Genomic DNA, 72089 nt, shown 5'->3' on the forward strand with positions numbered 1-72089 from the left:
TTTTATAAATACCAACGTCCATATGTATTTTTCTAGGGCATGCACCCCAGAAAAAAATGTCTTATTTCTCTGCTCTACATATATGACTTCTAACACATCAGAAAAAAAACAATCAAATACTATAGATGTCAAACCATGTCAGTATGCACAAGACTTGTGTTGTTTATTAGTAATACATTGAAATAATTATTTTACCATCCTGGGCACATTGTTGTGTCAGTAAAGTAAACATAGGCTAACTGAATATAGGTGAATGTAATCTAGGAGATAAATTAGTTAGATCGGACCTCTCTTCTCCATCTATACCAACAGAAACCACTTTAACACTGTCATTGTTGAAAATCATATGTAGGAAAACAAATAGAGAGTATAAAACACGCATCGTGAAACATCAGACTGCAATAATATGCAGAAATATGAACCTTCCATTAGCACTGCATTTTGTTGAACTTAATCATCCTATAACTTCATTATTGTATATAGGAATTGAGAGGGTATTTTCATCTAGAAGGTGAGGTGAGTTGGACCAATTTTTACTTTTTACCAATTTTAAAAGACAGGAGGCCTTTTAGGTATATTAAAGCCTATTAGGTATATGTAGGCCTATGTGTGTATTTGCTGCTTGTATTTTTTAATCTACTTATATTGATGGTTTGAGATTTATGGAACTTATATTTTGTTTACTAATGAATCATTGGAATATTGTATGTAATTACCTTCATCTGTGTATAATTAGCACTCCCATTTATATTGTTCTCCACTTGGTGAAAATAATACCTTGATAAAGGCGATTTACCTTGCTGAAACATTGCTGGTAATTAATAAACTCTGCTTCAGTGAGTGTCGGGCGCCACCTGGTGGGAAGTGCTGAACATAGCCTACAGGTATACAAATCACTTTCGCACCACTTATCTCGAGATATTTGGTGCAAAACAGAGAGCACACAAAAAAGAGTGTTTGAAACTCGTAGCAGCAGATTCAAGCAGTTGTATTTATGTACTTGTGTTTGTGCTAGAAAATATTTCAAAAATAAAAAAATATTTGTGAACAAATTTTTTTACACACATGCAAGTCTCATCGCACAGATGCACAAACTGATTTTGCGAATGTACAAAATTTGTGTGTGATTTCACATACTTTGATGCAGGTGTTCAAGTAGGTTTTGCACCATATTTACTGCAGCAATTGTAGCAAAAAACGTGAGCTTGTGAGTTTCTTAATCTGTGATTTGTAAAATGGGATTTGTGCAGCTGCACTGAAGGATTTGTGAATGTGTAACTGTTGTGTTGTATTGTATTTGAGGGAAAGAAAAAAAATCTACAAGTTTGCAACTCTTCATCTGTGACTTCAAATTTACTGATACACATGTGTGGATAATCTCTACAAATACAAATTCCACTGTCACAGGTGTGCAGTTGTTTTGCACCAAATATACCTTCATACACCTCTTACTGTTCTTTTGTTGCTTAAGATTTGGGCTTTATTTTGGACAGCGGTTTAAAACTGAACAAATTAATAATGTTGTCAGTTCCCGCTTCTACCACCTCAGGTAGGAAGAAGTAGAGAGAGTTTTGAGATAACTCATGTAATTCATGTAGTAATTCATGCTTTTATTTCATCATGGCTTGATTACTGTCTTATCTATCCATAGACTTCAACTGGTCCAAAATGCGGCCATATAAATAAATTAGGCTCAAAATACGGGAGCACCCACAGTGTCTTTTGAAAATCTATAAATTTTCTTGTCATCTTCTGAATGTTAATTTTTAATTATTGGTGATGGACATGTACAGCACTTCGGTTAACCAAGGTTGTTTTAAATGTGCTTTATAAATTCAATAAAGTTGAAACTTGATAAAAAACACTGTAGATTTCTCAATATATAAATTCAACATTACCCCTTTTTCTCAGATATCCCCAATTGGTTTGTGCAATGCTTTTCAAATTCAGTCTGCCTAAACCCCACATTTTGGCAGCCTGACACAGTCAAATGTTTTTTTCGCACAGTAAACAATAGTGCAACATGCATTGACCTAGTGCTTATGTGACTTACTGACAAAACATTAATGTTTAAAACCAACATCATTCATCATTAATCCAAGTAAGAAGTAAGAATGATGACAGACTGCAAGTGTAGCAGAATAAGGTGATTGACAGCTGTGCTCACCTATCGAAGAGTAGGGCTTTCTATTTAAAGCCTGATTGGTTTTAGCCTTGTATGCGTCACGTCTGAATTTCCCCTGTGGCTGTTGTTGATGATAGTTGCAGGTAAATGCTAGCCCTTTGCATATGACTATTTTAAAAGCGTTTGAGTGTGCATAACGATGAAATAAATTACTTGAATTATATTGTGTGATTGCTGCGGTATTTTAGTGCTGTTCAATGGATTTTATGATGGCTGATTCCTTGTATGCCAGAGCATTGGCGGCAGTGGCGGAGCTAGACTTTTAAAACAGGGGTGGCAAAGGGGTGGCAAGGTATTATTTTGGGGGGTCAATATACAAAGTGTTCAATTACACTAAAAATAAATTATTTTCCACAAAATGTATATAGATTAAATTAAAGTTGTTTATTTTCCAAAATGTACACAATTATATATGTATTTAGGATACAGCAAAAATAGAACAACTGGGATCTGTTTGGCCCTGATCTGCACCTGACTTTTGCTTCTTTAGAAAGAAGTTGGTAATTTCGCTGTCCCTATAGTTACACACCTCATGAAGAAACCAAAATTTTGAACAATTTGCTTGTTTTCATTTACCATAAGTACACAGTTACTAATTATACAAATATTAAAACAATACACTACGAAAAAATCTGAGTATATTGAGGTCTAGCCTATTTGACAACACAAGGAAAATTGCTTACAGACGTCTGGACAAGTTATGTTAAGGGAGGAGGGAACGAGTTTCCATTTAAGTTCAATGTAATAATGTAAATAGACTTCTGTCCCTCACATTAAGCTATGGAATGGCTTCAGATGACTTTGTGAAATTATAATCTAACTCTCTCAGACCCAAGTCACCCAAACTGACATTTAAAAAGCGCGAGGCGCCGGAAAGCGTGCTGTTTACATCCCTGTACTATATCCACGGTGGTTTTATTAAGTTCAATATGCTGCATTACACGTGACAATATGAATAAGCCTACCTAATGTCTGTGATTGTTGCTGAACATTTGCTAACGACATGTTTTTTATTGTTTTAAGCATCTTCACGCAGGCGTGACCGTATTAGTCAGTTTCACAAGACTAGTAAGGCTCATTGAAGTATTAATGCTAAGCACTACAGTGCAGTGTTGGGAAAGTTCACTTTCTACATGAACTAGTTCAGTTCACAGTTCACAAATTTTAAAATGAACTAGTTCAGTTCATAGTTCATATTTCCAAATTTTGAACTAGTTCACAGTTCCAAAAATGAACTAATTTATAGTTCTTTTCCCCATATTATTTTTTTTTAAATATTGCCATTATAGCCCATATAGAACCACAGACAGTAATTATTTTATCAGTTTTAACACTGAAGCTAAATGCATCAGATTTCTTCTTCATATCCAACTTTAAACCCTTATCCAACCAGGGTTTACGAGCATTGACTGTCTTTTATTTTTTGTATTTGCTTGCACATACCTTGAAAGGCTAGCCTGGTGCTTCAAGGGGTTTTCCGGGCGAGAAGCGCTGCGAGGCGTTGCGTGTATGACAACTTGCAGGTATTGCACACCGCACGTGCACGTTAAACAGCGTGAGCTTAGTCAAAGTCTATTTCAAGATCCAGAATATGCGTAAGCAGCCTTTGTTAATCGTTAACGATTTAGGACAAATATGATGTTATTTAATGTTAAACTATGCGAGTGGCGCGGCAGGGATTTGGATAGCAGCGTCCAGTCAGTGTTGTTCTGATGACGTATGCAGCCTGGTGGCAGTGTTGCCAGATTGGGTGTTTTTTCCGCTACACATTAAGGCCTGTTTACAGTGTGTTTTAGACGGGTTTTCGCCTGCAAGACTATAGAAATCTGGCACCCGACTGAATGACGTTAAAGTGAGAGAACGTGCCGTTCACAAGCCCCAGAATGAACGAGTTCATCTTGCGTTCATCAGGCAGTAATACAGTACGTTCAGTTCACGTTCGCCCAAAATATGAACTAGTTCATGAACTTTCGTTCAATGAACTCGTTCAGGCACAACACTGCTACAGTGCAATGTCTTCCTTACTTCCCGTTAAAACAGTACTTCATTTAATTTAATACCAATAAAAGCCGTACATACCAGCAATACGCTCTTCATCGATCTTGTGCGTGCTGCCGCGTTATGTTTTGGAGCACCAAGGAGCTCATGTCAGCTTAACCAATAGGCTTGTTCGACGTCATGCGGCGCCGCAAGAATCGCCAGCTGGAATACGTCAAAGTACCGCGAGAGCGATTCGCAAAATCATAGGGAGGAGTTTGCTTTTAAATCGCTCTCGTGGAACTTTGACGTCATCTGGGAGTCGGTTCTTGCGGTGCCACATGAAGTCGAACAAGCGTAATGAAAAGATAGCAGCAACAGCACGCTTGTGCGTGCTGAAGGATGCATTCACGTCTGCTGGGAGATTTGAGAATTGTTCGTAAAAATCAAACAGTGTAATGTTTTCAGCGGGGTGGCAAGGACTTCGTCTGGGGTGGCAATAGCCCTCTGGCTCCGCCACTGATTGGCGGCCGCTGTATTTTCACTGACTGCTGGCTTTATGATTTGTCCATCTTGTGTACAGCTTTTAGAATGGTTGCAGTAAAGCTGGGCTTGCTCATGATGGGTCAGAGGTGGAAAAAGGTGTTGGATTAGCATACTTAGAAAGAGCTATTTTTGCCTCGTTTGGTGTTGTACAAATAGCCTTGCTGATATTTTACTCTTTTCAAACATAACTCACTTGCTGTGAACCACTTGCAAATACTGAACAATACATGAGAACAGCACTCGTCTATTTCCAGCTGTGCAATTGCAGTTGGCTCCTAACACGAACCCCAACATTTCTGACCATCACCCATGGATTCAATGGAGCAGGGGTGTCAAACTCAAGGCCCGCGGGCCAAATCCGGCCCGCCCCCTCATTTCATCTGGCCCGCGAGAGTTTACAAATTATGTTAATTATGTGGCCCGCGAGAGTTTAAAGATTATTTTATTGTTATTATAATTTTTTTTGCAGGTTATTTCCTACATTTATTTTTTTAGCAGCCATCAAAACTAATTTTTGTCCCGCCAAAGTCTTTTTGTAATGTAATTACAGTGATGATTATGATTGCATGAGAAAGAACGAGCAGTGCCCCGCACGCGCACACTACTAGAGTGGGCGTGTCTGAATGCGAAGGCTGCAGCCTCCGGAGGTCGCATTTCCAGGCTGCATACGTCATCAAGACTGTCTTGTTTCAGAATATTAACAATTATAAAGTTAAGTATTATTCTTTGTTTATAGTAAATAGTTGTAATATGCGTATGACTTGCGAATGTAATGGTCAGTTAACTTAAATAAACCAGGCTTGATGACGCTGCCTATGCGACCTCCGCATTTGGAAACGGACAGTATCTCCTCGTTCTTTCTCTCCCTCTGTCGCGCACGCGCTCACGCGGATCCAGCAAGAAAATGTTTTCCGTCTCGTGTACAGAAATGTTTCGCGATGTCCAGCTGAGATTAGTTTACAACGCGTCTATTCCCGCTAAATACGCGAACTAATGACTCATCTGAACTGATTACTTTTAATAAACAATTGAAACTATTCATCTGTAGCCTACAACACTGAACTCATGAGACGTCAGTCAATCAGACACTTAAAGCCAGGTAAAAAAAAATCACAGCTTTTTTGTAAAGAGGGCAAGAAATGACAAGTGAGAGTATGTGTGTCTAAAAAATTCATATTGTGGTGGAGTTTGTAAAACTCTTTATTAGTATCTTAAAATGCCTCTCATTTTCTGACCTGCACAATGAAGGATAACAGAACATTTTGAGTGTACTGTACTCACATACAACATGTGTTTTTGTCACCACAATTATTTTTAAAATAATCTGTAGAATAGTTGTACTCTATACACTTTGTCATTATTTGCCTGGGCTTCTACTTTCAAAGCTAGGTATTAATTGAGTTATTAACAAAACCAATAGTAAGCAAATGCAGAGAAATTATGCAATGTACAGTAATAAAAGAGTTGATACATTCATACAGTCGTTCAAATACAACCGGCCCTTTGAGATTAACCGTAATGCTGATGTGGCCCGGGATGAAATTGAGTTTGACACCCCTGCAATGGAGGGTCATTTCATTTTTGTGAATGTTTAACCTGTAAGATTAAGATTTCATGACATTTCTAGCAGAAAGACTCAGGATCCAATGTAATGTTCTTTAACAATTCGTAAGCAAATGGATGCAGCGATGATACAGTTTTTGGCGTAGACCCTGCCCATAGCTCAAAGCCGGAGGGTTGTAGATTCCTCCAGATGCATGGACAAGGGCCAACCTGGTGGTTGTGGGAAGGATGGAGGTCAGCATCAGTATCTGCACACGCAAAACAGGTCCCTACTCCTATTACTGTATACTCCAAGAATCAAATAATGATTGGCAAACCAAAATGTAATAAATTGCGTAGCATTAAGTCTTCCCGGTAGAACTTGTGCTAAACCTTTCATTTATGATGTCTACTGTACTTGCTGTGATATAGCTATGCTGGCTACCAAACAAGGACAGATAACAACATAATTAACGTACACTTCCAATGATGACAAAGCAGGTTTTATCCGGCAGACTCCAAAGTTGAATATTCATGTTAGGGATCAGTTATGTTTAATCTATTAAGTTTTATTTATGTACATGTCTTTTGAATTAAAGTGGGCAGTGAACCCTGTTACCTTAAAACTAATGTATTCACCATTCATGTCATATTTGCTCCCTCCCTGCCTGACAAAATAAACATAATGATTGATATGACATCCACAGTGTTATGGGCTCAGGGAAGGCAAAAGAGATGCTGAACTCTACCGGGGGTGTCGCTGTTTTGCAGACCTACTTTTGAACAACAAAATGTTATACACTTTAATTGATTTCACATCATGCTTTATTTCTTTACTTTTATTTCTGAACAGTCGATCATTTTCTCATTCACTTTTTTGAGGTGGCACTGCCTCCCTTGCCTCCTCAAAGGAAACACCTCTGATATAAATATATACATTTAACTTTACAGAATAATTCTTAACAATAATTTACTGGATAACGACATTAAATTAGTAAACACAATAAAAAAAACTGATGCTGGTGTAATACTTCATGAGTTTATTTACTGTAAAATTCTCTTCTCACAGATCCATCTGTGTGTCCTATGACATGTATGATTTGCCCACCCTAGTGTAGTTATTGCAGCACAGCTATGATTGTAAGATCCGGTGTATTCTTTTATCCAGAAACTGAAACACCAATTAAGCAAAAGAGTAAAATTATTGACACCTTTAGATACATTTTATGATCTCTCACCTTAGTGTCAATGTGGTGCCATCAACCCATTTCCACACCCCTCCCTCTTTACTCAGACCAATCCAATGATAATAACCAGCTGTAGCCTCCTTTAAAAACTCCTGTCATAATCAGACAGTGATAAATTATACATAATAATATAAACTCATATAAATGAATATTCACAAACAGATTAAATCTCATACTTCATCACTTACTTGTTCCTCTTTGTTGTTTATAATCAGCAGATTTGCTCCTCTCTGTTCACAGTCTCGTCTGCTGTCACTCCAGTTCTTAAAATCAGATGAAAGGTAATAACAACTGAAATTGTAGTGAATCCATGTTAAGTTATCAGAGCACCGATCTGTTGAAACAACAGTTTAGATATTAACTTTGTCAGTCACTGCTTATTTGGATACATTTTTGATCTGGAGTATTAACCGGTTTTTCTAAGTATACAAATGCACACAGAGCACAAATACAACAGTCAACAGAAGAACAAACTACATTGACATTAGTGATGTTTACTAAGACAGCATTATTACTATTGCTTATTAGACGAATCATAAGTGACCCTTCAAAGCCAAAAACCACACAACAGGATGAATCTTTCAATAGTTTTTAAAGAGCCAGTAAGATGACAATTTTAAGCATCCTATCACTATTTATAAGTCCCGGACAACAGGTTTAAATGCATGCAAGGTCAAAAAACACTGTAATTTTCTCAAAATATAAATTTAAAATTACCCCATTTCTCAGAGATCCCCAAACGATTCGTGTAAAGCCGTTCAACGACTCAGTCTGCCTAAACCCCACCTTTCAGTAGCCTACTCACAGATCACAGATCAGTCTCACAGACCACAGGTCGGTGGCACAGACCAACAACAGTGCAACATGTATTGACCTCGTGCTAACATGATTTACTGAGAAGACATTTTCAACATCAATACACATCATTCATCATTAATCCAAGCAATAAAAACAACGATTGAAACTAACATTTTACACTCATTTAAGCATTTATGTAAAATAACCGGGTCATAGCAAAACCGTAAATGAGCATGCGTTAGCCGTTTGCTAACGTGACTCTCTGACAGTAAATTAACAGTTTAAACACACAACATCATCCATCATTAATCCAAACAATACAAACGACGATTGAAACTAACAATTTTACACTCATTTAAGCATTTATGTAAACTAACCGGGTCATAGCAAAACCGCTTGCTATCGTGACTCTGACAGTATATAAGTTAGAGTTTAAACAACGATATCATTCATCATTAATCCAAGCAATAAAAACGAATATAGACATTTAACACTCTTTTAAGCAAGTATGTAGCTATAATCATACTTACAGTTTGTGGTTAGGAGACGCATGTTGTTCCAAATAAAGTGGGTACTGAACCACTTTCATTGCCAAATGTCTAAATCCCTCCGATAAAAATTTATTTTAACCACTGATTCTTCACAGCCAGACACGTTTAGTATATCCCTCCTTGAAAAAGTCTCCTTTGGTAGTGAAAACAACACAAGCTGAAAACACAGCGTGAGCTGATGTTTACACTCACACACAAACTAGCTGTGGGCGGGTCATAGTTTTCGTTTCTCCCGGGCAAGGCTGTAGGCGGAGATTAGTATCTCATGTGACGTGGATAAGTTCGTGTGAAGTGGATAAAATCAGGAAGAAGACTCACTCCCTATAACGACTCGTTTCAGCGATTCAGAGTCGACTCCCTACTTTAGAAGCCAATAACTTTATTAATCGTGCACTTTTTGGTTCAACTACTTTACACGTTGTTTACATTGATGGACAGCTACATGACACACTGCAATAAAGGTAAGTTTCGATTTTGGATCTGTGTGGCTCTTTAATGAATCGTATATAATACTCAATAGCCACTTTTGCACTATTGGGCCTGTGCGAGCCAGGGCTTCAAACGGGCCTCATGGAGCCAATATCCTGCATAGCCAAGACGCGTTTGCATTGTCAGGCCAATAGCGTGGCAGTGCTATAGAAACCCCCGCCCTTAATACCCCTACCTGGATCTAACATCACACAATTCCGCCTGATTTACCGTGAGGAAGTCACTTCAATCTGACATGAGACAGGAGTTAGATCGCATCATCATACAACAAACATAATGAAAATAACGGTGTTTGCACGGTGAAAGCCAAGATGTGAAGTTAGAGATGTTTGCTTCATTCACTGTGTTACTCTTGAAGTTTATGTTGGCTGCACACAAGCAATAATTTTACAGATGCAGATAATTTTCTTCAGTCCGAAGTAAAAACATAGCAGGCATCTTCCGTTGTAACAGTAAATTACTGGTGATCCCGATTTTTGTTTTTGTTTTAAATCTGCAGTTTAACCTGCAGACAGATGAATGCGCATCTTGCCAGAGACTCAGATAAACTCCGCCTTTGACCTTTACCACTCCCCTAGCCCTGAGAAGCCTGCTATGACAATGCAAACGAAACAGACCGCGGCAGGCACTGGCACGCCCGCTTAAAGCCCGATAGTGCAAACACGGCTAATGTCCTTGTGATTTAACTAAAACTGAAGATAGGTTGTGCAGAAAAACAATCATGCAAAATATTAAATAACAAGATACAGGACAAACACTTTCACTGCATGGTACTATAGAATAAAGTTGTACATGTAACCATTTATTTTAATCTATTTCTAACTTTAAAGAATAAAAAACAAAGCATGGTTACCCTGTAAGTGGTTATAGTTGTGTGTTAGTAGTTGTTTTCTCTCATTGGTGAAATAGACACAGATGACTATTACAGAAGTGAACAGAAGAACAGACAGTAAACACAAACACACTTGAACTGATCTGTGTCTTCTGTTCTTCACTGAGACTCTTCCTGAAAATCACACACATCAGATTGCATTTGTCTTTTCTTTCTCACTTCAATAAATCAACTGATAAATGAATGTGAGTAGTACCTGTATATTGAAGCTCTTGCTGTCTCTCTGTACTCATCATCTCTGTGTTTATTGTCACTTCATCATTTCTTACAGCATCTGCACTTTCATAGATGTCCACCATCATCTCTTCTCTCTCTCCTCTGTCCATTTCCAGAGTCGTGATCACATTATCATAAATAATCTCAGACATCTCTGACCTCTTACTGTCAAACATAATAACACTGTGTCAATGCTGTAGGTTGTTCCAGTGTCTGTTGAAGTAAAGCAACTGCTGTAAACAAGTTTTGAACCTGATATCGTCAGTGGTAAATGTGTGACATTCACCATCATGTGACATTCAAATCGCTGCTATAAATAGCAGGGCCTTATACTTAAACACAATTTTTTTTAAATAAATATTAATAAATTATGAAAAAATAGGCATCTTCAAGACATAGCAGAACACTCCCTAAAGCGATCACTTGTGAACTGAACAAACACAAGCAGTAAAGGGTACTGTATTTGTCAGATCGAGAGGTGAGAACCAGAAGGGCGTAAGTGATATTTTATCAACTTTACAGGACCACCAGAACAAAAAAATACCATGGTCTGATCTTACTTTGTGTACTAATTTTTAACTTTTATAACTCCAGATTGATTAAGATTTCAATTTGGCAGCAGAAAAGAGCTCATCTGATTTCACTTGATATATATATATATATATATATATATATAAACCATTTTACCAAAAATGTCACTTACCCCCTTTTGGTTCTCACCCCTCGAGATATTCTTTGCTCTTTCAGTTTAGTCACAATGTTTATAATTTTTTGCATTTGCATTTAGTTCCTTTATTTCTGTATTTGCATCATGTGTTACTTCCTGTTGCAATTAGTTTGTAAAGTTTCCATCACTTGTTTCTATAGTTAATCTGGTCATTATCTTATAGCCATACTATTCTCTCAGTTGTTGTTTTCTCAGCTGTATTTATTTAGCATGATGTTTTTTTCGTGAGATTAGGAATTTTAAACAAACTAACTACAATATAATAAACTGATTAATAAAACAACTTATATTAGTTTTAAAACTTTACAACATCTTTAAAACTATAATGAGCCAAACATCTCATCTGCATCCATGATCTCCCCATCCGTCCATTTTTTAAGCTTTATCGTCTTGTGGTGTTAAATATCAAATACAAAAATCCTATGTTTTATATTTGTATGTTTTGGCTTTGATCTCACAGCTGCCATAGGAATCATGTGGTTAAAACTCACAGAAGAATATTAATCCAAAGTAACACAAATAATCTGCCAACACCATGAATGAATAACTGTGATTATAGTCAGCATGAATCTTTAAAAGAGCTCTTATCTGTTTGCCTGAGGATGCCAAAACAAGCACACAAGTGGCAACTAAACCACATACTGTACACAATAACAAATGCACATGTTTCCTGAACAGCTATTTTTAACAAACCTCATTTGTAGCCTTAACCAAAACATCATTACATGGTCAAACATCATTATACAGCTGTGAAACAACACACATTTTACATTTATGCATTTTATCCAAAGAGTGCATTACAAGGTATACATTTTTATCAGTATGTGTGTTTCCTGGCTTTGACTGCTGATGCAATGCTCTACCACTAAGCTATACATGTGCACAACTGTCCAGATTTATAAATGATCTGGAATCCAGATGTTATATTTTAATACAAGCCACAATGTCGCCACAAAACAGTATAAAAATCTAATCATTTTTACTGTCACACATGTGCAGAGGTGACTAAAACTCTTTAGCTTGTGCAGAATAAGATTACGCAATGTTCGAATAACCCTACACACACAGTATACAGTATGCAAAGAACATACAGTATATATACAATAGATATTCACAGTTTACTGATTATACCCATAATATAGCTGCAGAAGTGCAGTGGTTTAATAGGTATGTAATGGTAGGGTTGATAATTGCATTAAGTCCAGTTTGGTTTAAATAGTGGTGGTGATGGAGTTAAAGTGCAGCTTAAGATGTAGACATAAGATGTAGTTTGGATTTGCTGTGTAAAGTTGTATCACTTCTGAGTGTTCAGCAGTCTAAGGGTAAAAGCTTTCTCTCAGTTGACTCGTGCAGGACCGGATGCTGGTGCCATCTGTCTGAGTACAGTCTGTGCCTGGAGTCACTGATAATCTTTCCTCATACAGTACACTGCCTGTTGTAGATGCACTGGATGAAGGGAATTCCCTTCCCCTAAATACAGGTCCCTGATTCAAGCCCTGGCTAGGTCAAGTATCCTTTCTGTGTGGAGTGCATGTTCTCCCTGTGTCAGCATGGATTTTTTTCCTCTAGGCCAAAAACATGCAGGTTGGGTGAAATGGAGATCCTAAATTGCCCCTCCCCTAACGTGTGTATGGATTAACCAATTCTTGCCATGAATAAAGCCATAGATGCTGGAATGGTGTGAAGAATAAACCAACAAGCAAGATTTGTATATCATAGTATAATTAAGCAATATTGCTTCACTAATGCTTTATCTGTATACTTTTATTGGACATTGTGGCTAATATTAAAATATTAAATTGTTATACACATATGTAAACTTTGTGCCCTGAATGTTTATGTATAGGTTCATAAAGCAGGTAAAGGTTTGTGTTTGATCTGTAAAATGATCAGAAAATCTTTTGACATTTTGACAAAGTTTCCTATAAAGGATTTTTTCTCGCACATTCTCAAACATTGGAAATAAACAGACATGCTACCATGAGATATGCAGAAAATCATCTGAAGCAAATCTAGACAGACGGAATGGTTCCCTTTAAAAACATCATAATATGTACCATTTAGGTACACATACACTGTTAAAATTTGGATCAATTTAAAATATTAAATCAATTGGTAACACTTGGGGGCAGTTTTCCAGACAGGGCTCATCATAGTCCCAGATTAAAATGTATGTTTGAGCTGCCTTATTTAAAAACACATTGCATTGACACATCTTTACATATATCAGTGCTGTTGTTTTGTCTCAAGATGCACACAGTTATTGTTTTTATGTAAGGTTTGCTTGTAAAAATGCCAGGTCCTGGATTAATCTAAACCCTGTCTGGGAAACTGCCCCTTAAAGTTTCATAACATAAAATAAACACAAAATTAACACATAGAGTAGCAGATGAAGCAGATCCAGTTTTCTGATGGAAAAAGATCAGATCAGATATCTACAATTACACATTTTTTGTTTAATTTAAAGCAGAAACTTTAAAGATAACACACAAAACAAAAATTTAATCTCTTTAATAAATTTGTGTTTTTCATTGTGTAACAAAATTACTAAACAGATTTTTGTTCTGGTGTTCAAAGATTCTCTTCTCACAGATCCATCTGTATATTGAATTACACCGATAATCAGTCCATCCTGATGCATCTGCTGCAGCACAGTAATGATTGTAAGATGATCTGGGGTATCCATTCACCCAGAAACTGAAACACCAATGAAACAAAACAGTTTAAGAACTTTAAAACCTTCTGCTCTTCAGTTAAATGTAATGATCTCTCACCTTATTGTCAATGTGGTGCCATCAACCCATTTCCACACCTCTCCCTCTTTACTCAGACCAATCCAATAATTATAACCAGCTGTAGCCTTCAGCACAAACTCCTGTTATGATTCAATAATGATGAATTACGGACTAATACATATAAATGAATGTTTACATACAGAAACACATTCAATCGCATTCTTCATCACTCAACTTGTTCCTCTTGATTGTTTATAATCAGCAGATTTGCTCCTCTCTCTTCACAGTCTCGTCTGCTGTCACTCCAGATCTTTTGATCAGATGAAATGTAATAAAAACTGAAGTTGTAGTGAATCCATGTAAAGTTGTTAGACTGCCAAGCTGTTAAAACAACACCTGTTGTAACTGTTGTTTTATTGGGGACTTATTATTTATAATTTTGACTGTATTTTTACTTATTTAATTTTTCCTGCTTGATGCAATATTATACAATCATTTAGTTAATAGGGCTGGATGTTTGTTACATTTACATTTAAAAATAATAATATATATTATAAAAAATATCAATAAAATAAAGAATGATTTTTATTTATAATGTACTTTTACTTAAAGTGCTACATTATAAGAAAATATCATATACATTCACAAAAAAAATAAAGATAAAACACACAGCAGCAATCAACAACAAGTCTATAAGAAACTCAAATAGTCCTGTAATGGTGAGTTCCAAGAGAAGGGTGGTATCATGATTTCCAAGGAACGGGACCCAAGTGCAAGGGTTTTGATGAACTCAAAAGGGGTTTATTTAACACATAAAACAAAATGCCCACATGGGAGCACATAGAATTACAAGACAGGACTAACTAGACTTGACTTTGACTTTGACTATGACTATGACTATGACTGTGACTGTGACTATTTTCTTCAACAATTAAACATTTTAAACAAATCAAACATACAAACGATTCAACACAAGACAGAACACACTGGGAAGGGGAAAGGTCAGGTGAGGGGAGTTAACCAATAATGAATAATTAATGAGGAAACAAGGGGGCGGGGCAGAGACAAGACACTGCAGCACACTACCAAAACAAAAGGCCATGTGATACAACACAAAACGTGGGTACCACCACGATCCGGCCACATGACTATGAACAACTATGAATGTGTGTGAATGTATGAGGTGTGTTCGACTTTATGGGGCGTTGCGCAGACTGATCGGCGGCTGACTTGAACCAGTTCATGCCGGTTAGTAATTTTGTCTGACTTGAGCTGTCGCTGAAGGCACGTGACTGTGTCATATGGTTTTAAAGTACCGCGAGAGCGTTTTGGGAGTAGCCGGCTAGCTCAGCCGGTGCAGCCTCTCCAGAGTGGCTGCACAGAATTCTGATGACGACACAGCTCTTCGTGATTGGTCGCCTCACTGATGACAGTTTAATCCAACCCATGAATCCAACCTTCAGATCCACTAATAAACATTATAAATTCATGTTTTATAACAGGAAAAACACGTTAATATGCATAGATATGTTATATTGGGTCGTGTAATAAAAATGAAAATACTAAACTCTGTTGGTATTTGTTATTTTAGGGCATACAATTAAAATATTCAATATAAAATGTTTCTGGTTGCAACTTTTATTAAAAGGTTTGTTTTTATCAAATTCACCATCTAATTCACTTTATTCTCCATAAAAAAAAGTAACACGGCACACACGTCACTACGGCAAGCAGCACGGCTCCGTCTCCAGCTCCTCCCTCGACTGCAAGTGGCAAACCTCGCCGATCGGTCTGCGCAGCGCCGGATGATCTTGAACACACCTTATGACAGACTGGCAGAATCATGACAGGTGGAGCTACAACAGAAAATACTCGACAGAACTCAGAGAAAAAGACAGGCGTTGGAAAAGCAGTAATGCGGCTCTATTCAAATACAAGTACATATTAAACAGCTGTTTCTTGTGGTTAAACTGCACTTGTTTAACATCATTCCAGTTAAAGATGAACTTGGTGTTATGCCAATGTACAGTATGTCAAGTGATATAAACATGGCGGATGTAAAACGTCCAAATTCATTCATACTATTAAGATGCAGGTATTCACAAGATTGCAAATTTAAGCAGGTCCAGTATCATGATAAGATGTGTGTCACATGTTCATGTTCTGTGGATTTTTAGGCCCTGTCCTAAATGGCAACCTAAACACTCCAATCTTTGTACAAGTCTGCAAGCTTTTTGTGTTTTTTATTGGAAAACATTTATGAATTCAAAGATTTTAATTGAAGATTTAATGATATTCTGTGTAAAAGTAGGCAATTATATAAGATACGAGAACAAACACCTATTAAAAGCACGGTGTTACAACTTTACATTTCAGAATTTCTTAAAGAAACTCGTGATTACCTTGTCTGACCGCTTGAAGTTCATCACTCTTTTTTCTGAATTTCTCTCTTTCTTCAGTCAGATTTGAAAGTAATCTCTCATTTGCTTTAGTCAAGTTATAGTTGTGTGTTAGTAGTTGTTTTCTCTCCATGGTGAAATAGACACAGATGACTATTACAGCAGTGAAGAGAAGAACAGACAGTAAACACAAACACACTTGAACTGATCTGTGTCTTCTGTTCTTCACTGAGACTCTTCCTGAAAATCACACACATCAGATTACATTTGTCTTTTCTTTCTCACTTCAATAAATCAACTGATAAATGAATGTGAGTACCTGTATGTTGAAGCTCTTGCTGTCTCTCTGTGTTCATCATCACTTCATCATTTCTTACAGGACTATTTAAACTTTCATAGATGACCACCATCATCTCATCTCTCTCCTCTGTCCGTTTCCAGATTCTCAGTTCTGATCACATCCTCATAAATCATCTCAGACATCTCTGATCTCTTACAGTCAATGATAAGACTGTGCTGTAGTTTATTCCAGTAAAGGTTTATTTAAGTTAGCATCTGCTCTAAAAAGTTTGAGCTCTGAAACGTTGGGGGTGAATATGTAAAGCTCATTATCACGTGATATTATACAAAAAGATTTCAGTGGTATTTTTACAAAACTGTTTGTACAGTTCCTCATAATAATTTAAATATACAAGAGTTTCGAGAGTTTCAGTTGCTGTCTGAAGATAAAATGATAGCTTTTCGACTGAAATGACGACTTTAAGACAAACACATTGAACCGATTGCTTTGGCAGTGAACTGAACCAACTCACAAGCAAAAAACAATAACACTTAATATAGTCAAATTCAATCTTAAATTATATATTGGTGAAAAAAAGCCAAAATAAGCAGAAAGTTGACAGTTATGCTGTACACACTACACTGAAAAAAAAAATCCTTTCAATTTACGTAATTTTAATGTGTACATCGGTCCCACATAATCCGATTGTGTAAAACCAACATAATTTTCCTCATTTAATTTTTGTGTGTCAGACCAAAACATTTTAATTGTTTTAGGTAGTCTAATATAAATATGTTGACTCAAAGTGCTATTTCTCTTTCCTATAACACATTTATTTTGTAATGTTTAAGTAATTTTATTATGTAAGGGGACTAGATTTTCATCTGTAATTCCAACATGCTTTTTTAATGCTTATATTATGGGATTATTTAACTCTAAAACAATTTCATTATGTCTCTGGCACCAGAATAATCACCCATAATTATCCAAATGTTATTTATTTCTTTTTTAAATACAAAATACATTTGCATTGGCATAAAAAGCAAAGAGTTTTGAACAAATGTTTAGTGATATTGAGGCAAACCACTGCTTTCAGATCATCAATTCAATGACATCATTACACATTAATTCATTAACAGTCAATAACTATTACAACAATCAGCACATGCAGTTCATACAAAGGGGCAATTTCCCAGACAGGTTGTAGATTAATCCATGACTAGGCCCTAGTTATATTAGGATATTTTTTACAAAAAAAGTTTACAAACAAACCTACCTTACAAAAACAACACTGGAGTACATCTTGAGACAAAACAATGGCACTCATATATGTCACGATATGTCAGTGCAATATGTTTTCAAATTAAGGCATTGCAAAAGTCTGGGACTAGGAAAAGCCCCATCTGTAAAACTGACCCAAATGTTTAAAATAGTTACTATCACAGTAGATTTAGAAGTGCTAAAGCACAAACACTGCATTCCAAAGAGACATGCAAAACAGTAAGTACTATTATTTTTAAAATTGATTTACAAACTGTAAAATATCAATCCTTCAGAAAGTCAGAGCTACAGCAGTTGTATAAACTGTTAATCAAAGATTCAACAAAAACAAAATACAACAACCATTTCCAAAATCAACTCTGAGCAGCAAACTGTTAATGTTTAAATAAGAGAAAACACTTAAAACAGATAACAAAAATGAGCAGCACAGTCTTTCTGATCCTTTCACTGAAAGAAACTGTTCGTTAAAGTTACGGTCAATGCAGTTCCATTAAAATCTTTTGGATTTCCTCAAAAATAAAGCGGAGATCAGGATAGCTCAGGTTTAAGGCATACATCAAAAAACATGGCACGATGTTGCAACACCTTCATGCCTTCCAGGACTATACAAAGATCCTCTTCTTCATCACAAGAAGGATGTTGTTTGAGAGCACAAATCCCAACAGTGGTGTCTTCAAATGACCTCGCTGATGCTGACTTCATCCATGCCCTGTACAAAACAGACAAATGTAGTTAAAGAAACAGAAAAAAGTTACTGTTACAATAAAAGTGTCATTTGAAATTAGTACAATGCAAACAAATATAAATGTAAGTATACAGACCCATGTGCATTGCCACAGCATGTTACAATTGGTTACAAATATATGGGTTACAAAGCAAGGCAGCTGCACTGTCCACTGCTCCAGGTGTGTGTGTGTGTTCACTACACTGAGATGAGTTAAATAAAGAGGCCACATTTCGAGTGTGTGCTACCACACCTGACAATCACAGCAAAAGTGAATTCTCTCATTTTCTCACTCTCATGTTGTTACAGACCTGTATAAATGTCTTTGTTCTGATGAACACGAAGGAAGACATTTATTTTGAGGAATGTTTGCAACCAAACTGTTCATGAGCCCCATTCACTTCAATAGTATTTTTCCTCACTATGGAAGTGAATGGGGCTTATGATTGGTTTGGGTACAAACATTCCTCAAAATATCTTCCTTAGTGTTCATCAGAACAAAGACATTTATAAAGGTTTGTAACAACATGATAGGGAATAAGTGATGAGAATTTTTATTTTTGGGTGAACTACCCCTTTAAATCTTCCCAGGTGTTTTAATGACCCTTGTGCCAAAAGATGTAACTAAAACATACTACATTTTCTGTACTTCCAACAAGGTTTACACATTTTTATGTCTATGAATCTATATTACTTACTTCTGTCATTTGATCATTGATTGTTCTAAGTCTTTTTGCTAGCTGTCCTCCTTTCTGATAGAAGAGTTTCGTCAGGTTTTTGGATTGGAGGTCCAGGTGACACAGGAACATAAGACAGTAGTGATTCTTTTAAATTCAGCATTTATCTGAAAACAAATTAACCAACCATTGTATATTTGAGTACTGCGAGTCAAAGAATAATAATTGTATATTAGTTACAAAAATAAGATTTAGCTCCTAACAGCAGTAAAACAGTGATATGAATTACTTACCAATGCTTTTGAGTGTGTGCAAGGATGATGGACCTATAAGAGGAAAAATTCAGAGGTGAAATCAACACATAAACTCAAATGATGAAGGTCACACATACACGTAAGGGATAATGTAGAGGCAGCCGGTAGTTATTGGGAAATAAGCCCCGACAGTGTGATCAGGACCCGACGCGAAGCGGAGGGTCTTGTATCACACTGAAGGGGCTTATTTCCCAATAACTACCGGCTGCCTCTACATTATCCCGCTTATTACACGGCTACTTGCCACATAAGAAAAAAAACTGGACATGAATATGAATTTGAAACATTTTATTGGCATATTTGTTTTAAATTAACATTTTTATCCTTCCGCGAAACTTTGCACAGATGCATAAAATGATCGTAATACCTTATTAAAATCCTCTGCTTCATACTTGTCTGTCTCCATTTTTTCCTCTTTAACCAGTCTTTGAGAAGTTTTAATGCCCATTCTGTATTTTTTTTGTGTGTTGGCTTCGTAGCTGTCATGCTCTATTTTGTCAAGTTCAGTGTCAGTAAGCTCTCTGTGTCTTGTCGTGGTTGTCGAGTGTTTGTCACAAGATGGCGCCAAACAGACAGTAATCTTTATTGATCTTTATTGGCGCGGAGCGATTTTACTGGTACAAGTAGTCCGGCTATGCGTTATTATTTTGGAGCGGTTATTATTTGAAAAGAACGAACCTGCAAATGTCTCAACTGACCAATCAGAATCAAGCATTCCAGAGAGCCGTGTAATAAAGAGCAATAATGAAATAAGTATTAACGTTATATCAGTCATACAAAATTTTGACAAAATGAGACCTTAAAACAACAAGGTTCTCTTCTGAAAACGTCAGCTTTAAGGCGTGGCACTATAAAGCATTTTTTTTTTCAGTTAATATACCAGAAGTCACGCGAGACATTTAAAAAAGCTTTTTCTAATAGAATCAAGTGTTGCTCGTGGCGTACGTTAGTGAAGTCACGAATAACTGACGCGGGTCTGTTCATCTGATTAAGCAGACAGTTTGTTTCATACGCAATGTCATTATTAATGTAGTCAATTGATATCATCTGGTAAATTACTTACATGGATAACGTTACTCTGGACAGAATAACGTTTGGTTAACCGTTAGCGTTTTATTTGTCCTGAACCGTTTCCATAGAACAACTGAGTAAAAAGTGCCTCAAAAGTCAACTCAAATCTGTCAGTTTTCAACTCGGATAAAACTACCAAACGTGAAATAACGTTATACAGCTGACATTTTTAAAACGCTGTTTTTCTTTATGAGCCTTACACTTACTGACTGACTGACTGTAACGTTCACTTACTCCACCAACATCCTCCAAACTCATTTTTACTACAAGTCATTGCAATGGCTACATATTGTAAAAAAACTGTCTATCTAGTGAAGATGTATCACGTATAAAGTGAACATAAATAAATAATAGAACTTACTTTAATAACGTGGTGTCCGTCTGAGAGAGTTCTTCTGACTGACTGCTGCTGAGTCTTCATTTTGGCGCCCAAAACAAACGATGTTTATTCTTCTTTTATGGCGATTGACGTCCTTTTTATTGAGCGTTACTGCCACCTTCTGCTCAGGAGGTGCCATTTTGTGTGCAAACTCAATTTTATTGCTTTAAGTATTCAATTCAATCAATTTTAATCAATGTGAGAATAATGTGTTCATTTTACATTCAAACAAAACATTTTCATCCTAATCAATTAAATTATGTTTACACAAGGAATATAAATATTTTGTGTTGCATATACATGTTTATTTTATTTAAATTCAAAGACCCACCAAGTCCATTTTTTTCAGTGTACAGACTGCAAACATTTTTTAAACAGCTATATTTACCCGAACCCATTCGAAGCATTGACAACAACACCATTATATTGTAACACTATAAGCTTATTATATTTGTAAATAACCTCAGTTATCTCTTGGATTCAAACATTATAACTGTATTAATGCTGTATGTTATTCTAGCTTTATTTAATTGTTTTGCCCTTTTGGTTTAAACTATTCACTGCACATCAAACCGGAACCAACACTACACATCTCAATGTGAGAAGCTCATCATTATGTGACAGTCAGTGTGTCTGTACAAAGGTTTCAGATCCTAACGGCATTTGAATCATCAAACCTTAAATAACACAAAAAAATAAATAAATGTGTGACAGATGAATACACACAGATTGATTTTTTACAATACTGGATCACGTTTTATTGTATTTGGAACGCTTGTAGCAGAACAACAATGTACGCTTGTATTGCATCACTGTAATGCATAAATTAAAGAGGCAGAATTAAAGGGGAAGTAATTCCCAAACAACAGGGAACAAAACAATACACATATATTGTGGTGGCCATGAGGAAGCATGTCACCTTCAGCACCATGGAGAGTACCATCAGTGCCACCCAGAGGTGTTCAGGACCAAGGATAGCTCCTCTAACACAGGTGTGCAGTTTCCCCTCTGACAGGGAGCTTCAGCTGCAGGCACTTGGGCTCAATCAACAGCCACATAAACGAGAACACAGAGGCCACAGAAGAAAAAAAAACAGGAAAATGTCTAGTGAACTCTGATTGGTCAGATGACCTACTCAACTGTAATTGGTCAACTGGGTTCCACGTGTGTTTGAAAGGTTAAACCCCTGACTAGGCGTAGGTTTTCCGGTCCGTGAGAATCACAGACATAAACGTAAAGAAACAGTTCTGTTTCTCTACAAACGATGGTGTCGTACTGCCTTACAAGTTTGACCTCGTTTTAGAGAGTTCAGACGGCCGTTACGGTATAAACAATGTCCGTCAATGAACGCAATTGCATTTAGGTGTCTTTAACTTCAACTCGAACGAAGACGAAAATGTGTTGCAAAGACATTCAAAAGGTAATAATAATGTACTACATTACTCCGCAAACTATATGGAAACACTATGTAGCTCATAGAAAATGTTCATTGAAATGATGATAAAACTATTTCATTTGTTTTACATTATTTTACTATAGTAAACTTTATTATGAAAGACTGCTTACTTATAAGTGCTATGTTATTACTTATTAGGTTTTAAGGAAAATGCAACAGGTTCCAGGGCCTCTTACCTGCGTGGTGATTCATCATCCAGGTTTTGCACACATTGTCTGAATGCCTACACACAAAACATATATATAATTGTACAGACTATGGGCCTTTGAGGCGGCACAGGACACTAGAGGAGTAAGTTGTTATATGTTTTATTACATTTTTAAACTAATAACACTAAAGTAGCATTATAATAACAAAGTACCCAAAAGATGCAACTTAAAAAAACTTTTGACTGAGTGCTATATTTTCTTTATTACAAATATATATTTAAATGTTGAACAATATACAAATAAACATACTTTAGTAACCATATTGTGTTTTCTTAAAAATTGTTCAATTCACTTCTTACAGATATCTATACAGATAAATGGCATATCGAAGCTTTGTCAGCTGGTGCTATCTAAGATGACACTATAGCAGTGTTTCTTAACCCTGGTCCTCAAGCACCCCCTTCCAGAATGTTTTAGATGTCTCCTTAATTAACACACCTGATTTTAATTATTAGCTTGTTAGGGATACATTTTGGAGGGGGGCTGATGAGTTAGTTCAGGTGTTTTAAATTGGGAGACATCTAAAACTTTCTGGAAGGGGGTCCTTGAGGACCAGGGTTGAGAAACACTGCACTATAGGATCCTGTCGTGTGTTGTTCTCCAGATACGCTTGGAGTTTCCTGATCAGACTGGTCAGTATGTTGGCTTCCGACGACCCCTACACTGAAGCGCATGAGATGGCATGCAATCACGTCCTCCTTTCAAGGTCTCTCAAACTGTGATGCCAGCTTCATTGGAATCGGGATTTCCTTCAGCTTTTCAAAAAGTGGAACTGGGTCCTCAAATACCTCATCAAACAAAATATTGCAGTCAATAAATCTTTTGTTTTGGTCATTTTTTCCCTGCTTCATACATTAAGTTTTTTTTAAGTATTTTTGAATTTATGAATATATTTTAAATAAAAATATTACTGCTTACAGTATGTTGCTTGTGTTTTTACTTGCCTTGCAATGTATTTCCCCCTTTTAGACTTTGGGAACATAACCTTGTACTTTCCCTCTCCTGCTTATGTTACTGCTTACTGACAGTCTGCGGTAACACTTTATTTCGATAGTCCACTTTAGACATTTTACTAATTATAAGTAACTTTGCAACTACTTATCAACTACCAATCTTTAGAGAATTAGTAGACTGTCTGCTTAATATCTACTAACAATTTATTGTGATGATATCTCAACAGATATTCAACTGACTATAAGTATCTTTGCAGGTGCATGTCAACTTATTCCACTAACCCAAACCTCTTCCCTAACCCCAACCCTTACAGTCTACTTATACTCTAATGACAGTTAGTTGACGTATAGTTGCAAATTATTAAAAGTTAGTTGACATGTAGTTGCAAAGTTGTTTATAGTTAGTAGAATGTCTAAAGTGGACTATCAAAATAAAGTGTAACCCAGTCTGCATTTTCATTGTAGTGGATGGCTGCAAGGTACAACCTGTAAAAAGAGAAACAAGCAATATATTTATTGTAAATATAAATAATACTTTACTTAATACAATTACTTAAATACCTTCACAGCACTCTAATAAATGGGAAAACCACACTTTTTTGCTGCAAATCTGAGAATCAGGCTATGGAATGTGTCCACTGATGATGGTGATGGAAACATATTGAAACAAGGCTACTGCCTGGGTTCCTAAAATTGTGCAGAGGAAAAAAAACTTTGTCATCATCAGTTATACATTAAAGACTGTTAGTGGTATCACTAGCTAAATACCTCAAATATACCTTTGTTCCTCATATGCCAGTCTGACTGCTTGTACTGTGTGCCCACTGATGTTGCATGTTTGGCATTTTACATCACGTCTACTAGTGCCTACAGTGTAGAAGGGGGTGTCCGGCTGCGATTCTAGGAAACAGACAAATAAAACAAACATGTAATCAGTCAAAAAGACACATTATAACAATAGGGTACAACGACTATTCATTACAACGTATTACATGCCCCAACATTAGCAACACACATGACATGTTTACTTTGTTTCAAAATCTAAGAAAGCTTCAAGTAAATTCAACAGTAAAATACATATAACGTTAAACAAATCATCTGTACTTAGAGTTTCTTGAGTTTGATCATGAGAACAAACTTTACCGGTAACACTTACTTACTTACTGCTCTTAACGCCGAAGGCGCATAGGGCAGCAACAAAATCTTTCCACTTTTGTCGGTCTTGGGCCAGAGTGCCTATCGTTCCCCAAGTGTGGTGGTGGTCTTTCAGTTCTTGTTCCACCATTCGTCGCCAGGTGACTTTTGGCCTTCCTCTTTTTCTCCTTCCATCTGGTGTCCAATGTAGGGCTGTTTTAATTATGGAACCATCCTCTTTTCGAAGCACATGCCCAATCCATTGCCAGCGTCTTTTCATAATAATTGTGGGCATGTTCTCTTGATTACAGCGGGACAGTAGGTCTTCGTTAGAAATTTTGTTTGGCCAGAAAATCTTTAGTATTTTCCTGAGGCTCTTGGTGTGGAATGTGGACAGCTTTGTAAGGTCTTGTTGCGTCATTCGCCAGCATTCTGCTCCATATAGGAGCACTGGTATAATGCAGCTGTTGTAGAGTTTTAGTTTAGTTTTCACGCTGTACTGTGAGGACCTCCAAATGTTGCTCATGCTGATAAAGGCACTTCTTGCTTTATTCAATCTGTTCTGAATGTCCTTCTTACTACCACCATCTGGTGTGATGATGCTACCAAGATACACAAAGCTTTCAGTAAAAGTTATCTCGTCATTATTGATCTTGATGGGAGCTTGTGTAGTGGTGTTTATAGTCATCACCTCTGATTTCTTTTGGTTGATCTTTAAACCAACTTGGGAACTGTACTGGTTTAACTTATTGGTTTTGTCCTGCATATGTTGATGGGTGTGGGAGATTAGTGCCAAATCATCCGCAAAGTCCAAATCTTCAAGTGTGTAGAAGAGCGTCCATCTGATGCCGGTATGTCCTGTCTCTGTTGAGCGTCGCATCACCCAGTCAATGACAAGATTGAAGAGTAATGCAGACATCACACAGCCTTGTCGGACACCGGTCGTTACCTCAAACCAAATGTCGCTTCCACCCACACAACAGCTGTAGTTTTTGTAGAAGCTTTTAATGAGCTTCACCAGGTGTTTTGGGATTCCGTAAGCCCTCAATATGTGCCACAAGCTATCTCTGTGTACACTATCAAATGCTTTCTCAAAATCTATAAAGTTCACATGGAGTTGTCTTTGCCATTCTGCACTCTGTTCGATGATGTTCCGCAAAGCAAATATCTGTTCTATACAACTCCTGCCTTTTCTAAATCCTGCCTGCTCCTTTCTCAATGTTGAGTCAACTGCAGAAGACAATCTGCTTATGATCTTGCTGGGGATTGACAAAAGGGTAATACCGCGCCAGTTATTACAGTCGCTTAGGTTGCCCTTCTTTGGAATCTTGATAATCACCCCTTTGGTCCATTCCTCGGGTACACAGGCTTCTCTCCAAATTGTTCTAAAAAGTGGTTCCAATATTTCAGCTGCTGTCTCTGGATCTGTCTTGAATAATTCTGCATTTAAGTTATCAAGTCCTGGGGCTTTATTGTTCTTCAGCTTCTTAATAGCTGCTACAATTTCTTCTTTGGTAGGTAGTTCGATGCTGATATCTAGGTCTATCTCTCCTTCTGGAATATCAGCGTTTTCCTCTGGTGATTTTCTGTTCAGTACTTCTTTAAAATGTTCAGCCCATCTTGCATCTTGTTCTGCTTCAGTTGTAAGAAGCTTTCCTTCTTTGTCTCTGATTGGTGGGCTGACTGTAGAATGGTATTTGCCGCAGATCTGCTTGGAAATTCTGTGTAGCATGCTTTGTTCTCCTCTGGCTGCAGCTATTTCAGCCCCTCTTGCGAGTTCTTCAACAAAAGCACGGCGGTCAGCACGTACCATTCTCTTCACTGTTTTGTTGGTCTCCTTGTATTTCTGCTTATATTTTTCCTGCAGTCTTTCTGATTGAGAGCTGAGTGTTTGGTTCTTCAGCTTGCGTCTTTCATCTATTACTTTCCAGGTGTTTGGCTTGATCCATTCTTTTGATATCTTCTTCTCTCTGTATCCCAAATATTCCTCTGCACTCTGTTGGTAAGCAGTCTTGATGTTATTGAAGGCTTCATTGATGTTAGCTGGATTTATTTCCGTATTTAAATCCTGTAGCGCTTGGATCCTGTTCCTTACTTGTGTAACAAAACAGTGTTTTAAGCGAGGGTCATTCAGCTTCTGAGGGTCGAATTTCCGTTGTACGTGTGTCTTGTTCTGGGCTTTCCGAAGCTTTAGTCTAACCATTGCTGTTACGAGTTGATGATCCTTTCCAACATCAGCCCCTCGCTTTACTCTCACATCCAGCAGTTATCTTCTCCACATTCCATTTATAAGCAGGTGATCAATCTGATTCTTGTCTCTGTTGTTGGGCGAGTACCAAGTCAGTTTGTGGATGTCACGGTGTGGAAACAAGGTGCTGCCAACAACCAAGTTATTGGTGACGCATAACTCTATTAGCCTTTCTCCGTTCTCATTCATCGTCCCACATCCATGTTTTCCTATTGCACGCTCGCAGTTAGAGTTGTCGTTCCCAACCTTTGCATTCAGGTCACCCATGATGATCAACATATCGTGCCTTGGTGTTGCCTTAATTCCTGCCTCTAACTGTTCATAAAAGAGGTCTTTTACTTCATCATCACTGTCATTAGTTGGACTGTAGCATTGGATGATAGTTAAATTCACGTGTTTTCCTTTTATTCTAACTCTCATAAGTCTGCTGTTAAGAGGTTTTCATTCTATCAGATTCTTTTCTACTCCTTTTCTCAAAATGATGGCAACACCTTCTTCGTGATTATTGTCTTCTCTTCCTGAGTATAGGACTGTCTCTGTCGTTGATGTCACCACTCTTCCTGATCCAGTCCACCTACTCTCGCTTATGCCTAAAATATGAAGATTGTAACGCCGCATTTCTGCTGTTACTTGCGCCATTTTACCTGTTTGATACATTGTACGAACATTCCAAAAACCTATCCTTGTCTTAGTTTTGGTGTTCAAGACCTCCATCTTCCTGTCAGTGGCTTCCTCAACAAGGCTTTCACCACTGTTATTCATACAAATCCCCTGAGGTGATTCTAGAGGCCCGTTACACCTGATTGTGGATTATGATTTTGTTGCTGTTTCCGTAACCAAGAAGTGTTTTCTAGGACAGAGTGGTTAGCCCTGTGCCAAACCCCCAACCTGGAGGACCAGGGACCACGCTTTGTCTGGTCACTACCCTTCTACCTGTCTGGCTTGGGAGACCCTACCAGGAGCACGAGGCTCCAGCCAGCATAGCTATCCAGGTCACTGAGACACGCAAGCCCCCCAACCACATCAAGGTGGTGGTCCGTTGGAAGGTTTACCGGTAACAGTTTAGCTGGTAACTTAGCAAGTTTGTAAACGCGTCTAAATCAACATCTAAAAACTAATTAAAACAACAATAACAACTGATAGTCTGCATAATTTAACATACATGTGAGTAAATTTGGTACATGGTTTATGAAATACAATATTACAACACAAAAAAAATTGCTTGTGTCACAAGCCAGGGGCTGGCTGCTAGTGGTAAAGCCACGCCCCTTCTCAACTTCCACCTCGAGGAGGTCCCCAAAACCAACCCAATGACCAGACAACAACGAGGACAGGTAAGTATAAAACAATCTTTATTAAATATTTAAAATGTACTGGGAATTGGGGAAAGGGGAATTAAAACTAATGTCAGGCTCTGCCCTCCAGGGGGCCACGGCCGAATGAGTGACAGAGGGTGGGGGGTTGCGTCGAGGAACAGGCTCCCGCCTCTGGTTCCTTCTGCCCGTGGCGCACTCCTCTTCCTTCCTGGAGGCAGAACAAATTACAATCAGTGTTGGTATTGACTTTTTCCTGTCCGTGTACCTGGATGTAGCTCACGGCGCTTCGCCGCCTATCTCACACAGCTCCTCGTTTGTCGACTCACTCTCCCCTCCTGTTCTCTCTCTCTCCACAGACTACAGCTGGGACACGAGGACACAGTGGATCAATCTCAAAAAGGGTTCTCTCACCTCTTCACCGACTGCAGCTTCTTGGTAAGTATGGGTTTCCTTCACAACTCGTTTCTCTAGCGCTCACACTGGTTCTCTCTATTCTTCCACAGACGACAGCTGGGGCACAAAGGCACAGTGAATCGATTTCCAATGGTTCTCTCACCTCGTCGCTGACTACAGCTTCTGGTACGTATGGTTTCCCTTCACAGCTCGCTTCCTTAGTGCTCACGCTTGTTCTCTCTCTTCCTCCACAGACGACAGCTGGGACACACAGGCACAGTGAATCGACTTCAATGGTTCTCTCACCTCTTCGCTGACTACAGCTTGTTGGTAAGTATGGCTTTCCTCCACAGCTCGTTTCCTCAGCGCTCGCGCTTATACTCTCTCTTCCTCCACAGACGACAGCTGGGACACACAGGGACACAGTGAATCGATTTCAATTGGTTCTCTCACCTCTTCGCTGACTACAGCTTCTGGGTAGGTATGGTTCTCTTCACAGCTCGGTATCTTAGCGTTCACACTGGCTCTCTCTCTCTCCACAGACGACAGCTGGGACACACAGGGACACAGTGAATCGATTTCAATTGGTTCTCTCACCTCTTCGCTGACTACAGCTTCTGGGTAGGTATGGGTCTCTTCACAGCTCTCACAACACACTCCTCGTCCCTGCTGATCAGCAGACTTAACAGGTTATGCTGTACTTTACAGGGTGGCGGACTTACGATAGCTGGTTTACACAATGCGTCACTGGACAGTGGTTTCTATATGACGCCGGGGACCAAACCCTCTCGGCGAGCTCGTTGGTCTACAGAGGGGCGAGAACGTCACGCCGTCACACCGGGTCGAGCGCTGCCCTTTCCTCGATACCCGTTGGGCAATCGAAAACTGGACCGGGGCGCCCCTTCGTAGAGACCTCGGGGCGGCGGATCTCCTTCGCCTCTAGCTCTGCGATGATGAAAATACACAGGTAAGGTAGCAATATTATCTGTAATACTCACACACCGCCAATTGCACAGTTCTTCACCGCCACTCCTAAACACAAGTCCGCCAAGCGTTTGGCTGCGACAATACTACAGGATGCCACTCCGTGATTTTAAGACTGAAACACACTCACAGCATAATCATTTACAGGTTTGCTCTAGAACCGCTTTCCTCTTCAGCGCCCCGAGACGAGTGACTGGAGGCGGGGTTACGTCTGACAAGACACAGCAATCTCACTGCAATCCACAGCATTACACAGCACCACTTCAAAGTGAAAATTTCTACATCCAAAGACTCACCCACCACGCTCAGTGCACACAATAGACGCCCGTCTTCCTTCACTTCGCTCTGGGCGAGAATACGGAGATGGTAACACGGCCTAGTGTTTGTTTTCGTCACTGTAGCTGTTTCAACACAAGGACCCTTCGGCTCACCCACCACGCTGACTCAGGGGTAGGGCCACCCACTCTCTCTTGGAAACACTCAAAAAGATATACAGATCAAGTACATGCAATTCACTTCCATAAATGGATTCTATTACTCACGACTACTGCACTTTCTTCGTCCCACGTTCCCCTATGTTGATTTCATACTGCAGTGACTCCAGATACATAGGCAGGACGGTTTCCAGTCGCCAACACCACTTTTCCACAGATGTATACTCACAATGGTACGTTTCTTCTTCCTTTGTTTCTCTCATCCAATGTCAACATCCGTTTACTCTTCAACCTATAAGGTTTTCGGTACCTCCATCAACATACGTCCACGATACAAGACGAGAGAGAGAGCAAGTACAGCGATCCAATAAGCGCAACAGGCGAGCCCAACTCAGCGCTACAATACACTCCAACAACAGGAACAACAATGAACTCGGTGCAGTGTCCCTTTAACTCTCTCACAGCTCCGTCCTCTTTCGCCTCTCTCGGCTGCCGTACTCTCTCCTCTCGCTCTAAGCGCTCTGTGGATCAACGGCGCCCTCCGGCTCCTCCGAGGACGGAGCGTGTGGTTTGGGTCTGCCCTAGGCAGTAGTGGAGCTCGTGCCCGAAACAACAACTCCCGTTTGGGCTTTCCTTGGACCTTTTATGGGTCTTGTCCCTCTTCTCTCCTCCAATCGCGAGTTGCCCGCTTAATTTGTACCACCTGTTGCTCCTCTGCCCGTGATCTGTGTTGCCAGGGAGACCAGGAAGTGAAGGGTGCGTTAAAAAATCTGCCCGGGCGGAACCTCTCCTCTCCATTTTTGGTTCCGCCCTAAGTCACCTTGTGACACTTGCAAGTTCGCTCTACAAGCACATAACGTTAAGCTCCAGTAACTTAAAAGGTAAACAGTAAACATGAATACTTACAGCCAGTGACCCAGAAGTGTACGGTGATCCAACTTTCAGGAGGAGACGTTGCGCAAATCCAGCTTCAAATTCGTTATGGTTCATGAAGCAGTCATTGTAAAAATGCTGTGAAAATATAAACAACTTCTGACTGGTTTGTGCCGGAACCGTATTAAACATAAATTCTAACCACTGTTTCCTGATGTACATCACACAAACTGCCCTTCACTGGACACCAGATGGCAAACGTAAAAGAGGCCGACTCAAGAATACCTGGTGCAGGAGAGTGGAGGGAGAGCTGGAGAGCCTAAATTACACCTGGGGCTCTATAAAGTCACTGGCCCAAAACAGACAAGAGTGGAAATCCTTTGTTGCTGCCCTACATGGCAAACAGGCATAATGGGCAGTAAGTAGGTAAGTTTCCTGATGTCCTCTGTGGAAGGCTATAAAGTGCTATTTTGCCCTCGCATCTAAAGAAACAGCATCTACTCAACATTCTACCCATCTACTCACATCTACTCACACTCGAAACAGGGACACCCAATCACTGCCACTGATTCCCTTCAGCACTATCACCCCCATTTTTGAGGGCGTACCTAAGTGTAATGGGGTGAGCTTAGAGGGGCGTGTCAGTTGACTTTGTGATGGAGCCGGACGGAAGTTGAGCGCACGGACCCTTTAAAAGTGGGGAACATTCCTTTCTTCAGGTTCTCTCTGTTTTGGGAAACTGGCTGTAGTGGAGGTGTGTAACGACTCCCTTACCTGTGTAAGCACGAGGTTTATACCTTTTTCGGACCTCTCTTAGTCGCGCTGAACACCAAGGTAGTTCCCGCATCAAACTTTTATTTCATCTGCGTGACATTGTCCGCTATTGTGCATCAGAGGAACGCTGATTTTTTGCGCTGTGCGTGGGCCTGTGGGTACTTCCAAATCATTTACAGTCGGTATGTATCGAATCAATTGGTAGTGTTAGTTTACTGATTGTTTTCATAAAAAGCGGGTATTTTATGGAGGCTCGTTTATTTAGTGTGATCCAGATTTATGAATGGTGCGTTGACATTGCTGGGGGGCCTGATCAAGGTGCGCTACAGGTATGTGGTGTTATTATTTTATGAATATTAAGTTTCAGTGTTATTTTAGTTAGTAAAAAAATATAAGGTTGATGGCGAACTTGTGTTATAGAGGGCTGCTGTTTCGCTGCTGTGGAATTTACAGTCGTTGGACATTCCTGTTGATGCCCTCAATCTTCTGACGTTTCATCCTGTGTGTGTGTGCGTGCGTGTGTGTGTGTGTGTGTGTGTGTGTGTGTGTGTGTGTGTGTGTGTGTGTGTGTGTGTGTGGGTGTGTGTGTTTAGCAATGATGTGTGACTGCGTGGAGTATTAGGTTTAGCTGTTAAATTGTGTATTGGTGTTTTGTTTGTTTAACCCCATATGTGTATTTTGAGAGGTCACACGGGTATTAGACCATTTATTATTCTGTACATCTGACTCATATAAGTGACCTGGGGAATTTGTATTGCCTATTTCATTTATAATCCTTTTTTTGTTTCTTTTTTTGTGTGGAGGTTGGTTTCTCTAATTGAAATGGTTTGTTTCACTAACTGGAAGTGATTGGTTTTTTTATTTTGTGTGTGGGATTTTCTTTCTTTATATTGGTACCAATTTTTACTATTATTGTGTGATTCATTAACTCAGGGTATCTATGAGACAAATGGTCTAAGAACTAAGTGTCCCCCACATATGGTATGGACGCTGTGTAGTGTGTTTACGCCTTTTGTGAATGTGGATGTTTGTATTTTTATACCACTAAATTAAAGATTGAATAAGCACACCCTTGTTGTCTTCCTCCATTTGGTTGGGGGGCCTGTTGTAAGGGGAATTGAATATTAATACCCCTTTGTTACATATAACTTGACACTGTCACATTTGGCGTAGTCGGGCAGGGTCATTGTAACAGGGTGTGCTGTGTAAATCTGTTTATTTTGTATGGTGTTTTTTTCTTTTCTTTTCTTTTTTTTCTTTCTAGTGTGTTTATTTTGCAGCAGCGGGACAGCAGCAGGCAGTGGTAAAGAGTGTTTCGTGAAGTTGCTGACTTGAGTTACCAGTAAGTCCAAATTTTTTTTCTTTTCTCTCTTCTTTTGATTACCAATGGAGAGTGAAGTAGAGGAGTTGCGACAGCAGGTTCAGCTCCTGCAGACAGAGAATGAACAGTTACAGCGTCAAGCTAATTCTGTAGCAGGGCCCTCGGCTAATGTCAGTGCCTCGAATGTGGACTTAAATGTGCGTGCCTCCAGTACAGCTGGTGCCACCAGGCCCATTACAGAACGTGTTATTTTTTTTCCTAGAGAACGACGATGTCCTACGTTTAATGGAAGGGAAGATGAGGATGTGTTTGAATGGGTAGAGGAAATGAAAAGTAATTTACGAGCACGAAGTTTACCAGGCAGGGAGGAAGCGTTGTTTATTTTTGATCATTTGGGGGGATCTGCAAGAAGCGAAATTAAATTTAGATCAAGGGAAGAGAGAGAGGATCCGGAAAAGGTGTTCTCTGTGTTAAAAGAATTGTACGGTGAGGTACATTCATATATTTCGCTTCAGGAGCGGTTTTTCTCCCGTAAACAGGAAGAAGGTGAGTCCTTGCAGGATTTTTCACATGCACTTTTTGCTTTAATGGATAAAGTGATACAATGTGCACCAGGTGGTGTGCCCAATTCGGCCACTTTATTAAGGGATCAATTTGTTGAATACGTCCATGATATTGGGTTGTGCCGTGAGCTTAAACGTTATGTCCGGCGCCATCCACAGTCCACTGTTTTGGATGTACGAAGAGAGGCGATTAGGTGGGTAGATGAGGGTTCTCGGCCAGAGATGCGAGAGAGGAGCCATTCGGTTCCGTCAATTGCTACTCAGTATAGAGTTCAGGGACATGGCTTACCTTCTGGTAGTCATAATTCAGCAGAGATGAATGAATTAAAGGAGATGCTTCGCACTCAGCAAGAACAGCTTAATCAGCTAACTCAGGGCCTGCAGCAGTTACAGTCTTGGCAGGCTTTTAATCAGCCTAGGCGAAGTGGTCCTATTATTTGTCGGCGGTGTAATCAACCAGGTCACATTGCCCGGAATTGTGTTTTGGATATGCGTCGGCCTATGGAACAACGAATGCCTCCAGTAGTATGAGGCAATCCCTCTGGTCCTAGTGGGCCGGCGGAAAACTTCAACCCCCTGAATTGACGAGCCACACTTCAGGAGGGGTGGTGGTTGGCTCTCGGCCCCTGGGATGGGAGGGTTCTCCAACTTTGTCCAAGTTGGTGGGTCGCTGTCCGTCTGTTACTATTATGATGGGGGGGGTGGAGGTTCCTTGCTTATTAGACACCGGGTCCATGGTGACAACTATATCTGAAAATTTCTTTCGTCAACATTTTGAGCCTCGGGGACAAGAGAAGTTGCGTAGTTGTGGATGGTTACAGCTGCGTGCTGCAAATGGTTTGGATATACCTTATTTAAGGTATTTAGAACTGGATTTCGTTGTCCTCGGGAGGCATATTAAGAACAAAGGTGTACTTGTGGTAAGGGATCACTCAAATTCTTGTCTAAGTGGCCTTCCTGGGTTATTGGGCATAAATGTCATGCAGGACTGTTACAAAGAGTTGTTTAGTCAATATGGTAGTGCTCTTTTTGATCTCCAGATTGTGAAGGACACTCCTGCATGGCAATCTGCCTTACAGTATTGCAAGAAGATTGAGGTTGGAGTTGAGGATGGCAGGAGTAGGCCAGCCAGGATTGGGCAAGAAACCGTAAGAATCCCTGCAGATTCGTTGTGCTTTGTGCCAGTCACATTTCATTTGCCGGTAGGCCCTCCATCTGTGCTGTTATTTGAACCCTTGGAGAAAGGGGATTCACTTCCGGCTGGCCTTTTGGCCTCTGTATCTCTTGTGCCAATCATTCAAGAGGTGGCCTATGTACCCATAGTTAATGTGGGTGAACAGGATTCCTGTGTACAACCTCACGTTGTGGTGGGAACCCTATCTAATGTTCAGGTTATGCCAAGGTGGGAGGGGGATGTTACCATTGAACCAATGGTGGGACAAGTTGACCAGCAAGCCATCATAGCAGCACAGGTGGCCGGAGTAGGTGGGGTAGAAGAAGTAATCCAGAATATGGATTTGTCTTATTTGTCACCAGAAGAACAGGTTCTGGTAAGGACCCTCTTGACCAAACATAGGTCTGTGTTTTCATCTCATGATGGTGACTTGGGTTGTACAGAGCTCATGACTCATGAGATCCCCTTGCTTGATGATGAGCCGGTACGGCAGAGGTATCGCCGGTTACCTCCTTCAGATTATGAAGCTGTAAAACAACATATTCATCAACTGTTGCAAAGTCAGGTGATTAGGGAGAGTGCTAGTCCCTATGCATCCCCTATTGTAGTAGTGAAGAAAAATGATGGTCAGATTCGCCTATGTGTTGATTACATGCAGTTAAACAGCAAGACACGAAAGGATGCATTCCCCCTGCCCCGGATTGAGGAGTCGCTGGATGCCCTATGTGGAGCCCAGTGGTTTTCCACGGTGGACTTAGCCAGTGGCTATAATCAAGTTCCGGTGGCGGAGGGAGATAAATGCAAGACGGCTTTTTGCACACCTTTTGGGCTATTCGAGTTTAACCGGATGCCTTTTGGGTTGTGCAACGCGCCTAGTACCTTCCAGCGCCTAATGGAACGCATGTTTGGGGACCAACGATTCCAGACCTTATTACTTTACCTAGATGATATCATTGTTTTTTCATCCACCATTACACAACATTTGCAGAGGTTGGAAATGGTTTTTGTTAGATTACAACAGGAGGGGCTTAAGGCCAAATTGGAAAAATGTTGTTTCTTTCGACAACATGTGAGTTATTTGGGACATGTGGTCTCAAAAGACGGGGTGTCTACTGATCCGGCTAAGATCAGTGCAGTGGCTGAGTGGAAGCGTCCGACAACAGTAGCTGAGTTGCGATCCTTTTTAGGATTCGCTAGTTACTATAGGCGCTTTGTGGAAGGATTTGCACAGCTAGCTGCACCATTGCATCGCCTGGTTGCAGATGTAGGAGGAACTAGAAAGAAGAGGGGATCAGGGAAGTTGTTTGAAAGTGGTTGGACTGAAGAGTGTGAACGGGGATTCCAGAGTTTGAAACGGAGACTGGTGTCGGCTCCCGTTTTGGCTTATGCTGACTTCTCTTCTCCGTTTGTACTGGAGATTGATGCTAGCCATTCAGGGTTGGGGGCAGTCCTCAGTCAGGAAAGGGAGGGTCAGCTGAGGCCAGTGGCATATGCAAGTCGGGGGCTTAGACCTACAGAAAAGAACATGCAAAACTATAGCTCAATGAAACTCGAGTTGTTGGCATTAAAATGGGCCCTTACTGAAAAGTTTAGGGATTATCTGGTAGGACAGAAATGTATGGTGTATACTGATAATACCCATACAGAAATGTAATATATGTCAATATATGTAAATTACATATATAATATCAGTGCCCATGTATGTCTGCTGCATATATGAAAGTATATGCAAAATTCATATATGTAAAATATATAGACATATATGAAAAATATATTTCAAAATATAGCAAAAATGGCCGTTTTCATGTAAGTGCCATATATTTTCCCATATATGGACATACATGTGAAATATACGTAAGACACATATATGTATACATGCATATATGTACTTATTTCCATTGTACATACTTTCACTTATATTAGGGATACAAATATGCTTCTTATATGATGCCACCATGTACTTTCACTTATATTAGGGATACAAATATGCTTCTTATATGATGCCACCATGTACTTTCACTTATATTAGGGATACAAATATGCTTCTAATATGATGACACCATGTACTTTCACTTATATTAGTGGCACAACTATGTTTTTTTATACAGCCTGCACATATATTTGTACTCATTCTACAGAACACACAATTCCAAGTCTTTTCAAATACAACCTTTACTGCATTTTTTTCAGCACAGACTTGACAAGTACAAACAAGTACAGTACAAACTTTTCAAGTAAAAACTTTAACTTCATTTCACATCAACTTCAGACTTTTTTTTCTTTTTAAAGCCTTTTCAAAGCGCTCACTTTTTTCCCTCAGTATTACATTTTCAAACTTCTAGACACATTTAAAACATTCCCAAACTCTCTCGCTGGGGAAAAACACACTCATTTTTAGTAAACATTTTTCCTGGAAATTGCCAGTCTTAGCTCTGCCATCTTCCCATTCAGGTTCTGTTCCAATCTGGCCATCCGAAACGAGTGCTTTGACATAACTGCATCTGAGAAGGTACATTTTAAAGAAAAAGTTTTAGGTATAAAGCAGACAAAACACTGGTGGATAAACTTATCACAAAGATAAAAAAAAACTTTATTGCAGTTTCTTCTAGTGCAAGTCCGTAAAATTAAGTGACAAAGTACGTGAATAGGCAAGTAAGGCCACACTTAGTGCAAGCATGGCGGCCAGTTTTGCACCTATTTAATTTGCAGGCGAGATAGGGTCATAGTGCCAAACACCACCCTCCACCACCTCTCATCGAAACTATATTTTTTTACGCAGATTGTGAATTTGAAAACATACATTGAAAATTCTGTAGCCCCATGAATGATTGTCCATTTGTTGGCAGATATCTCCACGGGTGTGGTTCGAAAGCAGGGACTAAGCCGAAAGGGGTGGTGGTAGCACAGCAGTTAAGGAACCTGGGTAATTTTTTGGATAGTTCTGCGGAATGATTTAAAAATTTTTAAAAAATATATAAGAGAATTTAAGCCGTAAATATTACAAAATTGCATCTAAAATAGTTACTTTTTAAAGGCTTACAATGAAAATGAAAACACCAAATCAATCAAGTGCTCTGAATTAAATTGGACCAACACGAACCAGATAGATAGAATTATAGTTTGTATATAAAATTACATATATTATTGTTTATAGTGTTATAGCAGAATAAAAAGCTTGTGTTAAAGGGACATTCCACTTTTTTTGAAAATATGCTAATTTTTCAGCTCCCCTGAGTTAAACATTTGATTCTTACCGAGAAAATATACTCTCAAACAGGCATAATAATCAGTGACTTTGCTGATGTAACATGGCTGCAGCAGGCGTAGTGATATTACACACTGCCCGAAAATAGTCCCCTTGGTTACTTTCAATGGCAGGGGACTATTTTCGGGCAGTGCGTAATATCACTACGCCTGCTGCAGCCATGTTACATCAGCAAAGTCACTGATTATTACGCCTGTTTGAGAGTATATTTTCTTGGTAAGAATCAAATGTTTAATGTTACATCAGCAAAGTCACTAATTATTACGCCAGAATGAGAGTATAGGTATAACCATATCTGCCTAGAAAATAGCATCTTTTAATTTCCGTCGGTCTTAGTACACAATGTAATTACAGAAGAGTCTTAAGTTTTAAATAGGAAAAATATTGAAACTCTTTGGTTATTTTTAAGCACGATGATAATGGTCTGATCAGATTCAATGGATTGGATTGAATCAAATATTTAACTCTAGGGGAGCTGGAAAATGAGCATATTTTCATAAAAAGTGGAATGTCCCTTTAATACATTTTCTTTATGAAATTAGCATGTATGATAAATTTCATAATCTTTTTTACAACGCAATGTAAACAAAGGCTTTGAACAGGTTCAAGGAAAGAAAACCAGAAACTTTTGATGTTTTGCAAAGAACAGAAACAAAACCAGAAACTTTCCAAAAATATATGTTCTGGAACAAAACCATTAATTGAAAATAATGGTAACCGGTCAATAACGTTATTTTTTTCAGTTCTTTGACAAGATTTCTGTGCAATTTGACTCTGTGAAGTTCACTTCCGGTCGTCGTTGACTCAGAGAAATGAGAAGCTTGCCACCAGCAGGTAGCCTACTCAAGCCCAAGTCTCTAATGCTCAATCATAAGAGGTTAATATTGTAGGCTACCAAGTATCTCAAGATGTTTGTTTGTTTTTTTTTAATACTAATTAGTGGTGTAACGGATCGCAGTTGGTCAGTGATCTGTACAGATCACGACCCACAGTTCGGCTCGCATGCGATTTGCGGATTAATATGCAAATTTAAATAGGGTGAAAGTTGATCATTTGCACGTGTTTCAAAGGCTTGCAAATGTTAACACTTAAGTGATTTTAAACAATTTAACCACAAAAAGGCGCTAAAATAAACAATTTTCTGTACACACAGACGCACATGGATTTGAATGTGTCCAGCCCAACTCCAATTAGGGCTGTCACTTTTTATTCGATATTCGAATATGCATTCGAACAAGATGTGAAATATCCGTATTCGAACTATAAATAAACCATCCGGTTTTTAAAATACCATGTGTAGCGCATTTTTTTACGTAACACCTCGTAATAGGAAGGAGGCTGAGAGTGAGACCAACGACGGCAACTGTGCGCAAGAAAGGGAATCAAATTGGACCAACATGAACCTAATGTGCATGTTAAGATAGAATTATAGTTTGTATATAAAATGACATATTATTGTTTATATTAAATATTATAGCAGAATAAAAAGCTTGTGCTAATACGTTCACATTATGAAATTAGCATGTATGAAGATACTTTCATCATTTTTACAACGCAATGTAAACTTTATATTAAACAACAACAGCATTTGTCTTGTAAACGGATTTGAAATGATCATGTGCTGACTGTCACGCGTCACATAGACAACAGAGTCAAGTGAGATCTGCTTAACTTAGCGGTAAGTTTAATTTTTTCTCAAATATCAAAGGGTTTGTGCACTCTTTAAAACCGGTCAAGCAAACAGCACGCGCAGGGTTAATGTACTTGTCAATGACGGCTCACAAACGCGTGGGATAGGCTATGTGTGTGTGCTTGTTGTCAAAGATATTACTTCTCACAAACACGCTCAAGCGCGGGATATGTTTGCTTGTCAATGACGCGCATTAAATCCGCTGAGTTTTCCGCCGAAATCTGCGGGCGCGAATTCCGTTTGGGCTTCCTGCTGCTGTTTAAGTTATTGTCTGTACCTGTTCTGAATAGTTTTTTCATATAAGTTGTTATTTATAAGTTGATTACCTGCCGTTTCAAAAGTAAAAAAAGTAATTCAGACAGTCCTGTTTATGACTTTCACTGTTAATAAATTTGTGATTGAATCTCCATTATGGTGTTTTTTTTTTTTTGATGAGCGCGGGGGGCACCTAGATATTCGCATATATTCGGATCCATTGCATGACATTCGATATCCGTTCGAATTTGATTTTACTCAAAAGTTACAGCCCTAACTCCAATCAAACATGATTATCCCTATGCCCTTCAAAGATCAGAACTCTTGATGTATAAAATACATTTGGCGAATAAAGCACGGAAAAACATCGTAATTTTCACTTTATGTGGAGTGACTGTTTATGCAGCATCTTCTTCCTGAAGCGCCGTTTGGAATTCGTCCTCCGTCTGTGTGTGTGTGCGTGTGTTTAAGTGCACTCATTCAACAAATGTAGGCATGTCAGTTATGCCGCTTACATAATTTAGCCTTTTTAATGTTCGATGACACGATAGAGCCTTAACTTATTAGTCTACATCATTTTTCTTAAGTTTAATGTCCTAATGATCAGCCTACTTATTTTTATGTCCCACAGTTGACATGGAACGTTATTAACCGGTTCGGGAACTTTATTTTTTGTTCTAACCGGTTCAGGAACGTCAACTTTAGGGTTGAACCAAAAACCGGAAACGTTAAAATACTGTTTCTGTTTGGAACGAACCAATTGGGGAAAAAAATTCAGGTTCAAAGCCCTGATGTAAACTTTTTATATTAAACAACAACAGCATTTGTCTTGTAAACTGATTTAAAATGATCACGTGCTTACTGTCGCATGTCACATAGACGACAGAGTGAAGTAAGATCTGCTTAACTCAGCGGTAAGTTTTATTTCTCAAATATCAATGGTTTGTGCTCTCTATCATTTAAAACAGTCAAGCAAACAGCACGAGCAGGGTTAATGTATATGCACACGCGCATACATAGGCTATGTATGTGTGCTTGTTGTCAGTGACGATTACTTTTCAGAAACACGCTCAAGCGCGGGATATGTGTGCTTGATTTTTCTCAAAAGTGACAGCCCTAATAAGATCCTTTATAAAGATAATACATTACTCGTATACAGACAGGAGCCATCTTAGAAAACAGTCTCGATTAGTCGAGCAACGAATGTCGTGCTATATACATTAGACACCCCTATAATCCCTCCCTCAATGGAAAAGCTAACCAAGCCAAAGTAAAGTGAGCTGACTCGACCTTACCTGTAGGGTACTATGCAATGGAAAAGCGCCATTAGGGTGCAAAACCCCTTTAACTATAAAACAGGGTTAAAATGACGTGCTGTCTCTGATATATTATATATAACTACAATATAAAAACGTAAGATTTACATTACCATAACATCTTCACTCTGAAGAGTCGCTCAGCTTCTTCTAACTCAGTCAAGTCTTTTAGAGAGTGATAGAGGAAATTGAGATTAGTAGCTACTGAATACACTACAGTTTATACATTTAGTACATTACTTAATTACTTGCCATTTACCTTTTATTATGTACCGTGACTGGATAATCCATCCATTCGCTGACCTTTAATAAAAAAATACAAAGATAAACTTAATAATTTACACCTGTCACCGGTATCAACTGGCAGAAATTCACTCTTACCATACAGCATATGTGAAAGAACTCAGAAAATCACTCTGATGGGCCTACAAAAAGAGAAATAATAAAAGGGAAAAACACTGCGATTAGGCAAGGTTTAAGCCAAACATTAGTTGTAATTTTGGTGAGGTAGTATTGACTTCAGCCATGTCAAGCTATAAGTGCTTGCCTGCTTGCAATGTCTGCTTAAACACAAACATAACCCTCTCACTAAAATAAAAGTATAACTCTTACATAAAAATAAATATAAGGAATGTCAAAATGCATTAGATATGAACCTTTTAAATATATTATCTAAAACACACCACCTGTTGCCAGAAAGCTGTATTTATGTAACAGTTACATTAACAATGTCTGTGAAAATGTCTGTACACGTTATTTTTCTAGAATTATTTCTCAAGTGACTGTTTTAAACAAATTGTATTTTGTAAATTATGAGTTAACTGCATAAATAAGTGCCTTATTAATCACTGTTCCTTTAAGAACATGCTTCATAAGGTTAACCAGAATAATATAAACTGAAAGATTCTGAACAGTTTTGTGCATTGTGCAATAACATTAAATTAAGACATATTTACAAAAACACCCAAGAAAAATTAAGGATCAAACCATAGTAAACCGCAAGCTACAAGATTACTACGACAAAAACTTGCAAACCTCCCCTAACAATAATGATTAATTAGGCTGTAACAAACTAGACAGCAAGAAACTTATGCAAAATATATTAAATATTTAAAACTTACTTCTAAAACCCCGCTGTGCTGTTGTCATCTTCTCAGTCCTGTCAGATTTTCCCGGTCATTTTTGTTCTTCTGCGCTTTTGGCCTGAGTGGCGATTGGCAACTGAAGGGTCATTAGCGCCTCCTACTGGACTGGGTGTAGCGCATTCAATAGGCAGTGGAGGAAGTTTTTATTATGTTCTTTTGACTATTTATTATTAACTAAGCAATACATTTAACACGATTTAATAATAGGCTAATAATAATAATATGTAAATTCGCTTAACAAACACTATACTAAAAGATATAAAAGCAACCAAAAAATAACATTTGGTTATTTATTTATTTATTAACTTTACCAATCCCTGCACAAATAAAATAAAAAACTAAAATAAAATAAAATAATAAAATAAAAATAATAATGTAATTGAGTTGTGATTATTAATAATAATCAGTATCAACTTATCACTGTTTGTTAATATACACAGACTTAGCTGGCAGTTTTCTGAACTAATGCAGTCATTTTTGTTCAAAGTAATTAAAATAGCTGTTGATTCCCCATAATGATCATACATTTCAAATCTTCTTGAACACTCACTTACATATTTAAAGATGATCTGACCAGATAATTTTTACTTGCTGAATAAAAGCAAAAACCTGTCTGATGGTGATCCTGGGGGGGTCTTTAGGTCACAAAACTAACAGGACTTCATAATATAGTATTTTTAATACAATAATGCAGTGCTTTCTTTGTCATTTTTGACAAATACATCCACAAAGTACCATAACCATATGCCACAGCTTTAAAAATGCATCAGTATCACATGCATGTATGTTTACATACATTTATTAAATATGTGGAAAACAAATATGTATGTCACATATTTATAATTAATGTTGTCCATATATGCAAGAAACCAATATTATACTGTAATATATGCAGATATATGGTATCATATATTGATGACACCAAATATGTTTTTCACATGTTTGGACATATAAATGTTCATATATGTTGCAGGCATATATTGTGTTCTCAGATAAGTCAAATATATGTATAGATATGTGGAAAACAAATATGTATGTCACATATTTATAATTAATATTGTCCATATATGCGAGAAACCAATACTATACTGTAATATATGCAGATATATGGTATCATATATTGATGAAACCAAATATTTTTTTCACATGTTTGGACATATAAATGTTCATATATGTTGCAGGCATATATTGTGTTCTCAGATAAGTCAAATATATGTATAGATATATGTCATACTATGTAAAATATAAGTACATATATGGCCATATATTAAATTTTTGTATGGGTAACCCATTGAGTTATTTGAAGACCGCCAAACTCGGTGCTCTGGAACAACGTTGGGCCTCACAGTTGGCCGCTTTTGATTTCGACATCCGATATCGGCCGGGCCGGGTGAATGGCAATGCGGATGCATTGTCTAGACAATATCCAGTGGCACTTCCCGTACAGCCAGATTGTGGAACAATTTTGCCAGGGGTACTGGTAGAATTGTTGGATAGACAGGGGCCAGTGGAGGTAGAACAGAGTATGATCTCGGCCTTTTCCAAGACATCACATCTAGAGTTACAACAAGCACAGGGACAAGATTCAGTTATTGGTCCTGTTTTAGGCTTTTTTTCTTCACATGTTTACCCTACCAAGGAACAACGTAGTACCATGTCTAGGAGTAGCCTGGAATTGCTCTGTCAGTGGAGCCGGTTGTTCATAAAGGATGACTTGTTGTATCGCCATTTAAAGTTACCTGATGGAGGTGAAGTTGTGGCTCAGCTGGTGTTGCCAAGAGTTTTACAGGCAGAGGTTTTTGAGCAATTACATGGGGCACATGGTCACCAAGGTAGGGAACGCACCTACGAGTTAATACGCCGTCGGTGTTATTGGCCTGGAATGGAGGCCGAGGTGCGGGCGAAGTGTCATGAGTGTAGGCAATGTGCAGTTGCAAAGGCAAATCAGCCACTAGCCCACGCAGCAATGGGCCATTTGTTGGCATCAAGGCCAAACCAGATCTTGGCAGTCGATTTTACCACCTTGGAGCGGGCCAGTGATGGCCGAGAGCATGTTTTGGTGATGACAGACGTCTTCTCAAAGTATACTCAGGCTGTCCCCACACGGGACCAGACTGCGACTACGGTTGCTAACGTCTTGGTTCATGAGTGGTTTTACAAGTTCGGTGTACCAGCACAAATTCATTCGGATCAAGGGCGATGTTTTGAGGGGGCTGTGGTGTCCCAGCTTTGTCAGTGGTATGGTGTGCAGAAGACTCGCACTACCCCATATCACCCTCAGGGGAATGGGCAGTGCGAGCGCTTTAATAGGACCCTCCATGACTTACTGCGTACACTGTCAGTCGAACAGAAACGCTGTTGGACTCGTCATCTCGCGCAAGTATGTTATGCATACAATACTACTCCCCACCAGACTACAAGGGAGTCACCATACTTTTTGATGTTCGGTCAAGCTCCTAAACTTCCAGTTGACTTTTTGCTCGCAGGTGTAGAGGAACCCGTTGGGGGACAAGTGAGTGATTGGGTAAAAGAACATGGAGATACCCTGAGAGTAACATACAGGAGAGTTCGAGCAAGGTTGGATAGAGCTGCAGGTCTGCGTAAAATGCGCCACGACCAGGAAAGGAGTGAGGTGAGGTTACAGGAAGGTCAGGAAGTGTATGTATGGGACCTTGGCATTCGGGGTCGTCATAAAATTCAAAATCATTGGTCTAGTCTACGCTATAGGGTTGTTAGGGCTCCTAGGGGAGACGGGGGAGTATATACCATAGCGCAGATAGGCGATCCCTCCCGGACAAAGCAGGTACACAGGTCTTACCTGAAGCCAGCCTCAAATGTTGTGTGCCCAGACCCCGTGGCTGATCCTGGGTTAGGACCGTTCGAAGACGAGGATGAGCTTTTCGTCTCAGGGGAGACAGCTGGTGAGGGGGAGGTGATTGTTATTGAGGTAGTTTCCCCAGTTCCCAGTGTAGTGGAAGTTGGCCAGTTACCAGAGGAAGAACCTGTGATAGAAGAGAGCAGGGAGTCTAGGGTTGAGGTGCCGGTGCTGAGTGGGGACCCCCTTGTTCAACCAAGGGAGGAAGGGAGGCGCAAAACCACTCGAGCAACTGCAGGGAGGCATGCAAACCCTTACCGTTTACCAAGGGCTGTGATACAGGTTCAGAGTGTACAAGGGAGCCAAGAGTCTGGAAACCTCCCAGAGCCACCCAATCAGAATCAAGGGCCCCCTTTTCGACCATGGCTTTAAGCTGTATCATCGGGACGATGATAGAAAAGCTGGGGGTAGAATGTAATGGGGTGAGCTTAGAGGGGCGTGTCAGTTGACTTTGTGATGGAGCCGGACGGAAGTTGAGCGCACGGACCCTTTAAAAGTGGGGAACATTCCTTTCTTCGGGTTCTCTCTGTTTTGGGAAACTGGCTGTAGTGGAGGTGTGTAACGACTCCCTTACCTGTGTAAGCACGAGGTTTATACCTTTTTCGGACCTCTCTTAGTCGCGCTGAACACCAAGGTAGTTCCCGCATCAAACTTTTATTTCATCTGCGTGACATTGTCCGCTATTGTGCAACAGAGGAACGCTGATTTTCTGCGCTGTGCGTGGGCCTGTGGGTACTTCCAAATCATTTACAGTCGGTATGTATCGAATCAATTGGTAGTGTTAGTTTACTGATTGTTTTCATAAAAAGCGGGTATTTTATGGAGGCTCGTTTATTTAGTGTGATCCAGATTTATGAATGGTGCTTTGACATTGCTGGGGGGCCTGATCAAGGTGCGCTACAGGTATGTGGTGTTATTATTTTATGAATATTAAGTTTCAGTGTTATTTTAGTTAGTAAAAAAATATAAGGTTGATGGCGAACTTGTGTTATAGAGGGCTGCTGTTTCGCTGCTGTGGAATTTACAGTCGTTGGACATTCCTGTTGATGCCCTCAATCTTCTGACGTTTCATCCTGTGTGTGTGTGCGTGTAGACCCCAAAGCCATTTGTTTTGAGAATAATGGCTGGCTGATGAAGTTATTGGCTGGCTAGCCGGCTCAGCCGAAACCTAAATGGCTGCTGCAGCCGCCGAACTTTTCATAGCTGCAAATGGCTGAAGCTGCCACATGTCTACAGATGTCTACGTTATACTGATTAACAGTTTTGGGAAAATTACTTACAAAGTGTAATACATTATATATTACAAATTACTGTCATTTGAAAGTAATTAGTCACATTACAATATTACTGTCTCTGAACTGTAATGAGTTACGTTACTTTTGAGTTACTTTCATAAAAATAACAGAAGTATGACTAATTATAAAATGTTAAAATGTAGTTTATTGCTGCATAAATCTAGAAGTTTTGTGTTTGCCCTCGAGCTTTGAATAGGCACAGTGAAGACTTATGGCAAAATACAATAACAATCACTGTCAGAATTATAAACATAGACAAATGATCTGGTAAAAGTCTGGTAAATTATGGTACACATAACCAAACACAATAGAGCTAGAGCCCACTATAATGCTACCTATAGACTAATAACATGGCAAAACACGCAACCTCTTTTCATTTCTATTCTTTAATTCACTTTTAATTCAGATTCACAGCACAAACCTGGCATGCACTGGGTTGAATGAATGAATGAATATAGGTTCCCATACAAAGGTTGGTAAAAACTTTTAACATTGATGTTTAAAAGTCTACACTAATTTTACGTTGTAGTTTTGGTTGCGGTTTGTAATAAAACTGTAGATAGCATAGCAATAGCCTAGCAATCTATTATGTATCTGGACTGTAACCATAGCAACGTTAGCTTACCTTGTCATTGCTGGTGTGATATGGATTTTACTGGCAAGCTTTTAAAAAGTCTCTTTACTTCTGGGGTTCAAGCAGCATGGGAGACCGATAGAAAGAACTTTCTGTTGCTTTTACTTAGTGCTCTCATTCGCAGAATTATGTGTGTGCGACGCTACCGGACCTGATTGCGACCACTTTAGTCAATGTACAGCCACGGACTTCCCAGAAGAAACGCTCTTATAAGAAACGCGTCTATATTTGACTTCACCGATTCCAAATCGCAGTTCCAATACAAAATTAAAGTAAAAATGAACATGCTGCATACATCACCCGGAAACAGACATACAACATTTTACCGGCAGCTTTTTCCTGTGTGGATGCTGGTCGCGCGCATTGGTCAAAAATAAAAATAACACGGTCTATTTTTGAAATGCATTGTCGTGACGCGCACGTTACTAATGCATCACTTCTTCTGTACGGAAAACGAGCAATTTTAATTTCCCAATCCGAAGACTGCAGCCTCCGGAGGTCGCATTTTTACGCTGCCTACGTCATCAACACTGTCTTATTTCAAAATATCAACAATTATAAAGTTTATTCTTATTATAAGTTAATCGTAAATTGTTTTAATATGCGTATGGCTTGCGAATGTAATGCTCAGTTAACTTAAATAAACCAGGCTTGATGACGTTTGCAGCCTGCATATGCAACCTCCACAGGTTGCAACCCTTGTGTATTGTAGCAACGAGCGAGCACAAGACTGTGCTGTTATGAAACCAATCGGAAAATGGATCTTGTGTATTGTTTATATATTTTGTGTGTGTATGTCTTTATGTGATAGAATTATTATTTTATTGCAAATAATTCTAGCCGGCTCAGCCAAACTTTATCAGCTGGCGGCTCAATTTGGCTTAGGAAATTATTGGCTGATGGCGGCTGAACTTCTAAATGGCGCAAATGGTGGCGCCTGGCGGCGGCTTCGGGGTCTATGTGCGTGCGCATGTGTGTGTGTGTGTGTGTGTGTGTGTGTGTGTGTGTGTGTGTGTGTGCGCGTGTGTGTGTGTGTGTTTAGCAATGATGTGTGACTGCGTGGAGTATTAGGTTTAGCTGTTAAATTGTGTATTGGTGTTTTGTTTGTTTAACCCCATATGTGTATTTTGAGAGGTCACACGGGTATAAGACCATTTATTATTCTGTACATCTGACTCATATAAGTGACCTGGGGAATTTGTATTGCCTATTTCATTTATAATCCTTTTTTTGTTTCTTTTTTTTGTGTGGAGGTTGGTTTCTCTAATTGAAATGGTTTGTTTCACTAACTGGAAGTGATTGGTTTTTTTATTTTGTGTGTGGGATTTTCTTTCTTTATATTGGTACCAATTTTTACTATTATTGTGTGATTCATTAACTCAGGGTATCTATGAGACAAATGGTCTAAGAACTAAGTGTCCCCCACATATGGTATGGACGCTGTGTAGTGTGTTTACGCCTTTTATGTGAATGTGGATGTTTGTATTTTTATACCACTAAATTAAAGATTGAATAAGCACACCCTTGTTGTCTTCCTCCATTTGGTTGGGGGGCCTGTTGTAAGGGGAATTGAATATGAATACCCCTTTGTTACATATAACTTGACACTGTCACATAAGCAAAACAAAGAGGGCTGAACTATGATAATGTTGGTCTGGTTTACATTACCAATCCCAGGAAGTAAACTGTTGCCTACAACTGTTTTTTTGAAGTCCTAGAACGTTCGAGACGATAACTCGCATCATCGTTTTCTTTGAGGTATGTACTTTTTGAATATTGTTAGCATGGACTAATACACACCTACACACAAAAGGATGTTTAAAAACATGAATATTACAATAGATGCTCTTTAAGGCTGAATTGTATAAACTTAAATTAGAATGGATAGCCTCAGTTTAAGTTTATAGTAATATATTAGCATTTCTATATTTAACTATTGTTAAACTTATTGTCAGCAGCATTATTATTTTTTTAAATAGAAGTCAGATGGTGTGGTTCCTTACAACATGTCCAGGTTATTATTTTATATGTTAAAGCCACAATGTTAGACATAATAAAAAGATGGATAGAAATTGAAAAAGAAATATTATATAAATATATGCTAATATAAATATGACATTATAGTATAGTACTTCACAATAATTTATTGTATAACAACAAACAAAATTATTAAATACAATTATTAAACAAACTGGTGCTGGTGTATTACTTCATGAGCTTCATTGTAAGATTCTCTTCTCACAGATCCATTTATTCTTGTAAGTATAATAATGTGAATAATGAGCCCACCCTGATGCGGTTATTACAGCCCAGTACTGACTGTCAGTTCCGGGGTATCCACTCCACCAGAAACTGAAAAAACAATGAAGCACAAGGGTTTAAAAACTTACTGACACCTTCTGATCTTCAGTTAAATGTAATGATCTCTCACCTTAATGTCAATTTGGTGCCATCAACCCATTTCCACACCTCTCCCTCTGTACTCAAACCAATCCAATAATAACCAGATATAGCCTTCAGCAAAAACTCCTGTCATAATCAAACAGTGATAAATTATACATTAAAGGTAGGGTAACAGATTTGATCCTGAAACAGTTTTTGTTATGCTGGTTAAAAGTCTCCTCACATCCTGATAGCAATCACTGTGTTAAGTTGTTTAAATGTATTTGTAGAAATTTATGTCATCTGTGAAAGGCGTAGGACCAAAAAATTTACAACAAATCATAGATTTCGGTCCGAACGGACGTTTCCATTTTTGTCCCTCATACGTAAGCGTAATTTGCAGTATTTACAGACACCATACGTCATCGGCGCGTTCACGTGCGCTCACCTCCTGGTGTCTGTAAACAGTGAGAACAGCAAACTTTTCTGCTGAATTGACAACCAACACAGGAGGCACACAATGAAAGACATATTTTATAACAACAACAGCAAAAACTGCCTGGATCAGCAAGAGCAAAAACCCAAATTAACATCAGTAATTTACTGCTTAACCACGAGATGAAACAGCTGCAGGAGGCAAAGGGTCTGAAAGGGTCGTTGCACTGTTTATTTTGGTAAGGTAGGTACGGGATATGTTTGTACTGAGATGGATTCAGATATTCTACTTTGATGAAACATTGTGTTGCTTATGAAATTTGTGTTCGTTTACAGATTAGCGTAACAATATAGTTACTACGTCTACACAACCGAACGTGTGCTTAAACTAATTCTGATGTAAATCAGTTGTTTGGTTATTTTGGAAGTGTTAGTCGACTTTGTACTGCAAAGTTTTCTCACTGCTGAATGAGACATGAGATGTGACTGTCTGATCTGTGCGTGTTCATCATGTGTTTGGAAAGAGGCGTGACTTTGGATGGCGATTTGACTTGAGGGTGGGATTGGGATTTCATTGCTAGGCGGCTACCGTTAGCATTTTTCGAAATGTGTTACCCTCAGGGACATGCACAGGGGGGTTGCTCAGGTTGCCCGGGCAACTGCCCATATGCCCTTCTCGACTCAAGTTGCCCTTCCGAGGTGCAAAACAATAAATTGTACTTTTACTTCGTTTACACTATGCAGCGTTCCTTCGTTACTGTATTTTTATTAATTACGAAATTTGTATTTTATTTTTAAATTGCTATCTTATGTTTCTGGCGCATTCGCGAAATAATGACTCGTTTGAGTCGATTCCTTACAAAGAGTTGCAAATAAATTAGTCTTTTGAGTCGATTCTTTACAAAGTGAATGGGCCAAACGTTTTAAATTGGTTCGCGAATCAGTTTGAATGAATTGTTCTGATCGCTGCAAAAACGGAATCGTCCAAAGCTGTTTTACTCGTAACCTATGTAGAAACATGCAGAATATTACCAGTGTTGTTGGGTGACGTGGAAATGAATTTACCAATCTTTTAACTAAAAGCAAAACTTCACACATGAACCCGCCATTACATACACGCGACCTGTTCGTCGTCAGACACAGTTAAAACGCGTGCAATCTCCAGAAGCATTGTAGCACAGATTGAAGAAAATACATCGATGATTGACGTCTGATGATTGTCTGTACTGTATGATGTAAGTGATTCTCACAAAACACACGTGACATGAGAACGTAAGAAAACATGAGTTTTGTCTAAAATCATTTTTATGTAAGTGTAAACTGTCAATGTCCTCAGACCATCTTAGGAGATTCCAACTTTATACATATGCAAAACTGTTATCAGTTTACTCGTCTGATATTTCAGCTATAAGCTACATCAACATTGAGACTAGAGTTAATTTGTTAATTTGAAATGCTTGTCTATTCTGTGTTTGTATTCTTTTTTCTGTACTGTTTGTGTATGTTGCAGTTTTACACATACTGTAGAAGTGACCTTCATAAGTATTCTTCTGTTTGTTGTGGAGTCAAGAAATGTCTAAACATTAAAAGATGAACATGAGACAAAAGTACAGAATCTGTCACATTATTTTTTTTATGATAACTGAGCTGTGTCCCCAGATAGCAATGAGTCGGCAGACCACCGGCGGTGCTCTGGAGACAGTAGAAGCGTCATGAAGGCGTAATCGCAAACACGTCTGACCGCCGGCGGCAGCCGCTTTTTAAAAGCGGCAGCCGGCTGTCTACCAACCGCCGTTCGGCCGCCTTTATATTGAAGGCGGCTCTTTCGCGGCCCGTCGGAGGCAAACGCTTTTTTCGAGCGATTTTCCGCCGCTTATTGTATATATATTTATAATATTTACACAGGCTATTTCTAGCATGCAGTTTATCAAGAATAATGATTGATCAAACCAGACAAATTCCCATTTGGAGTTTTTATTCCACATTTCAAAGTATATTTACAGTCATTGAAACAAGATGTGTAAGAGCACTGATATATAAATAACTGAAAAATAAAAAAGTACTAAAAAACATGCAGGTTTCCAAATAAATTCTAGTTTAAAAAAACATTACAAGCAAATTAGAACATATCATTTACAACAATTGTTAATAATTTAGAGGTCAGCTCTGGGATGAAAAGAATTTGGCTACCAGTAAACATAAAATTAAGTAATGAGGATATTTGGTACCAAAGAATGTGCAGCATACCAAATAAATCATCATTTCTAACAATAAATTATTACCACTTATCCTAGAGTAAAGCTCTGGACTAGAATAGACTATTATAATGGCACTGCTGACCTGGAACACAATATTTTCACTTTGCTGCAATAAGATCTGTATATTGTGAATTAAAAATGAACGAATACTTGATTGATCCTCAAGGGGAAATTCAAGGTTCCAGTAGCTTATAACACCACACACCAACATAAACAGAATGATAAAAAAACAAATCCACATGACTAAAAAAACCCAGTAAAAGACACCAAAGATATTAAAACAAAGATCCACATGAATGTAATGTATAACCATGAGGCGCTTATAATCAGTACTTTATCTCGTGCACCTGTATAAAGGACAAACATCCTCGCCATTCCATATCTATCCGAGGAGCTGCCCTTAAGGCAGGGTCACATGGAATTTGAAAAATAAAAGAATAGTAATTTTCAAAGTGAAGTGTGGATTGGTTGAGTGTAGTGTGACACTTCAGGATTCTTGATGTTACTGACTGCAGGATAAAGAAAGGTTTCCAGTTGTCAGCGATGCTGGGGTGTCAGTAGTCAGCCTCGGTTTAAGGTGTCATCTGTGGGTCCCTCTCAGCTGTGTACTGCCTTTTTCCGCCTTTACGGTCAGATGCTCCTTTCAGGTAACACGTAACATTAACCTGGACAGCCCAATCAGTGGCATCCTGGGTTGCAGGGTTCTTCCGGATGGCTCCTGTAGAAAATACAGAACTGTCATTCCATTTGAATAACATAAGGCCATACACATCTACTTAAATATAAAAATCTGACTTACTTTGAACAATGGTCTTCAGAAACAGGTCTCTAAAACATGCTTGATTCCCTACACCAGTCCAGGTTGTATTAATGGAAAGGTGATTAGAGAAGATACTCTAAAGCTGAAAATTCAAAAAAAGTGTTACAAAATACATTTCTCTGAATTTTCTCATACATAAATGAGAGACAGGCTGTGGATTCAGACTGTACATGCAGTATACAAACTTAATTTTACTTTTTAGATTACCCTACGGAAAAATTAGCACACTTACAAATTGTTCCTGGAGCTTTTTATCCTGCCTCAAAGTGTTGTCAAGCAACGCCAAAAGTGAGCCGCTGTCATCCAAAGCTACAAAATGAAAGGCATATGGCATTGGACCTACATCACAGACAAAAAAAGTAAAATTTAAGAAAGAGTGCATGTTCTCACCTGCTCGTTCACTACGTTCCCTCAGGGCTTGCTTCTTCTCCCTCACACTGCAAAAAATTATTGACTTACCTAGGTTTTTTTGTCTTGTTTTCTAATATAAATATCTAAAAATTTTCAAATTGAGATACATTGACTTGGTAAGCAAGTGGCTTAAGATATTAAAGTCGCAATGAAATTGAAATGAAAAACTATATATATGTATTTAATATTGTGGTATTATTAACAAATGACTTATCTGTGAGCTTCATTATTTTTTAAAAATTAGTGTGTGCTCATAATCTTTAATCAAAAATGCAAATCTCCTCCTCTCCTCAAAACGATCTCTCTTCACTTCCGGACAAAAGTATGGCAGGTGGGCGGGGTCCGGGAGAAGATCGCAGCGATTAGCAATTAGCAACACGACCCAACTTCAAACGATCCAATCAGATCTTGATGGACAAATTCAAATCCAGCCCTGCCTTATTTCATCTCAAAAGCCGTTTTATTCGGATATACGTCACCACGGGGAAAATAAGGCAATCGCTACTTCCGTTTCATGGCGACTTTAAGTCTTGTTTATTAAAATAAATGATAAAAATCAAGAGTTTTTCTTTTTACTTAAAACAAGTCAAAATATCTGCCAATGCAGTAAGAAAACTTAAATTAAGTTGATCAAGTTGAAACTGGAATTAAGTTTATTTTTCTTACTTCACAGGCATATATTTTGACTTGTTTTAAGTAAACAAAAACCTCTTGATTTCCATCATTTATTTCAATAAACAAAACTTAATATCTTAAGCCACTTGCTTACCAAGTCAGTGTATCTCAATTTAAGAATTTTCAGATATTAATATTAGAAAACAAGACATAATAAGTATACTTTCATTATAATATTTATAAACACACTTAAGTGCACTTTTAAAAATGCACTTTGTAATAATATCTAATTAATTTGAACTTATAATAAGTACACTTTCATTATAATATTTATAAACACACTTAAATGCAATTTTAAAAATGCACTTTGTAATAATATCTAATTAATTTGAACTTATAGTAAGTACACTTTCATCATAATATTTCACTAACACACTTAAGGACACTTTTTAAAAATCCACTTTGTAATAATATCTAATTAATTTTAACTTATAGTAAGTATACTTTCATCATAATATTTATAAACACACTTAAGTGCACTTTTAAAAATTCACTTTGTAATAATATCTAATTAATTTGAACTTATAGTAAGTACACTTTCATCACAATATTTCTTAACATACTTAAGGACACTTTTTAAAAATGCACTTTGTAATAATTTAGTTTTACTTAAATGTAACCCTGGTTAAATAATTAAATATTATTATTTTAAAAGTGTGCTTAAATATAATAGAGACTATTCATACATCTACATTTATTTTATAAATGAGGAAATACATGTGAATAATTCAAGCTGAATTATAAATCTGAAATGAGTAAACCAATCGGAGTGTTTAATTGTAAGCTCCGCCCCCTTTTTGCTTTCGGATCGCGTCTCAGTTCAGAGGAGAGATGCAGAGCGACAGAGACACCCGATCTAACGCGAGAGTGTTTAATTTGATTAAATATGACTTTTAAGTTCATATAAACTGAAGAAATCAGAATTTAACTTGCATATATTAAATGATACAGCGTGATTGTGTGGATTGAGCACTTTTTGAGCTTTCATTTTGACCTGGTGAGTTTGTTAAAATTAATGTTATAATTAGCCATAAAAACGAATGTCAACACTTTAAATGTCATATCATTTTATTTGTTTAATCCATATGAGACAAAATGTTGTTATATTGTGATGTTATATGGGTTGGATTGTTCATTGCAGTGTGATTATGTAAAACCACATGTTTTTTTTTTTTTTTTTTGTTTTTTTTATTGAGAAACAACAAGTACAAAGTACAAAAGTCACAGTATAAACATTATACACATTGTATAAATATAAATTTGGTATAAACTGTGACATAAACATTTATACAAAAAGCATATAACAGTTTTATATTTTAATGGTGCGTTGTGTTCACGCTGTTCGCTGACGCCATTTTGGTTGCACGTGCCTGCCTGTGAAAGACAAAAAGAGAGAGAAACACCTGAATGGACAGGTATTTGTCTAAATTGTCATTTATTATGATGATGGCACTTATGTATGTATTTTATTTGTTTCCTGTATTATGTACAAATTAATCATTATTGATACACAATATTGAATGTTTTTTCCTTTCATATGAACATTCCTTGAGCTGGATTTTCCTAATTGATGGCGAGCCTCCCATTTCGACCTGATTGGATCACGAATCTAGAGGAAAGGATAATTTTCTATTTTAAATATTTTTCTTCAGACAAGTAAGAGGATACATTTCAGAAACTGTTTCCTTATTTTGTTTGTTTACTTTATTGAACTGAAACATTTCAGAAGCACAATTCTGACAATTTAAGACTGATAAATACTCCAATTGATAAGAACTTTGAACTTGAATACTGATTTCAGTGTGTTACATATATAATTTGTACCATCTTTGTACTTTGATTGTGACTGATTTCTTTAAATGAGAAGTAATTTAGAGGGTGCACCCATAGTATATATAGTTAATTGTATTTTCATTGTTGTTTACTATTTTTTTGTGATTAAGGAAAGAAAAAGAAAGGTTTCTCAATACTCAAAGTAAAATAATTTATTAATCAACTTACCTTCTGTCTCTGCTTGTTGCTCACTATCACTGCTACCTCCTCCTTCTTCGTACGGTGCACCCTTCTGATCTTATTATTATGCCTGGTCCATAAGTAAGTGAGTTAATACCCGCTACATAAAGAAAGTACACTTTCATGGCAATATTTCTAAACACATTTAATAAATGATCATTAGACTGATGTGACCTACCAAAGGATTTGTTCATTTAAAGTTCATGCAGTTCTTTTTTAGTTGTCTGTTAAAATGTTAAAAAATAATAACTTTGAGTTTATTTTTTTCTAAGGGATGTAATTATTCAATATTGATAGTTGTTTGATTCCAATTCAACAATATTAAAATGAGGTTTTTTTTGTTTGGACATATACAACTCATAATTAATTTATTAAATGTACTTTTGCAAAACAAAAAATCTGATTCATAATTTGAATACCAAACTGTTTTATTGTCAGTGTAAGCATTGTGGTTTTTGTTTGTTTGCAATGCATTAAACTGAAATGAAATCACAGTTCAACTGATTGAATTAAATTTTATATATTTGAATGTATTTGGCAAACTTGTATTTGAAACATTACATTTAATGAGTAATTAAATGTACTGTTAATATACATTAACTTATTTTTAATTTCACATTAATTGCTTGACAGTAGATTGAACAGTGCACTTCAAGTATATTTTAAAAACACTAGAAGCAATTATGAAAGTAGATATAAAGTTGTTATAAAGTACCAATTAAGTTGTTCCAAAAAATCACTCTTAATGGCAACTTGTTACATTTTATTTCAACTTAATATATGATATATGTGAAATTAATTACACTTAATGTGCATTCAGTGCGCCGAAAAGATTGCATTTAATTCACACTTAAGTGTATATACTTAAAGTGTATTATTTATGTAATAAGTACACTTTATAAAAGTACACTTAAGCACACTTTTTTTTCACAAGGGTATATTCAAGAATGAAACCTCATGTATTGATCTTACTTTAGTTGACAGAAAGATAGCAAGTATATGTGAATGGGAGGTTGAAAACAACACAAGCATTGGAAGTGATCATTTTCCTATCTTTTGTAAAATTGAAATTGAACTGAAGATAGAAGAAAGTTATATACATCATAAATGGCATTTTATGAGAGCAGACTAGGAAGAATTTTACAAAAAATGCAATGAAGATATGAAGAATTTTCCAAAAGTAGAACAAACTATAGATCAGATAAATAATAATTTAAGTACCCTTATTCTTACTGCAGCTAGTCAGGCTATTCCAATAAGTAATAATCAAAGGACAAGAGTCATTGTTCCATGGTGGAATGATAAATGTAAGGAAGTCATAAAAAACAGAAATAAAGCTTTTAAAATTCTGCGTAAAACATTAACCACAGATAACCTTATAGAATACCAAAGAAAGAAGTCTTTAGCAAGGAAGGTAATTAAAGAGGTTAAAAGGGAATCTTGGAGACAGTTTTGTTCCACAATTGGAAGGGAGACTACTTTAGATAAGATGTGGATGATGGTCAAAAAGATGTCAGGAAGATATAAACCTCCAAATATTCCTGTTCTAATTGATGATAAGAATTTTAAAGCTATATCAGAAAAGGAAAAGGCTAATATGCTGGGTAAATATTTTGCAGATATACATAAAGGTGATCACTTGGACGATTGTTTTAAAAAGAGGAAAGAGGATATTTTAAAGGCGAATGAAGGTATACTAAATTCTAAATCTGAAACAGGGTCGATACTGGATGAGGATTTTAATATGTCAGAATTGAAAATGGCAGTAGATAGTACAGCATACTCTTTACCAGGATGTGATAATTTATGTTATGCTATGTTCAGGAATCTTCCTGAGGAAGTACTGGATAAGATTTTGGAATTGTTTAATAAAATTTGGAATGAAGGAAAATTGCCCAAAATATGGAAAAAGGCAACAATTCTTCAATTTTCTAAACCAGGGAAAGACTCTAGTAATCCAGGTAATTACAGACCCATAGCTTTAACGTCGCACTTAGGGAAGCTTATGGAAAAATTGGTGGTGAGTCGTTTGAATTATTTCTTAGAAAGTAAAGGCTTACTTAAAAGCTATCAAACAGGATTTAGAAGGAGTAAATCAACTACTGATGCTCTTGTTAAACTTTGTAATGAGGTGGAAAAGACTTTAGTTATGAAGGAGGTGATGGCAGCTGTTTTTCTGGATATAGAGAAAGCTTATGACACCATGTGGAGAGAGGGCCTATTAATTAAGTTGGAGAAGATTGGAATAAATGGGAGGATGTTAAATTACATTTTGGATTTTTTGACGTGTCGTTCCCTGAGGGTCAGAGTAGGCAATGGACTATCAGAAGAATATATGGTAGAAAGTGGAATTCCCCAGGGAAGTGTTATTAGCCCTATTCTATTTAATATTATGATCAATGATTTATTTGAAAAAGGAGGCGAAGGATTGTTGTATGCAGATGATGCTGTTGTATGGAAAAAGGGGCGTAATGTCCCATTTATTGTCGGAAGGTTACAAAAAGAAATTAAAATGCTAGAACAATGGGGAATAGATTGGGGATTTAAATTTTCTTTATCAAAATCTAAGGTAATGTTTTTCACCAGAAAGAAGGTACCAGAGAACCTCAAAATAATGTTATACAATCAACCACTTGAAAGAGTGAATACGTTTAAATATCTTGGAATCTTTATGGATGAAAGACTTACATGGAAACATCATATAATGCATATTGAACCTTATGAGGATGATTTCTGGGCAACAATGGGAAGCAGACAAACAGTCACTTATGTATATATATAGAGCATTAATCAGATCAGCCATAGACTATGGATGTATAGTATATAGTTCTGCATGTACAACAGCTATTAGGAAACTTGATAGAATACAGTTTAAAGGTTTAAGGATTGCTTTAGGAGCGATCAAAACAACTCCTACATGTGCTCTATTAGTAGAAGCTGAAGAAACTCCACTTAAAATGAGATATGATAAATTGTCTTTAACATACTGGGTGAGACTTAAAGGGAGAATAAATAACCCTGCCTTATCAGTTCTAAATGAATGTTGGGAATACCTGTCACGGGGTGACGATCTTTCAGGGCGGAACCAAAAGTTGAGGAAGTTTTGGTTCCGCCCGGATGTTTCCGTCCAGACCGGAAAACGGAAACACCGGACATCCGGCAGATTCACGGAGGCTGTAATCAGCCGATTGGGCACAGCTGTGCCTAGTTGAAGAGATCGCCGGGCAATTGGATGATTATAGTACAGAGAGGAGTATATAAAGCACAGTTAGAACACAGTTAGAGGTGCTTAGTGTGTGCTGGGAAACGGAGCTGTGCTCATTTTTGGACGTGGTGGCTGTCTGTGTTTCTCTCTCTCTCTCTCTCTCGTTTCAGTCTTTATTGTGGACCTGCTGGAGTAAACAGGAAAGTCCTATGGGTAAGAAGGAACTTCGTTCTAACCAATACTGAAGGAGTAAAGCAGGAAGAGATATTGACCGTCTGGTACAACGTAAATAAAGGCTATCCGCCGTGAGTATACCCTTTTTGTGTGGAGTAACTGGCAAAAATTAACTTGTGTAGCCATTGGAAACCTCCAGGAGAAGGAGGGCGGCCCTACCCCTACAAGAGTGTGGTGGGCGAGCCGTTAGAAGTACACATTCGAACAGCCGCCGCAACGAGACTTATTGTGGTCGTATTCCCCATCGCCTTATCGTAGCCCAAGCGCAGTGGAGGACACCGGGCGCTTCCCTTGTTGTGGTGCACTTATAGTGTGGTGAGTGAGACTGTGTAATAAATCTTTTCACGTTGGAGTGGTGCTGTGTATTTGCTGTGGGTTGCTGTGTGTCTTGTAGACGAAGCCCCGCATCATCCATTTTCTTCCACTGGGCAGAGGACGGAGAGGCCAACGACCTCAGAAACTACTGTTACTATTTGTAGTGTGCTGTTCGGAGTACGAAGGGACGCAGACTAAGAGCTGTCCGTGACCGTGAGTAAACCATTGGAAACATCCGTGGTGTGAACTTACCTGTGTCTGTTTTGTCGCAGAGTCAGAGGCGAAAGGGTCCGCCGCCCCGTGGTCTCTACGAAAAGGGCGCCCCCGTCTAGGAATCGATCGGCCTATGGGCATTGGAGATAGGGCAGCGCTCGACCCGGTGAGGTGGTGTGTGACCTTCGCCCCTCTGCTGACCTACGGAGGAGAACCATACCTACCCAGAAAGCGGTAAACAGCAGAGCCGGTGAGAAATACTCGAAGTCTCAGTAACAGTGTCTTTGTGTTCTAGCGGCCACCTGTGGAGAGAGAGCAGAACGAGAGTGAATCATTGAAGAGCAAACTGTGAACGTGATATCTACCCAGAAAGCTGTAAACAGCAGAGCCGGTGAGAAATACTCGAAGTCTCAGTAACAGTGTCTTTGTGTTCTAGCGGCCACCTGTGGAGAGAGAGCAGAACGAGAGTGAATTATTGAAGAGCAAACTGTGAACGTGATACCTACCCAGAAAGCTGTAAGCAGCAGAGCCGGTGAGAATTACTCGAAGTCTCAGCAACAGTGCCTTTGTGTTCTAGCGGCCACCTGTGGAGAGAGAACAGAACGAGAGTGAATCATTGAAGAGCAAACTGTGAACGTGATACCTACCCAGAGAGCTGTAAGCAGCAGAGCCGGTGAGCAATACCCGAAGCCCAAGTAACAGTGTCATTTGTGTCCTAGTGGCCGCCTGTGGAGAGCAAGGAGAAACAATTGGAGAACAGACTGTGTAACGTGATACCTACCCAGAGAGCTGCAAGCAGCAGAGCCGGTGAGAAACACCCCAAGTGTAAGCTAACAGTGCTTTTGTGTCACAGCGACTATTTGTGGGGCACAAGGAGAACGTGGGCGGACGTACGACAGGGAACGTAAAGGCACGTGGAGCGAGGACCCCCTGCCGACCCGAGGAAAGGTACACCGACAGTGGAGATCCTCCTTACCAGTCACACCAAAATTATTCTGCCTCCAGGACGGAAGAAGGAGGGCGCCACGGTTAGCAGGGTCCAGGCCGGAGCCTGACGTTTCCCTTTCTCCCCCGGCTTATGGTGGTTGGCACCCCTGTTGTCCTTGGCCTGTCTGCCCGTGGCTGCAGTCTCCCTGGAGGGAGAAGAAGAGACCTATTAGTTTTAATTTCCCCTTTCCCCAAATTCCCAGTTCTTTTAAATATTTAAACTAAATAAAGCTTGTTTTAAATTTTACTTACCTGTTCCCGTGTTTGTCTGGTCATTGGGTTGGCTTTGGGGACCTCCTCGAGGTGGGAGTTGCAAAGGGGCGTGGCTTTAGTTTAAAACAGCCAGCCCCTGGTGGTGACATACCTATCAAAGGGGTCTGGTTTTGGATGGCATGTTAAAAATACAGCAGAAAAATATGGAATTCGACATTTTAATTTTAGTCCTGCACTTGTGATGAGTCCAGTTCCTCCATGGATGCTACCTATACCATCCATTGATATAGAATTGTTGAATGAAAAAGCAGATCAGCCTAATGTAAAAAGCCTTGTAGAATGCAGCCAAAGACATCTTCTGTCTAAATATTATGGTTTTGTTAAAATATTTACAGATGGGTCAAAAGATCTGAAAAATGGTCATTGTGGAATTGGGATATATATTCCTATGTTTAATAAAAAATATGGCTATAGATTGAACAATTTTTTATCAATTTATTCTATAGAATTAGTTGGAATAATAACTGCTTTGAGATGGATTGAAGAGATCAAACCTCTTCAATCTGTCATTTGTACTGATTCCTTAGCAGTATTAATCAGTTTAGAAACTGCAAATTCAATAAGAGAGGATTTGATATTAGAGGCAAGACATATTTTATTGAGTATAAAGAACCTTGGAATTTTAGTTCAGTTTTGTTGGGTTCCAGCACATGTTGGGTTAAAAGGAAATGAAATGGCTGACAAAATTGCGAAGAAAATGTTAGAAAAAGAACATATAGGAATTAATATTTCAATTGGGAAAGGTGAAGCCAAAGCTAAAATAAAATCAGAAATGCTTCTGAAATGGCAAAATGAATGGAAGGTAGAATACAATGCAAGGCATTACCATATAATTCAGGAAAATGTGTGGAGGAAAAGAATAACATTAGGTCTTAACAGAAGGGAAGAAGTGGTTTATAGTAGACTAAGATTGGGTCATACAGGTCTGATTGGCACACTCAGGATAATAGGGAAGAATAATGGTTTGTGTACTGAATGTCAAGTTATGGAAAATGTAGATCATGTTTTGTTTAATTGCAGGAAGTACACAGAATATAGACAACAATGGAAAGAAAGAGAGGCTGAAAGTGGCATAGAAAACACCCTTAAGGAAGAAGGAATGAAGAGTGATAAGATCAAATCCCTATTTATCTTTTTGAGTGAGTCAGGTTTAATTAAGAGGATCTAGGATCCTTAAATTTATATATATATATATATATATATATATATATATATATATATATATATATATTTTTTTTTTTTTTTTTGATAGTCTGATTATAGTCTGTTAAGTCCCTTTGCACACTCCTGTACAGTAGGTGGCGGTATGCATCAATGAGATGTGATCCGCCAATAAAGTAAAGAAGAAGAAGAAGAAGGTCTCGAGGAGAGCTAGCAGAATGGCGTCATTCAAGGTAAGACCGTGGTGACCATAGATATGTATATAAAGGCTATATGGCTCGTCCGCGCTGATGGCCAATTGAGTGGAACGTCCGCATTTTGGCGGCCATCTTACGACAGGGCGCTCGCTCACTCGTAGCATTGAGTTTTAATGATGCAGGTACTTTTAAATGACCATAACTTGCTTAATTTTTTTACCGATTTTCAAACGGATTGGTTTGTTATAAACGTCAAAGATGTACCTATGACACTGAATACGTATACTAAAAATAAATAAAAAATTCATGAAACATGTTAAGCATCCAGAATTATAGCCACGTTAATAAAGTTTGTAAAAAACCAAACCGTTTGTAAATCCGTCAAGAATTCAGCAAGTTACGAGCATTTTAGTTGGCGTATGTCACTCACCTTCCGTCCACAGCAGCAGGGAGCAGCACTGTGGCAGCACTGACCTAAGATGGCCGCCAAGTGACGACACAGCTGACTCCGCCTTGAGCCATCTAGCCTTTATATACATATCTATGGAGGTGACGGTCTGAGTGAGGTCGAAATAGATCTTCCCTGCGGTTGGAAAAATGGATAATGACACCAGCACGGCACATGATGATACTTAAATTATACTGCACTCGGTGTAAATTATTTCCTGACTTACAACATTCATGTAAATGTAAAAGTCGTAAAGCTTTGAAAATACATAGGATTCAAGTTGCATTTCTTCCCTTAACTTTTCATATTGCTGTTGTTTTATAAAGATGAAAAAAGCAAACCAATCATTTCTTTAAAAAAATCTAAGGATCTCTAGAATTATGCAATAAGGCAGGTAAAATGTTTTCCGTCTATTCGTTTTTTTAAACCTTCTCCTTTATATAAGCGAGTCATTTTAGTAATTTATTGTTGTTCTGTTATAATAAAATAATAATAAACAAATACTAAGCATTCGTAGTAACGGAAATGTCTTTCATTTATTTGTTTTAGAACGCAGATACCATCCGTCAAATTTTTTTATTAATAAAACTGTTTAGCGAGTTTATCATTGTATTATTTTATTGTTTTTCGTTAATAATAATAATAAACAAACATTAAAAAAAAAATTTATTCAAGAAATGGAAATATTTAATAATAACTTTAAAAACAAAAGTAATCTAGTAATGAACGTCTTTGCCAAATATATTTTCGTTTAAAATATGCGGTGTGTTTTAATAAGTTCAGAGGGTGAACTTATCCCTAATAATACAAATACAACACATATTTGAAAGAACGTAAGTCTCAGTGTTATTATGTTGGCTTGAGAAAGCCAACATACTGTTGTTGCACTTAAACTTATTATTATTATGTTGGCTTGAGAAAGCCAACATACTGTTGTTGCACTTAAACTTATTATTATTATTATTATTATTATTATTATTATTATGTTGGCTTGAGAAAGCCAACATACTGTTGTTGCACTTAAACTTATTATTAGTGGTGCTTGCATTTATGCAAGGCATCACTATTATTATCTTGCATACTTATTATTAGTGGTGCTTGCATTTATGCAAAGCATCACTATTACTATTCCTCAAAGATATTATTAGTGGTGCTTGCATTTATGCAAGGCATCACTATTACTATTGCTCATACTTATTATTTATAATTAGTGGTGCTTGCATTTATGCAAGGCATCACTATTATTATTGCTCATACTTATTAGTGGTGCTTGCATTTATGCAAAGCATCACTATTACTATTCCTCAAAGATATTATTATGTTGGCTTGAAAAAGCCAACATATTGTTATTGCTTTTAAACTTATTAGTGGTGCTTGCATTTATGCAAGGCATCACTATTATTATTCCCCATACTTATTATTAGTGGTGCTTGCATTTATGCAAGGCATCACTATTACTATTCCTCAGGGATATTATTATTATTAGTGGTGCTTGCATTTATGCAAGGCATCACTATTATTATTGCTCATACTTATTATTATTATTAGTGGTGCTTGCATTTATGCAAGGCATCACTATTATTATTGCTCATACTTATTATTATTATATCTTATTATTCTTATGTCTGCACACTTTTTCGGCGCGTAACTCGTCCCACACGGTTTGTCGTAGACACACGAAAGAGGGCTCAAATTGACCGGATTATTGAGGAGAGGTGTGCTATGACTTTTATAAGAGATCGGGTGCAGGATTTCCGAAAGGGGGGCGAAAAACCACCCGAAAAATCCCATTGACTTAACATTGGGCCGAACTTTGACGGGTCATAGCTCCGCTCGAGGATTTGGTAGAAACATGTGGGTTACAACATTTGAAGAGGGTGGTAGGCTCTGTAAGAACATACATCACATTGGGGTGTTAGTTGTACCCCTGGGGTGTAAGAGGCACCCGAAATTTCCCATTGACTTATAATGGGGCAGGAAACATGCCCATATAAGGGAATAAAAAAGTTCCAGATGGAATATCTTCCCTTTACAATGTCGTAGAGACATGGGGGTGGGCTCATTTTACTCAGACATCCAATCAATTTATCAGGATAGTCCCAGAGCTATTAAGCCACGCCCCTAGCAACCACTTTTAAGCACCCTAGCAACATAAAATTCAAACAGTTTTATCTAGGCATCAGAACATCGTAGAATAACGGGGGTTGGATAGTTTTACTCGTGACTCGGAGGGTAATCACTGGCCACATCATTGGCCACTCCCAAGCCACGCCCCTAGCAACCAAATGTGAGCACCCTAGCAACAGAGTAAACAAAGCCTTATATCTTCGCATCAGAACATCGTAGAAAAACGGGGGTTGGACCGTTTTACTTGTGACTCGGAGTGTAGCAACTGGTCACATCATTGGCCACTCCCAAGCCCCGCCCCTAGCAACCAAATACAGTACCCTAGCAACAGAGTAAACAAAGCCTTATATCTCAGCATCAGAACATCGTAGAGACACGGGGGTTGGACCGTTTGACTCATGACTCAGAGTGTAATCACTATGGGATGCCAATTTTTTCCCTAGCAACCAAATACAGTACCCTAGCAACAGAGTAAACAAAGCCTTATATCTCCGCATCAGAACATCGTAGAGACACGGGGGTTTGACCGTTTGACTCGTGACTCAGTGTGTAATCACTATGGGATGCCAAATTTTTCCCTAGCAACCAAATACAGTACCCTAGCAACAGAGTAAACAAAGCCTTATATCTCCGCATCAGAACATCGTAGAGACACGGGGGTTGGACCGTTTGACTCGTGACTCAGAGTGTTATCACTATGGGATGCCAATTTTTTCCCTAGCAACCAAATACAGTACCCTAGCAACAGAGTAAACAAAGCCTTATATCTCAGCATCAGACCATCGTAGAGACACGGGGGTTGGACCATTTGACTCGTGATTCAGTGTGTAATCACTATGGGATGCCGATTTTTTCCCTAGCAACCAAATACAGTACCCTAGCAACAGAGTAAACAAAGCCTTATATCTCAGCATCAGAACATCATAGAGACACCGGGGTTGGACCGTTTGACTCGTGACTCAGAGTGTAATCACTATGGGATACCAATTTTTTCCATAGCAACCAAATACAGTACCCTAGCAACCGAATAAACAAAGCCTTATATCTCCGCATCAGAACATCGTAGAGACACGGGGGTTGGACCGTTTGACTCGTGACTCAGAGTGTAATCATTATGGGATGCCAATTTTTTCCCTAGCAACCAAATACAGTACCCTAGCAACAGAGTAAACAAAGCCTTATATCTCCGCATCAGAACATCGTAGAGACACAGGGGTTGGACCGTTTGACTCGTGACTCAGAGTGTAATCATTATGGGATGCCATTTTTTCCCCTAGCAACCAAATACAGTACCCTAGCAACAGAGTAAACAAAGCCTTATATCTCAGCATCAGAACATCATAGAGACACGGGGGTTGGACCATTTGACTCGTGATTCAGTGTGTAATCACTATGGGATGCCAATTTTTTCCCTAGCAACCAAATACAGTACCCTAGCAACAGAGTAAACAAACCCTTATATCTCCGCATCAGAACATCGTAGAGACACAGGGGTTGGACCGTTTGACTCATGAATCAGAGTGTAATCATTATGGGATGCCAATTTTTTCCCTAGCAACCAAATACAGTACCCTAGCAACAGAGTAAACAAAGCCTTATATCTCCGCATCAGAACATCGTAGAGACACGGGGGTTGGACCGTTTGACTCGTGACTCGGAGGGTCATCACTAGTGGATGCCAATTTTTTTCCCTAGCAACCAAATACAGTACCCTAGCAACAAAATAAACAAAGCCTTATATCTCTGCATCAGAACATCGTAGAGACAAGGGGGTTGGACCGTTTTACTTTTGGCTTGGAGTAAAATCATAAATTGTCCCTCGAAATTTGCCACGGCAAGCACCACTCACATTTTCTTCAGGAAATGTACCTATCTAGTATCTTATTATTCTTATGTCTGCACACTTTTTCGGCGCGTAACTCGTCCCACACGGTTTGTCGTAGACCCATAAATTAGGGCTCAAATCGACCGGCATATTGAGGAGAGGTGTGCTATGACTTTTATAAGCGATCGGGTGCAGGATTTCCGAAAGGGGGGCGAAAAACCACCCAAAAAATCCCATTGACTTAACATTGCGCCCAACTTTGACGAGTCATAGCTCCGCTCGAGGATTTTGTAGAAACATGTGGGTTACAACATTTGAAGAGGGTGGTAGGCTCTGTAAGAACATGGATCACAATGGGGTGTAAGTTGTACCCCTGGGGTGTAAGAGGTGCCCAAAAGTGCCCCAATGAAAAGTCAATGGGGCAAAATCCCATAGACTTACCATTGCAAAAATTTTGACGGGTCATAGGTCCGAGCCAGGATTTCATAGAAACATGTGGGTTACTAAATTTGAAGAGGGTGCTAGACTCTGTCAGGACGTCCCCCACAATGGGGTGTAAGGTTACCATAGCAACCATTTTGGGCACCCTAGCAACCTATACCATAGACTGCCATTATAAAATACCCGGATGGATATCTTTGCACCACAGTGTCATAGAGACATGGGGGTGGGCTCATTTTACTCAGGCATCCAATCAGTCTCTCAGGATCCTTACAGACTTACTAAGCCACGCCCCTAGCAACCACTTTTGAGCACCCTAGCAACATAAAATACAAACAGTTATATCTCGGCATCAGAACATCGTAGAGACACGGGGGTTGGACCGTTTTACTTGTGACTAGGGGTGTAACAATTGGGCACATCATTGGCCACTCCCAAGCCACGCCCCTAGCAACCAAATTTGAGCACCCTAGCAACCGAATAAACAAAGCCTTATATCTCCGCATCAGAACATCGTAGAGACACGGGGTTTGGACCGTTTTACTTGTGACTCGGAGTGTAATCACTGGGCACATCATTGGCCACTCCCAAGCCACGCCCCTAGCAACCAAATACAGTACCCTAGCAACAGAGTAAACAAAGCCTTATATCTCCACATCAGAACATCGTAGAGACACGGGGGTTGGACCGTTTTACTTGTGACTCGGAGTGTAATCACTGGGCACATAATTGGCCACTCCCAAGCCACGCCCCTAGCAACCAAATACAGTACCCTAGCAACAGAGTAAACAAAGCCTTATATCTCCGCATCAGAACATCGTAGAGACACAGGGTTTGGACCGTTTTACTTGTGACTCGGAGTGTAATCACTGGGCACATCATTGGCCACTCCCAAGCCACGCCCCTAGCAACCAAATACAGTACCCTAGCAACAGAGTAAACAAAGCCTTATATCTCCACATCAGAACATCGTAGAGACACGGGGGTTGGACCGTTTTACTTGTGACTCGGAGTGTAATCACTGGGCACATCATTGGCCACTCCCAAGCCACGCCCCTAGCAACCAAATACAGTACCCTAGCAACAGAGTAAACAAAGCCTTATATCTCCGCATCAGAACATCGTAGAGACACGGGGGTTGGACCGTTTGACTCGTGACTCGGAGGGTAATCACTAGTGGATGCCATTTTTTTCCCTAGCAACCAAATACAGTACCCTAGCAACAGAGTAAACAAAGCCTTATATCTCCGCATCAGAACATCGTAGAGACACGGGGGTTGGACCGTTTGACTCATGACTCGGAGGGTAATCACTAGTGGATGCAATTTTTTCCCCTAGCAACCAAATACAGTACCCTAGCAACAGAGTAAACAAAGCCTTATATCTCCGCATCAGAACATCGTAGAGACATGGGGGTTGGACCGTTTGACTCGTGACTCGGAGGGTAATCACTAGTGGATGCCATTTTTTTCCCTAGCAACCAAATACAGTACCCTAGCAACAGAGTAAACAAAGCCTTATATCTCCGCATCAGAACATCGTAGAGACACGGGGTTTGGACCGTTTGACTCGTGACTCGGAGGGTAATCACTAGTGGATGCCATTTTTTTCCCTAGCAACCAAATACAGTACCCTAGCAACAGAGTAAACAAAGCCTTATATCTCCGCATCAGAACATCGTAGAGACACGGGGGTTGGATCGTTTGACTCGTGACTCGGAGGGTAATCACTAGTGGATGCAATTTTTTTCCTTAGCAACCAAATACAGTACCCTAGCAACAGAGTAAACAAAGCCTTATATCTCCGCATCAGAACATCGTAGAGACACGGGGGTTGGACCGTTTGACTCATGACTCGGAGGGTAATCACTAGTGGATGCCATTTTTTCCCTAGCAACCAAATACAGTACCCTAGCAACAGAGTAAACAAACCCTTATATCTCCGCATCAGAACATCGTAGAGACACGGGGTTTGGACCGTTTGACTCGTGACTCGGAGTGTAATCACTAGTGGATGCCAATTTTCTCCCTAGCAACCAAATACATTACCCTAGCAACAGAGTAAACAAAGCCTTTTATCTCCACATCAGAACATCGCAGAGACACAGGGGTTGGACCGTTTGACTCGTATCTCGGAGTGTAATCACTAGTGGATGCCAATTTTTTCCCTAGCAACCAAATGCAGTACCCTAGCTACAGAGTAAACAAAGCCTTATATCTCCGCATCAGAACATCGTAGAGACACGGGGGTTTGACCGTTTGACTCGTGACTCGGAGTTTAATCACTAGTGGATGCCAATTTTCTCCCTAGCAACCAAATACAGTACCCTAGCAACCGAATAAACAAAGCCTTATATCTTCGCATCAGAATGTCGTAGAGACATGTGGGTTGAATTGTTTTACTTTTGGCTTGGAGTATAATCATATATTGTCCCCCGAAATTTGCCACGGCAAGCACCACTTCACATTTTCTTCAGGAAATGTACCTATCTAGTTATATTTTATTCTTATGTCTGCACACTTTTTCGGCGCGTAACTCGTCCCGCACGGTTTGTCGTAGACACATGAATGAGGGCTCAAATTGACCGGTTTATTGAGGAGAGGTGTGCTATGACTTTTATAAGCGATCGGGTGCAGGATTTCCGAAAGGGGGGCGAAAAACCACCCCAAAAATCCCATTGACTTAACATTGGACCGAACTTTGACGGGTCATAGCTCCGCTCGAGGATATTGTAGAAACATGTGGGTTCTAACATTTGAAGAGGGCGGTAGGCTCTGTAAGAACATACATCACATTGGGGTGTTAGTTGTACCCCTGGGGTGTAAGAGGCACCCGAAATTTCCCATTGACTTATAATGGGGCAGGAAACATGCCCATATAAGGGAATAAAAAAGTTCCAGATAGAATATCTTCGCTTTACAATGTCGTAGAGACATGGGGGTGGGCTCATTTTACTCAAACATCCAATCAATTTATCAGGATAGTCCCAGAGCTATTAAGCCACGCCCCTAGCAACCACTTTTAAGCACCCTAGCAACATAAAATTCAAACAGTTATATCTAGGCACCAGAATATCATAGAATAACGGGGGTTGGATCGTTTTACTCGTGACTCGGAGGGTAATCACTGGCCACATCATTGGCCACTCCCAAGCCACGCCCCTAGCAACCAAATGTGAGCACCCTAGCAACAGAGTAAACAAAGCCTTATATCTTCGCATCAGAACATCGTAGAAACACGGGGGTTGGACCGTTTTACTTGTGACTCGGAGTGTAGCAACTGGTCACATCATTGGCCACTCCCAAGCCCCGCCCCTAGCAACCAAATACAGTACCCTAGCAACGGAATAAACAAAGCCTTATATCTCTGCATCAGAACATCGTAGAGACACGGGGGTTGGACCGTTTTACTCGTGACTCGAAGGGTAATCACTAGTTAATGCCAAGAGGTGTTAAGCCACGCCCCTAGCAACCAAATATGAACACCCTAGCAACGGAATAAACAAAGCCTTATATCTTCGCATCAGAACATCGTAGAGACACGGGGGTTGGACCGTTTTACTCGTGACTCGGAGGGTAATCACTAGTGGATGCCATTTTTTCCCTAGCAACCAAATACAGTACCCTAGCAACAGAGTAAACAAAGCCTTATATCTCCGCAACAGAACATCGTAAAGACACGGGGTTTGGACCATTTGACTCGTGACTCGGAGGGTAATCACTAGTGGATGCCATTTTTTCCCCTAGCAACCAAATACAGTACCCTAGCAACAGAGTAAACAAAGCCTTATATCTCCGCATCAGAACATCGTAGAGACACGGGGGTTGGATCGTTTGACTCGTGACTCGGATGGTAATCACTAGTGGATGCCATTTTTTTCCTTAGCAACCAAATACAGTACCCTAGCAACAGAGTAAACAAAGCCTTATATCTCCGCATCAGAACATCGTAGAGACACGGGGGTTGGACCGTTTGACTCATGACTCGGAGGGTAATCACTAGTGGATGCCATTTTTTTCCCTAGCAACCAAATACAGTACCCTAGCAACAGAGTAAACAAAGCCTTATATCTCCGCATCAGAACATCGTAGAGACATGGGGTTTGGACCGTTTGACTCGTGACTCGGAGGGTAATCACTAGTGGATGCCATTTTTTCCCCTAGCAACCAAATACAGTACCCTAGCAACAGAGTAAACAAAGCCTTATATCTCCGCATCAGAACATCGTAGAGACATGGGGTTTGGACCGTTTGACTCGTGACTCGGAGGGTAATCACTAGTGGATCCCATTTTTTTCCCTAGCAACCAAATACAGTACCCTAGCAACAGAGT

At 38.9% G+C, this 72089-nt stretch overlaps 5 long non-coding RNA genes across 5 annotated transcripts; 1 reads left to right on the forward strand and 4 right to left on the reverse strand.

Moving 5' to 3' along the window:
• Positions 1 to 13944: 13944 nt before the first annotated feature.
• Positions 13945 to 16541, reverse strand: LOC135779848 (uncharacterized). Its single transcript, XR_010544883.1, has 3 exons — positions 16308 to 16541; positions 14141 to 14286; positions 13945 to 14045 (listed from the first exon to the last, which is right to left on the reverse strand). It is a non-coding gene; the product is annotated as an uncharacterized lncRNA (long non-coding RNA).
• Positions 16542 to 18429: 1888 nt separating this feature from the next.
• On the reverse strand, positions 18430 to 21377 carry LOC135779847 (uncharacterized). Its single transcript, XR_010544882.2, has 4 exons — positions 21013 to 21377; positions 19560 to 19592; positions 19288 to 19433; positions 18430 to 18574 (listed from the first exon to the last, which is right to left on the reverse strand). It is a non-coding gene; the product is annotated as an uncharacterized lncRNA (long non-coding RNA).
• A 10379-nt stretch (positions 21378 to 31756) lies between these two features.
• On the forward strand, positions 31757 to 32345 carry LOC135779615 (uncharacterized). The gene is made up of 3 exons (XR_010544833.1): positions 31757 to 31986; positions 32070 to 32133; positions 32225 to 32345. It is a non-coding gene; the product is annotated as an uncharacterized lncRNA (long non-coding RNA).
• A 4671-nt stretch (positions 32346 to 37016) lies between these two features.
• On the reverse strand, positions 37017 to 42615 carry LOC135736184 (uncharacterized). The gene is made up of 5 exons (XR_010527830.2): positions 42510 to 42615; positions 41770 to 41813; positions 41648 to 41691; positions 41502 to 41553; positions 37017 to 37363 (listed from the first exon to the last, which is right to left on the reverse strand). It is a non-coding gene; the product is annotated as an uncharacterized lncRNA (long non-coding RNA).
• A 9574-nt stretch (positions 42616 to 52189) lies between these two features.
• On the reverse strand, positions 52190 to 53746 carry LOC135779846 (uncharacterized). Its single transcript, XR_010544881.2, has 4 exons — positions 53623 to 53746; positions 53465 to 53541; positions 53212 to 53314; positions 52190 to 53130 (listed from the first exon to the last, which is right to left on the reverse strand). It is a non-coding gene; the product is annotated as an uncharacterized lncRNA (long non-coding RNA).
• Between the last annotated feature and the right edge of the window lie 18343 nt (positions 53747 to 72089).

Source organism: Paramisgurnus dabryanus, chromosome 10 (genome assembly GCF_030506205.2).
Source record: "Paramisgurnus dabryanus chromosome 10, PD_genome_1.1, whole genome shotgun sequence".
Classification (NCBI taxonomy): domain Eukaryota; kingdom Metazoa; phylum Chordata; class Actinopteri; order Cypriniformes; family Cobitidae; genus Paramisgurnus; species Paramisgurnus dabryanus.